This window comes from Triticum urartu, chromosome 7A, assembly GCF_056163025.1.
Source record: "Triticum urartu cultivar PI428250 chromosome 7A, HENAU_Tu73, whole genome shotgun sequence".
NCBI classification, from domain to species: Eukaryota; Viridiplantae; Streptophyta; class Magnoliopsida; order Poales; family Poaceae; genus Triticum; species Triticum urartu.
Window position 1 is genome coordinate 262,944,899 of NC_141879.1, and position 72,089 is coordinate 263,016,987.

The 72,089-nt window shown below is 44.6% G+C and overlaps 3 protein-coding genes and 1 pseudogene across 3 annotated transcripts; all 4 read left to right on the top strand.

Annotated features, from left to right (window-relative positions):
• The first annotated feature begins 12,717 nt into the window (after nucleotides 1-12,717).
• LOC125524745 (uncharacterized) lies at nucleotides 12,718-13,847 on the top strand. The gene is made up of 3 exons (XM_048689779.2): nucleotides 12,718-12,863; nucleotides 13,009-13,070; nucleotides 13,391-13,847. The coding sequence occupies exons 1-3, from the start codon at nucleotides 12,794-12,796 to the stop codon at nucleotides 13,613-13,615; spliced, it is 357 nt and encodes a 118-aa protein (XP_048545736.1). The 5' UTR covers nucleotides 12,718-12,793; the 3' UTR covers nucleotides 13,616-13,847.
• Nucleotides 13,848-29,753: 15,906 nt separating this feature from the next.
• On the top strand, nucleotides 29,754-32,506 carry LOC125521357 (ras-related protein RABA5c). Its single transcript, XM_048686419.2, has 2 exons — nucleotides 29,754-30,316; nucleotides 32,042-32,506. Exons 1-2 carry the CDS (start codon nucleotides 29,980-29,982, stop codon nucleotides 32,356-32,358), a joined length of 654 nt encoding a protein of 217 aa, XP_048542376.1. The 5' UTR covers nucleotides 29,754-29,979; the 3' UTR covers nucleotides 32,359-32,506.
• Nucleotides 32,507-42,031: 9,525 nt separating this feature from the next.
• Nucleotides 42,032-43,417, top strand: LOC125524232 (jacalin-related lectin 19). The gene is made up of 2 exons (XM_048689301.2): nucleotides 42,032-42,356; nucleotides 42,458-43,417. The coding sequence occupies exons 1-2, from the start codon at nucleotides 42,153-42,155 to the stop codon at nucleotides 42,719-42,721; spliced, it is 468 nt and encodes a 155-aa protein (XP_048545258.1). The 5' UTR covers nucleotides 42,032-42,152; the 3' UTR covers nucleotides 42,722-43,417.
• Nucleotides 43,418-46,034: 2,617 nt separating this feature from the next.
• On the top strand, nucleotides 46,035-46,173 carry LOC125526119 (small nucleolar RNA Z247; annotated as a pseudogene).
• Nucleotides 46,174-72,089: the final 25,916 nt, after the last annotated feature.

The following is a 72,089-nucleotide window of genomic DNA, read 5'->3' on the forward strand; positions in this document are numbered from 1 at the left end:
CCACGCGATCGTGATCGAACGCTCTAGATGATGGAGCAGAGTTAGGTGGGTTTTGGGCCAAATTGGAGGGGTGTTGGGCTGCAACACACACGAGGCCTTTTCGGTCCCTCGGTTAACCGTTGGAGTATCAAACGAAATCCAAATGATACGAAACTTGACAGGAGGTCTACCGGTAGTAAACCAAGGCCGCTTGGCAAGTCTCGGTCCAATCCAGAAATGTTTAATCCCCACACATGAAAGAAAGCTAGAAATGACCACCGGAGGAGAACGAAGCGCCGGAATGCAAAACGGACAACGGGGAAAATGCTCGAATGCATGAGATTAACACGTATGCAATGCACATGATGAAATGATATGAGATGCATGACAATGATAACAACACACGGCGACAAAGACCCGAACCCGAGAAAATAAAATAACTTAACGCCGGAAACGGCAAGAGTTGGAGTACAAATTGGGAAAGTTACATCCGGGGTGTTACAACACTCCACCACTACGAAAGGATCTCGTCCCGAGATCTAGGACTGAAAGAACGCCGGGTACTCAGAATGGAGGTGATCCTCGCGTTCCCAGGTAGCTTCAAGGTCGGAATGGTGTGACCACTTGACTTTGAGGAATTTGATTAACTTATTGCAAGTCTTGCATTCAGTCTCTTCAAGAATAGCAACTGGGTGCTCACGATAAGAGAGATCTTCTTGGAGCTCAATGTCCTCGAAGTTGACGGTGCGGTCAGGAGTCTTGAAGCACTTTCGAAGCTGAGAGACATGGAACACGTCATGAACATTTGCAAAGTTTGAAGGAAGCTCGAGTTGATAGGCGAGATCGCCTCTCTTGCTGACAATCTTGAAAGGTCCCACGTATCTGGGGGCAAGCTTCCCTTTGATACCAAAGCGATGAGTACCTTTCATAGGAGAGACGCGGAGGTAAACATGATCTCCGATCTCGAAAGCCAAATCACGATGCTTACTATCATAGTAGCTCTTCTGGCGGGATTGGGCTGCTTTGAGGTTATCACGAATGACTTTGCACATTTCTTCTGCCTCTGTGATTAAGTCATTACCCAAAAGCTGACGTTCACCGGTTTCAGACCAGTTGAGAGGTGTACGGCACTTCCTGCCATACAAAATTTCAAATGGGGCCTTGCCCGAACTTGCTTGAAAACTGTTGTTGTAGGAGAATTCAGCATAAGGAAGACAATCCTCCCACTTCATGCCGAAGGAGATCACACAAGCCCTGAGCATATCTTCAAGAATCTGGTTGACACGCTCGACTTGACCGCTAGTTCGAGGATGGAAAGCTGTGCTGAAGTGGATGTTGGTGCCCATGGCCTTCTGAAAAGAATCCCAAAACTTGGAGGTAAAGATGCTGCCACGGTCTGAAGAGATCACCTGAGGAATACCATGCAGAGAGACAATTCGGGAGGTATAGAGCTCCGCCAATTGAGCTGCAGTGATTGACTCTTTGATAGGCAGAAAGTGAGCCACTTTGGTGAGTTTGTCGATGACAACGAATATAGCATCATTGCCACGCTTGGACTTTGGAAACCCAGTCACGAAGTCCATCTCAATGTGGTCAAACTTCCATTCTGGAATGGCAAGAGGTTGGAGGAGACCAGCTGGCCTTTGGTGTTCTGCCTTCACTCTTCTGCAGACATCACATTCATTCACGAATTGAGCAATCTCGCGCTTCATTCGAGTCCACCAATAAGCCTGCTTAAGGTCCTGATACATCTTCGTGCTCCCAGGGTGAATGGAGAGGAGAGAATTGTGAGCCTCGTTCATGATCACTTTACGAAGTTCACCTTTGGGCACAACAATATGATCCTCAAAGAAGAGAGTGTCCTTGTCATCAAGGCGGTAGCACTTGTACTTGGGTTGACTCTTGGCAATCCCAATCTTCACCTTTTTCACCATAGCATCAAGAATCTAGGCTTGGCGAAACTGATCTTCCAAGGTAGGAGATACTTGAAGGTTGGCGAGGAAACCTTGAGGAACAACTTGCAGATTAAGTTTGCGGAAAGCTTCACAAAGCTCGGGTTGATAAGGCTTGAGAATCAGACTGTTACAATAAGCCTTTCTGCTTAATGCGTCAGCAATCACATTGGCCTTGCCTGGAGTATACTCGATACTCAGATTATACTCTTGAATCATTTCGACCCATTGAGTTTGCCTGAGGTTGAGATTAGGCTGAGTGAAGATGTACTTGAGACTCTCGTGATCAGTGAAAATGTCCACTTTTCTTCCCAATAGAAGATGTCTCCAAGTCAAAAGAGCATGCACAACTGCCGCCAACTCGAGATCATGAGTGGGGTAGTTCTTCTCATTGGGCTTCAACTGGCGAGATGTATAAGCAACAACTTTCTTCTCTTGCATCAAAACTGCGCTAAGACCTTGGAGAGAGGCATCACAAAAGACCTCGTACGGTTTGGATTCATCAGGCGGAGTCAGAACTGGAGCAGTGATCAATTTCTCTTTCAAAGTGTTGAAAGCAATGTCACACTCCGGAAACCAAACGTACTTGACGTGCTTCTGGAGAAGATTAGAGAGAGGCTTCGCGATCTTAGAAAAGTTTTCAATGAATCTTCGACAATAGCTTGCGAGACCGAGGAAGCTACGGAGTTGCTTCACGTTCTGAGGAGGTTCCCAATTCACAATTGCAGACACCTTCTCAGGATTCACGGCAATGCCCTTGGCAGAGATGATATGACCAAGATAAAGAACCTCATCGAGCCAAAATTCACACTTGGAGAACTTGGCGTAGAACTGATGCTCTGAGCTTATCGAGCACCAAACGCAAGTGCTTGGCATGATCTTCCTTGTTCTTCGAGAAAACCAGAATGTCGTCGAGATAGACCAAAACGAATTCATTGGTGTAGGCATTGAAGATGAAGTTCATCATGCGAGAGAACGTCGGAGGAGCGTTGACGAGGCCAAAAGACATGACAGTGTACTCATATGAACCATAGCTTGTCCTGAAAGCCGTCTTGGGAATATCTTGCTCACGGATTCGAATCTGGTGATAACCCATACGGAGATCAAGCTTGGTGAATACTTGGGCACCTTTGAGTTGTTCGAACAGCTCATTGATGTTGGGAAGTGGGTATTTGTTCTTGATGGTCTTCTTGTTCAATGGACGGTAATCAACACAAAGTCGGTCCGTTCCATCCTTCTTCTTCACAAAAAAAACACCACAACCCCACGGAGAAGAACTAGGCCAGATGAGACCCATTTTCTCTTGAATATCGAGTTTCTTCTTCAGCTCCTTCAACTCTTCAGGTCCGAGCTTGTAAGGACGCTTGCACACAGGTTCCGTACCGGGCTCAAGATCAATAACGAATTCAACTGGCCGGTGCGGAGGCATTCCTGGAAGCTCTTCTGGAAAGACGTCTTGATATTCACAAATGACTGGAATTTGCGAGATAGCATCCAGTTCACCCTTCTCATTGAGAGAAAACAGACGGATGGTATCCCGAGCGGCAAAGACAATTACATCCTGAGACGAATGAGTCAATTGAATCTGCCTGGCTGCACAATCAAGATGTGCCTTGTGCTTAGAAAGCCAATCAGTTTCGAGAATAAGATCAATATCCGAGTTACCAAGAACCATTGGGGAAGAAAGGAACTTGTAGTCGCCCAATGTGATAGTGACATCTGGCACCTCCAGACTTGCACTCAAACGTTTGCCAGGAGAAATGATATCCATTTGTTTACCCAAATGAGAAGAAACAAACTCATGCTTGGTAAAAAAATGGCTTTGACATGAAACAATGCGATGCACCAGTGTCAAAAAGAACTTTTGCGGGAATATCGTTAACAAGAAGGTTACCCATGATGACATCTGACGAGTCCTCTGCCTGAGCTGCATTCAGCAAGTTGACCTTGGCGTGCTTGGGGTTATGCTTGACCACAGCTGTACTTGCCGATCTGACAGGAGGAGGAGGAGGAAGACGCCTCTGGTTGAAACACTTGTTGGCATAGTGACCCTTCTGTTGACACTTGTTGCACGTGACCTCTGAAAGCGGACGGTGGTACGGAGCACTCGATCTTGGATATTGAGACGAAGTCTTGTTCTGAAAGCCAGGGTTGGGTGGGTGGGAAGAACCACTGCCACCTTTGCTCTTCTGTTGATACGGCTGACGGAATGGAGGAGGAGGAAGCCAATACTTCTGCTGCTTGGCCACTTGAGTAGAGGAAGAAGGAGTAACATCTCTGACTCGCTTCTTGGAAGCATCACACCTCAACTGAGTAGCCTCTTGCTTCAGTGCCATGTTGTAGAACTCATCGTACCTCAAGGGCTCAAAGAGAACAAGAGCTAGCTGGATTTCTTCTCTGAGACCACCCCTGAACTGGTATATCATGCTCTTCTCATCAGGGACGTCCTGCTTGGCAAAGCGGGCGAGCTTCTGGAACAACTTGTTGTAGTCATAGACAGACAAAGAGCCTTGCTTCAGGTTGCGGAATTCCTCACGCTTACTTTCAACCACACTCTGAGGGATATGGTGAGCTCGGAAATCTTGACGGAATTCATCCCAAGTGATAACACGTCCACCTCTAGAGTCCTTGTACTGCTGGAACCATTCTGCAGCTTGATCTTTGAGTTGGAAGGAAGCGAACTTGACGAAATCTTCAGGCCTGACGTTACTGCACTCGAAATGCTTGCACAGATCCACGAGCCAATCGTCAGCATCGGTTGCCTCAACACAATTGCTGGAAGTCTTTGGCCCATTAGCAAGGAACTGGTTGAGTGTAGCAAAGTGATTCTGATTGTTGCCTTCATTGCGCTCTTGGAGAATTTGCATGATCAACTGTGTGTTTGCATTGGTTGCGGCCATCACAGCTTGCCATGCCTCCGGAGGAGGTGGAGGTGGTGGCGGATCTTGATTCTGATCTAGCTGGTGCTCTTAGCGGGAGCCATCCTGAAGAGGTTGACCACCGTTAGCACATAGACAGATAAATGAAGCTGAATCCAACGGAATGAAAATTGCAACATATAGTCTTCACATCCGAACAAAATGAACGAATACATTCCTCTTGAAATGGTCACATATCCATAAATTGAGAAGCCACGTAGAATTAAGGTAGAGAAATAAATCAACAAGGTACGGATCAAGAACGAATAATCGGTAAGAAATCCCAATCTCAAACCAATATCCGTGGAAGAAGAACTAGAGCTACGAGAATTCCCACCTATGAAACTCCCGAACCTTTCCGGTTATGCAATCAGGTGTTGGGGATACAGGGGAAGCATAATATCTCACCCAAATCTAGCAAATCCTACATCCAGCTGTATCCATCCTTCAACACATAACCAAGAAAAACTTCGGAAACCATCTACCTCAACCTTCGAAAAGCATCCGTTATACAAGTTATGGCGATACTCCCGAACTCCCGCCCCAGTACTGGGTGGCGTCGAGGTTATCTCACCAATGAACTGCATAAAAGAGATTTTCGATGTCGGCGTACTAAACTCAGGTATTCCAGAACTGCAACGATAAAATTATGATGACAACACCTCAGAGCTCAACTCCCCGGGACACTTCCACAAAACCCCTGATAGGAGGCACCAAGACAATGTTCTCATAATAAAACCATCGGAACGATTCCAAGATACCCGCGTGATCCTAAAAAAAATTTAGTGAAATTTGAGAAGAGGAGAGTCAAAACTCTACGTCAGGATGCCTTACCAGAGCGATGAGGAGACTGGGAAGTAAAAAGAATTCCTAAACTCTCCGATAAATAATTCCTAGATGACTCAAAACATTTTTTTCTAGACACAACTCGGCTGCTAAAAATGATCAAGCAATGGGGCTCCTAAGGTTGGGGAAGGCTCTGATTACCAACTTGTAACACCCTCGATGCGAATATAGCTCCCACGTGTCGAGGCACGACTTAGAGGCATAATCGCATTGAAGGCATATGTCGCAAATCAGGCAATCATCACAAACATCCCATGTAATATAGATAATGAAAAGGGATAACATAGTTGGCTTACACTCGCCACGTCAATCAAGTACATAAATAACATACATCATCCAAACACTCATGGCCCGACTACGGCGCCAAAATAAAAGATAACCCAACATGCGACATGGTCCCGATCACCCCCAACAAGGCACCACTATTGATCATGAGGAAAAGAAACATAGTAACATTGAGAGTCCTCGTCGAACTCCCACTTGAGCTCGAGCGCGTCACCTGGAGCGGAATCATCTAGACCTGCATCTGGTGTAATAGTAATCTGTGAGCCACAGGGACTCAGCAATCTCGCACCCTCGCGATCAAGACTATTTAAGCTTATAGGTAGGGTAAGGTAAATATATGTGGAGCTGCAGCAAGCGACTAGCATATATGGTGGCTAACTTATTCGCAAAAGAGAGCGAGAAGAGGAGGCAAAGCACGAGCGAGAAACTAGAGAGCAACCTGCGCAAACATTACTCCAATACCGTGTCCACTTCCCGGACTCCGCCGAGAAGAGGCCATCACGGTAACACACTCGGTTGATTCATTTTAATTTAAGGTTCAAGTTATCTACAACCGGACATTAACAAATTCGCATCTGCCCATAACCGCGGGCATGGCTTTCGAAAGTTCAAATCCCTGCAGGGGAGTCCCAACTTAGCCCATGAAAAGCTCTCACGGTCAACGAAGGAATAAACCTCCTCCCGAGACGTTCCGATCAGACTCGGTACCTCGGTTCTTCAAGACACTTCGACAGGTTAAAACAAGACCAGCAACACCGCCCGAATGTGCCGACAAATCCCGATAGGACCTGCACATATCTCGTTCTCAAGGCACACTCAGATAGGTCAAGCTACGAGTAAAACCAACCCTCGAGTTTCCCCGAGGTGGCCCCGCAGGCTGCCTGGTTCGGACCAACACTCAGAGGAGCACTGGCCCGGGGGGGTTTAAAACAAGATGACCCTCGGGCTCCGGAAACCCAAGGGAAAAGAGGCTAGGTGGCAAATGGTAAAACCAAGGTTGGGCATTGCTGGAAAAGCTTTAATAAAGACGAACTATCAAGGGGTTCCCATTATAACCCAACCGCGTAAGGAACGCAAAATCCGGGAACATAACACCGATATGACGGAAACTAGGGCGACAAGAGTGGAACAAAACACTAGGCGAGAGGCCGAGCCTTCCACCCTTTACCAAGTATATATAGATGCATTAAGATAACATGGCAATATAATGATATCCCAACAAGTAAATAAATGTTCCAACAAGGAACGGTCTCCAATCTTCACCTGCAACTAGCAACGCTATAAGAGGGGCTGAGCAAAGCGGTAACATAGCCAATCAACGGTTTGCTAGGACATGGTGGGTTAGAGGTTTGACATGGCAATTTGGGAGGCTTGAAAGTAAATGTTAGGCATCGTAGCATTGGCATAGCAAAAGAGCGAGCAAGCTAGCATAGCAAAGATAGTAATGATTTCGAGGGTATGATCATCTTGCCTGCAAAGTTGTCAGAGTTGACTGGATCCTTGAAAGCAAACTCAAGGGGCTCCTCGTTACCTAACTCGTCTCCCGGCTCTACCCAAACAAGACAAACAAGCAACAAGGATACAATCAACCACGTGCAAGACTCAAACAATATGATGCAAAGATGATATGCTATGCGGGATGCGATGCGGGATGCATATGCAAGATGTGACAAGGAATGCATGAACCTGGCCTCAACTTGGGAATCCAAGTGTGCCACTGAAAAGATGAGATGAAATCGCTTGAAAACGATATAAAGATCACCGAAATCGGAGTTACGGTTTGGAAATGGCAAGCGAAACAAATATGACATCGGTCTGCGATTTACAGCAAGTAGCCATCTAAATGCAATGAGATGAACATGCTAAAGCACTCAAACATGGCAACAAAATAGATGGCAGGGATGCATTCAAGATGCTTAACAAAACTCTAGCACTGAGATAAGGCCAATTCATCCATTAACAGGTTCAAACAAGCATGGCAAAAATGCATATGGTAAACAGATCTCAGACTTAGTGAAATTAACACTTGTCTGGAATTTCAGATCAGGTAGCACTCTTCGGAGCAACAAAACTACATGCTACAGGACCTGAACATGACAAAGTAAAGCATGGCATGGAGCTACTCAAAGAGCTTAACAAAAGTCCCTTAGTGACCTTGAGCCAAAAGGGATCAGAAAATATAATTGCAAGCATGTGAACATAGCAAATGCATAATCAGTTTTCAGACTTAGTGAATACTGGAACATGCTGAAACATAACTCAAGTAGGCATGTTTACGAGCTCGATGCACTCACTACGGTGCAAGTCATGACAAGATAAGCATACATCTATCAATAACACACAAAATTCAATCTAGACATGGCAAGAACAATAGCATAGCATGCACGGGTCAACTACAACATCATCGGCAAAATTGCAAACAAGTTGACAATCTGCCCAGATTCACAAAGTAGCAAAAGTAGAGCTCGATTGACTCAAGCTAGGGTGCTCCATAATTGCAAACAAAGACATGGATGGATAGAGCACTACAAGATTAACAAAACATCCTTACTGATCATCCTCAAAAGAGGCACGGATCACTAGGAAAAAACATGAACATATGGCATCATGAGATAAACAGATCAAGGACTTGGTGGAAATGCTAAGTCCCTGAAAACAGAATTAGCAAGTGCACCACTTTGCAAGCTTTCACTAGGCACCACACACATCACAAAAATACATGGGTTACACCTCTGGATAGATGGCAAAACCCTTAACAAAACATATGTATAGTATCATGGCATATCATGCACACAATAATCATGGCAAAAATGACAAAAGCCTAAATGGAGCAGCAGATCTGACAATTAACTCAAGTAGCCCTCTTCTAACAGCATTTCGGGCATCAAGATGAACTCAAATGAAAATGATGCAATGGAACTAAATGATGTACTCTCTGAGATGAACATTTTGATATGCTATATGCATGAATCGGAACTACGGATGCAAAGTTACGAGGCCACGAACAGGAGCACTTGGATCTGGAATTTCGGGACTTAGAAGAAAAACAACCTCTAGGGTTTACTGTTCACGGATCTGGATCTGCACGCAAAACGAGGTCGGCCGGCCGGAGTTTTGTCGGAGGAGGGCGCGGGGCTCGCCGGAGTTAGCAGAGGTGGCCGGACCGGGCGGGATCCGCCGGATCCGGACCGGGGCGACACGGCGGTGAGGTCTTGGGCTCCGGGCGCGGCGGCGGAGCAGCGAATCGAGGCAGCGGCGACCCGAGCTTGGCGCGGCGTCCGGTGGTGGCGTGCGGCGGCGCCGGTGAAGTCGGCGACGGCGGCGAAGGCGACGCGGTGGATCGGGCAGCGGGGCACCCGGACGAGGCGGGCGGCGCGCGCGGGCCTAGGGGGCCTGCCCTGGGCTCCCGCGGGCCGCGGTGGGAGGCGGCGGCGATGCGGTCCCGCGGGGCGCGGACCAACGGCGGAGTGCCATGTGGCAGCGGGGAGGCGGACCGGACAATGTCCGTCAGTGGCAATATGTCCGGCGGGCGCGGTGAGGGTGGATCTAGCGTTTCGGGGAGGGGGATCCGAGATTTTTGAGGAGGACCTATTTATAGGCATAGAGGGAGTTAGGAGAGTCCAAATGAGGTGCGGTTTTTGGCCACGCGATCGTGATCGAACGCTCTAGATGATGGAGTAGAGTTAGGTGGGTTTTGGGCAAAATTGGAGGGGTGTTGGGCTGCAACACACACGAGTCCTTTTCGGTCCCTCGGTTAACCGCTGGAGTATCAAAGGAAGTCCAAATAATACGAAACTTGACAGGCGGTCTACCGGTAGTAAACCAAGGCCGCTTGGCAAGTCTCAGTCCAATCCGGAAATGTTTAATCCCCACACACGAAAGAAAGCTAGAAATGACCACCGGAGGAGAACGAAGCGCCGGAATGCAAAACGGACAACGGGGAAAATGCTCGAATGCATGAGATGAACACGTATGCAATGCACATGATGACATGATATGAGATGCATGACAACGATAACAACACACGGCAACAAAGACCCGAATCCAAGAAAATAAAATAACTTAACGCCGGAAACGGCAAGAGTTGGAGTACAAATTGGGAAAGTTACATCCGGGGTGTTACACCTGAGACAACGCCGTATACCCGAAGAAGCTCGCGGACCATGTCGAGGTCGTGCTCGTCCGGGTGGCAAAAGATGACGACATCGTCAGCATAAAGGGAGATGCTAGATGCCATGTGGCACGGGGTAAGGCGGCGAGGACGCCATTGGCGACGGCCCGCTGGAGCAGCCGATCTAGGACATCGATGACCAGCACAAACAACATGGGGAAAACAGGGTCGCCCTGACGGAGCCCCTTGTGGTGCGCGATAGGGGGCCCGGCGCAGCCGTTGAGGAGGACCCGTGTGCTTGCCGTGCCGAGGAGGATGGATATCCACTCCCTCCAACGTGGGCCAAAACCCAGATGTCGCAGGATGTCGAGGAGGAAGGGCCAAGAGACTGAATCAAACGCGCGGGCAATGTCCAGCTTGAGCATGACGCGGGACAGCTTGAGATTATGGAGGCGGCGCGCCATTTGTTGCACGAGGAGGAAGTTATCATGGATGCATCTTCCAGAGATGAAGGCGCTCTGGTTCGTCGAGATCATCTCTCCGAGGCGCGGGGCGAGGCGTAGGGAGAGAACCTTGGCTACAAGCTTGGCGATGATGTGGATAAGGCTGATGCGGCGGTAGTCCGCAATACAAGCCGCATTTGGGCGCTTGGGGAGCAGCGTGAAGAATACCTCATTGAGTTTCTGGAAGCCCCGGCCGTTGAGGGAGTAGAGCTTGGCGAACAGGGCACAAATGTCGGGCTTGATGATATCCCAGCAAGCGCAAAGAAACTCCGGAGAGAAGCCATCGGGACCGGGCGACTTGCCGGACGGCAGTGACTTGATCGTCGTCCAAATCTCGTCCTCCGAGAACGGGACATCCAGCCCAACCAGGTCGAAGGTGCGAGGATCCAATCCATCAAGGTCCAGGGTGAACGCGCGGGAGTCAGGAGTGCCCAGCGCAGCCGAGAAGTGGTCATAGATCGCCTCGGACATGCTTCCTTGTCCGAAATCTCCTGGCCGTTCACATGCAACGACAGAATCCTGGAGCGTTGCTTCCGGTGCACCGCTCGCACCCAGAGGAAGGCGGTGTTGGTCTCGCTGGCCTGAAGCCAAGAGCAGCGGATGAGCTGACACGCAATGGACCGATCAAGGGACGCCAACCCTAGGTAGGCCGACTTAAGACGTCGCCGGAACCAGACCTCGGCAGGGAGCAGCAGCCGGATGTCCTGCGCCATGTCAAGCCGCGCAATGAGCTCGCGGGCCACAGACAGCTGAAGCGCCATGTGACCAATGTGGAGCGCACTCCAGCTTTGCAGTGCCTTGGTGGTGGACTTGAGATGGGCAAAAACGCGCCGGAAAGGGTCCTCGTCAGCCGGGCCAGACTCCCAAGCGCTGGCCACAATCTGGTGGAAGCCTTCCATCTTCGGCCGAAACCTCTCAAAGTGAAACCTGCGAGGCCCCGGGGCGCGCGGGGTGCAGTCAAGCAAAAGCGGCGCATGATCAGAAGTGGCGGAAGAAAGGCAGCGTGGGAAGCAGGAAGGGTGCTCCACAGCCCAGCCAGAGGTGCACATAACCCTGTCAATGCGCTCAAGGGTCGACGAGTCGCGCTCGCTCGACCAAGTGTACCGCCGTCCATGTAAGTAGATGTCCCGAAGCTCCTCGTCAGCAATAAAACGACGGAATCTATTAATGGCCCCACGGTGCAACCGGTCGTTGCTTTTGTCCGAAGCCGTGGCAATGAGGTTGAAGTCGCCGCCAATGAGCCAAGGGCCAGCGCAATAAGGAAAATATCAACATTCACAATATCAAATCAATATCATTAGATTCATCATTGAATTTTTTTATATTGTATTTATTTGGTATTGTAGATGTAAATATTTTTAATGTAAATTTGATCAAAATTTATATTAAAGTGACTTAAGAAGAAACTAATATGCAAAGTAAAAGAAATGGACTGGGTATCATATTATGATATCATATCATAGCATGTCGAATGAGACAATCTAAGGAGAAATAGATCCTAGCCACAACTTTGTATTGGAGTTCTACAAACAAGTAATGATGATATGATACTACTCTGTGATACTATGCATTAGGGAAGTAATATGATAGACTAGTATCATATGTATGGAACTATTTTATGATACTATCCATTGTGAGAGGTATAAGAGTATTCTCTAGTTCCACCTATGAAAAACAATAGCGTGACATTATGGGTATACCAACAATGAGAGACATTTTTTCACTTTTTCTAGAGACCCCAAAACCATCTTTCCTACTAGGCGTGGAGCATTCACAGTGACCTGGCTTTACACGCTCAATCGACTAATTAACTTCGGTCACATGTTTATAAACGATCTGCATCAGCTTTCAATACCTTGAAACTAGCACATACGAATTACAACTATGCGAGAAGTATCACGAGTACACATTCATGGCGGGTAGTTTCGTAATTTTCCAGGAAGTCCCTAGAACTATAGAACGTACAAATCGTGCACTGTATGCTTTGTCTTTTTCTCTTTACGGTACCATGCATCCGAGCTTTTTACCTTCCTTCCTTTCGAGACCCCTTCCTTTCCCTTCCTTCATCTTTTTATCGTTCACTTCTATCTACAAATGAAGACGCACATGGACAATATTATATATACCAGCCTGCCTTCTGTTCGGAGTGATCACATGTAGCTAGCTAGCTAGCTAGGTCTCTCTGAAGGGAAAGAGAAAATGACTGGAGTGGGAAGAAATAGGCTGCTGTTGATCTGCTATCTCCTCCTCCTTGCTATGCTTATCACTGGTGCGTTCTACGTACTCGTAGCATGCATGCACACGTTCTACTGCTGCCTGCCTTCTCTTGTTAATTAACTCATTCAAAGGCTCGTAGTAGCTTACTGATTTGTATCTTGTTCTTCTATCATGTACTCTACATGGACGGAATGAAGGTGGTGGTGGTGTTCTAGCTGCTCGTCCGTTCTCGCCTTGGACTCTCGAGACAGAACATGAGGTAATGCATATGCATGGCCGGTGCATTTCGTGCATGCATGCCCACGTACACTCTTTGATTAAGTGATTATGTATTATCAAATCCAATGATGCCTAGCTCCATGCAAATCACACCCAGTACCACAGTATGCAAGCAAGTCAGCTGTTAGATCTATTTGTGCATATAGGATAGGAAATAGGAGTACATGTATATCTTCCTCTCATCCCGTCTCCGTGAGTATGTATAGTAGTACGACGAAATTAAGGATTCTCTGGGAAAGTTCAGACCAGCTATTAATTGATTTTCGACGCCATTCTTGTATGAACATATATATGATGCAGGGCTTAGCAAGACCAGAAGGAGGACCACCTGCCGCGGGGAGCTGGCCAACGGCGGTGATGGACCGGCGCGGGAGGAGGCGGCGGCTGGTGGGGTCGAGGGCTCCGACGTGCACCTACAACGAGTGCCGGGGTTGCCGGTACAGGTGCAGCGCTCGTGGAGTCCCCGTCGACGCCACCGATCCGATGAACAGCGCCTACCACTACAGATGTTTCTGCCATGTCTAGGTGACGGCTCGGCTATTGTGTTGTTTGCTCGTTTTGACGACGGAAATGGAGTGTTTCTGTGCTAGATTCGCATGGATATATGGTTGTCTAGTTGTCTTTGTCGAATAAATTGGGCAGAAGACCGGTTGCTAGTGTTAATTGACCGAGATGAACTAGCTAGGCCATCTCCAGCTTATCGATCTGTGATGTCGCGGGTCTAAGTATTGATTCTGATCCCTTATTCTGTATAACGTTGCATGAAGAGTGGATTTATCTGTGTACCTTAATTGCAGCTATGTGTCTCTTACGTTATATATTTTTTTCAAAACATTTTTTAAAATAAAGATCCAACAATATACTTTTTGTATCACATAATTTATATTTTCTTAGTTTTACAATGGTCAAAGTATGACCCAAAATACGCAGGGTCCAATAACGGAGAGTACCTATTTACTACCTTCGTTTGGGTTTATTAGTCTTGTCCTATTTCAAAGCAAATTTTGACTATATATTTGACTGCAAAAAGGCTAATGCATGTCATAATTTGTCGCATCACATCGTCTATGATAGTGTTACCACTGTAGACGATATTTATAATTTTATTGTTTGCGTTATTGCTGCATCACGCACGGTGCCTACAACAAACTGTATTGCATAGACTATCCATCACACACAATTTTTATGTGGAATGTTTGTGCAAAGTGGCCTAATGTAAACATTTGTTCAGAGGAAGTTGTGTGTGATTGTTCATTGATCCAATACGTTTGCTTTATAGAAAACTGTTTGGGTTGTCTGATGTCATCGTCCACAATGTTGTCTCAATAACTGTCTGCAATAGAAAAACCTAATAAGCAGGCTAATAGGCCTATTATTTTTATTGCATTTAGTAATCAAATTGACATTTCATATCAAACACACATTATATTTCATGTTTGTATTACGGCAACCAAGATTTCATAATTGAAATACATCAGAATACAACATTATATAGCTTCAGCACTCAGTTACACCATATAGACATATAGCTAGACATCCCATTACACAACAACACCAAATTTCACATGCAACGTCTAAAACATTTGTAAATTAGCATCATAAATGTAACATCCCAAAATTCTAAATTTTGGAATGTTATAATAAATAGATAGATTTGATTGATTGTTTGATTGATTGTCTGAAAGTGAGTGAATTCGAAACTTTTGAAAGTTAAATGAGAGGGAATAAAAGGACTTTCCCAAACTTTCATATTTGCTTTTTGATCTTCGTGTATTCAAATTCTTTTCAAATACAAAACCCTTGAGTGAAGATGATATGATTTCTTCCATTTAAAAAATGAAAAGGGTGTTTGAAAAACATTTGAATTCCATTGGGAAATATTTTCCAATTCAGAAACTTTATGCAACTCAATGATTTTTACGAGAGAAGATAAAATGACTTCTTCAAATTATGAAATCTGAGTTGGGAGTTTCAAAGAATCAATTTCAAGTCCTTTTGGAATTAATTTTCAATTTGGATTTATCTGAGTTTTATTCAAATTATTTTTCTCCAAAAATAAAATATATGGAAAATAGGGTAACATGATTCCCTACATTAGAAAATTAGAGGAAAATTAATTTGAAATCATTTTGGTATTTTTAAAAATGATTTTTACTGCATTTCATTGGACCAGTAGCACTCTTTGAATTGTCTAATTTTGTGTGTATTTTATTTAATGCTAGAAAAATGTCCATGTTGTTGGAAATCTTTTTCTGAAAATTTTGGTATATTATATGCCTATATAATATTTTAGTTGTTTTTGTTTTTATTCTCTAAAAAATGTTTAAAAAAAAACCTTCCCGCCAACTGGGCCGGCCCAGCCGAAGCCAGGCCAAGACGCAGCTCCGCGCCGCCTCGCCCGTCGTCCCCGACCGGGACTCCTCCCCGGAGTCCGTTGCGCCGCCGCCTCTCCATGGCCCCTCGCCCAAGCCGCCCTCTCCTCCCCTCCCCTATAAAGTCGCCGCCGCCGCCCCGGCTTCTCTCTCTCTGCCGCGCCGCGCCGCCCCTCCCGCATCTCGCCGCTGCCTGCGCCGCCTCTCGCCGCCGACGCCGCATGCGCCGCCGCCCGCTGCTGCTGCCCGCGCCGCACTCCGCCCCGCCGTTCGCAGCACCGACCCGCGCCGCATCGCCCCGCGCCTCGCCCTGCCTCGCCGGAGAGCCGCCGTCGCCGATCTGCCGCCGCCGACGACCCGCTGTCGAACCGGTAATAAAACTTCCCGGTTCGCCGGTTTTTTTTTGGGTTCGGTTTTCGTTTTTTAAAAAAAACGATTTGGTTTTTTTTTAGATCTATTTAGAGAACGTTCTCTGTTTAAGAACTAGTTAACGAACGTTCACCTTTTAGTCTTTTTCTTTTTCTGTTATTTTTGGCCAGGGACCTAGTTGTGAATACTTTAATTACAGATCAGCCCTTGGTTTTCAAACGACTATAACTTTTTACTCGTTTGCCCAAATCCAACGAAACCAACGCCCACTTCTTCGTTATGATGTCCTCTATCTAGTAATCCAACCCAAACATGTTTTTGAAAATTTTAAAATTTGAATTAGATCAGATTTGAATTCAAGCTTCGTTTGATCATAACTTGAGTTTCGTAGCTCCGTTTGAGTTGATTCTTTTTGCAAATCGAAGCTCTTGACCTAAACATTCTAATAAGGCCAAATTCACATAATTTTGGTACTGTCAGAAATTGTTTTATGTTGCAAGAGTTATTTGCTTGGTTTTGATGTTTTCTGAAACGTCTTCTTCATTCTTTCTGATCTTTTGAATGATTGCTTATGCGTGGTTACTATTGCTTGCTTACGATAGATTGACCGGAGTGTGACGAGTAGATCTATCAAGATTTTGAGTGCGAATCATCTTCATCAACATTGCAGGCAAGTTCACACTTTGATCATACTTTTTCTACAACCCAGTTTTATTGCATTAGATCAATCCTCACACATCGCATGATTAGGATCTAATTAAATTGTGGGATGGGAAGTAGATGAGGTGGTACCTATTACCTGTTTATTATCAAACCTTTGGGAGTTACTTCTACGTTTGCTTATTATGCCATGCTATGCTAGTAGACGTGGATTGGGTGAGTGATATCCATGACAGATGTGAGATTGATAATTAAGGGTTTATCTAAGGTGGCAACCTAACACACATCTGGGTGGATTGAGGCACCTGGGGTTACCAGGACTTGCCTGTTTTTCTTGGACCGCCACCCAGACCCAAAGGGATCATGAGATTTTTCATACTAGAAACTTCCGTGTGCAGCCACAAGCCATTATGGGCTCTGGCATAGTTGATTAAGTCGTGCGAACTCTTACGGGTAGACTAGCAGATGTAGGGGAAAGTAGGTGTACCGGTCTACCCACATGTAAGGTGCTAGCGCTTCTGAAAGACTGTGTCTCGGTCATCCGTCTTCTCAAACACCCTGCAGTGCGAGAAACCAAACGGAGGCGATCGAGTCTTGTGGGGAAAAGTGCGCAAACCTCTGCGGAGTGTATAAACTAATCATGATTAGCCGTGTCCCCGGTTATGGACATCTTGAGTATCTAGTTCTTGGATTATCCTGTTGATCTCATCACGTTACTTTAAATGAATATTGTTGGGTTTTAATGATGATGCTTAATTGGGATTGAGAATGCTGTCAACCATTCTCAATGTTCAACAACCACCATGATAGTTAATTAAAATGTATTCCTTTGCAGTAGGGAAAAATTGGTTTTTCGCAAAAACCTTATAACCATAGAGCTTTTCCACCAGCCAAATATGCATGTAGTGATAGCCTTTATTCATCATTCTCTATGGTGTGAATTTGCCAGTACATTCAATGTACTGACCCTCTGTGGCTGCAACGTCTCATGTTGCAGGATTATCTTACGACGAGTAAGTGATACGTTAGGGTTACGATTTCTACACTCAACTTTGCCGTTGGTGTTGATGGGAATCCACAACCTTGTTGCTTCCGCTATAAGGATTGAGGTAATAGTATTTACGTTACTTTATACATGTGATTTACCTCTGTTATAAATCCTTCGAGTACTGTGTGTGTGTCAGCATACCGATCTAGGGATGACACTTAAGCACAGAGACTTGATCCATTCGGGTCAGGTCGCTACAAGATGGTATCAGAGCACATGTTGACTGTAGGACGTGACCCTAGAAACTGGCAAGCCCATAGCAAAGATTTTTCTCTACAACTTTCCCCTTTCAAAAAGATCTTTTACCTCTCTTCTCTTCCGAGCTTATTCAAAAATTCCTTTTAGTGAGACTATACCCCTTTCCCCTTTTGACCACACGAAGATTCGACTGATGAGACCACCCCAAGAAGTACGAGATATCGGACGACTAAGAGTATTTTCCGTGCATCTGAATAATGGAAACTACAACGGTTGAAGGCCGAAGACAAGTAGAATTGGAAGGCTCTGAAGAATTCCCAGATTTGTATGACCTAGGAAGGCTACCCTTATGGAACTTAGCAGACTATGGAAGTTGTCAATACCCGAGATCAAGGTGTATTGAAGAAAGACCAAAACATGGAGAGTTGAGAACTCAAAGTTTTGTCGAGAAAACCCTAAGGCAGGAGATATCAACTGGCAAGATAGCTCATGGGAATGACAAGAGCAGAAACATGGTTATCCGTGATGTCATCGCCCGCTGATGCTATTGTCACCGTGCTGAGTTAAGGATGCATTTCATCAGAAAGGATTAAATGGTAGAAGGCTGATGGAGTACCTATCAGCAAGAGATGAAGTTTTAAATTTAGATGGTGTATCACCAGGATCTGAAGTGTTACATCAAGAAGTTAAGATGGACATGCAGGAAGTTGTATTTGACGAGAAAGCATTTCGTGAAGAACTTAGGACCCAGAAGTTGAAGTAGCCAAGCTGGAGGAGCAGAACCTCGAGATACCGGAGATTCGTCAGGAACTAAAGGACAGTAGGACATGGTTCATGCCAAGGATGTTGAAACCTAGAAGTTTGGAATGCAACTCCAGAAATATTGAAGGACGCCACGATAGACTTTGCGTCAATAGAGATGATCTGGCAAAAGAACTTGAGAAAGACAAGTATGGTCGGAAGAAGCCATTGGAGACATGAACAAGACTTGAAGAGTTTGGCAATGTTGACCATTAGAAGACCAAACCCCTGTTATATACCCACGTTAGATGCGATGATTGTGAGCTGTCATTTAATTGTTGTTTTCCGACAGCCACAATAAAAATCTGTCTTTTCAAAACCATTGTTTGTATTGTGTGCATCCCTCTCTATCTCTCTTATCTCACCCCAAACCCATGGATCCAATAGAGGATGAATGAAGATGAGCTTATATTTTCTGGACGGATGAGTCAATTGGAGACGGACCAATGGATTCAGAACATGGAGGATCACATGGAGAATAACCCTATAGTCGGAAAGGATATGGCCCAGCATGCTCTTCAATGCTTTGAAAGAGGTGCTGCTACTTGGTGGAGGATGTACCAAACCATCAATGGATGGCAAGGAGTAACCACTTGGAAAGAATTTAAGTTGACTTTGCTAAAGTCTCAGTTTGTGTCCCAGAAATTGAAGCCTTATGGAAAGGATATGAAGAAAACTTATGCATGCAAGCTTTGTGGAGAAATAGGACACAACCATAAAGAACACAAGGATGAATGCCCTAATTGTGAAGGAAGTCACCCAGCTGAAGAATGCCCAACTAGGCAGGTCACTTGTTTCTTGTGTGAAGGGACTACCCACTACCCTGCACAGTGTCACATTTGCACCATGGTACAAAGAACCACCCAGCAGAAAAAAGAAGCAATGAAAGGAGCTCTAATGGGAATTTTAGAAGAACCTGCGATGAAGGACGAGGTGGAGGACACACCCAAAGAAGAACTAAGTAAACCCTGCACCAAGTCTTGCTATTCATGTGGAGAAGAAGGACACATCTCCCAAAATTGTATGAATGGGAATCTAGTAGAATTCCCGACTGAGGAAGTAGAGTATGACTCACAGGAAATAGAAGCCCTGATTGGAATGGAAAAGTCCAGAAAGAGAAGTAGATTGGATTCCAGGAAGGATCTGAGTCATGTCACCTGTTATAAGTGCAAGGAGTCAGGGCACTACCACAACAATTGCCCAAAAAGGAAGCCAAGGACCCAAGTAGGCTATATAATCACAAGGAAACCTCGAATCTTCCCAGAAGTAATATGTTTCCGTTGTAATGAAGCAGGACACTTTGCCAGAGATTGTCCGAAGGAGAAGGAAACCTGTGCTAGATAGTTGAGTTTGCAACAGAAGTAATGGAGTGGTAGAAGTGAGGACATTTTCTTGAGGTGTTGAGTTGAGACATGTAATGGAAAAGCGAGAGATTGTAATTAATTGAGAGTGAATAAAGTTAGCATCGTTGGTACTGATATGGATCTTATGAGTTGTTACTCTATGAAGAAGAATTTTGACCCTTTTGAGGATAAGAGAAATATGGTCTATGGAAGATTTGTGCATTTTAAGGGTGGTAGTACCCTGTAATGGATTTCGGACAAAATGAATACGAGTTTTGTCTCGATATGTGTGATGCCCCAAGAGTATGTGGGATGAAGTTGGAGACCGACAGTTGTTTGGACCAAAGGTGATCAAAGGAGTCGGAAGAGAATGTTAAGTTGATTCGAGATAGACTGAAAGTAGCTCCGTCCAGGTAGAAGAGTTATGCAGACTTAAAAACTCAAGGAGGTAGTCTATGAAATTGGAGATAGAGCATGTCTTCATGTGTTCCCTCTGCGAGGAGTTAAACGAATTGGAGTTAAGGTAAAGTTAGCCCCGAGATTTGTAGGACCATACCGAGTTTTGGAGCGTATGGGAGAAGTGGCCAACAAGTTGGAGTCACCCGAAGGACTATCAGGAGTTCAGGAATGTGTTTCACGTTTCCCAGTTGAAGAAGTGCCATGCAGAGATGGCCAATATTCCCCTGTAAGGACGCTTGACCGCGGAAAGGATAATGATGTTCCACGAAGTGGAATATGGACTTCATAAGTATAAGTTTTTATCTCGGTATGAGGGATACCCCACGAGGATGAAGAGAGGAAGTACTATTGGATATAAAGGAGGTATGATGTTGGAAATATGGATCAATGGAAATTCCATGATGAGTTTGAGTAATCACGTTTTAGTTTGGTGCCAATAGACGGAAGGAAGACAATACAATTGGATGGATTTAAGAATACTAGGAAGTTGGATGTTGGAATAACGATCAGTTGCCCCGATGATGAGTTCAAGGTCTACAAGTGATGAGATGGGCCATAACTCACAGGCCCCAGGACCTGCCAAGAAGCAAGCACACTCTTGCTGAAGGAAAAAAAACCCTGGAAGTGGATATGCCCTTATCGATAGACGATCTTATAGGAGTTACGCAAAACCTGAGAGTTGTGAAGGAACGATAGATGGTTGTTTGGCTTGCAGAATCTATGGATTTATCCGAACTTGGTTCGTCGACAAGAGAAATTCTGCAATGCTTGTGAGGATGACCGAGTGTTAGAATGCGAGATTCGCTAAACCATATACAAGGTAATGATTTGGGTGCGGGATGGATTGATCACCATACCGACTTACTTTTATTATTCGCCTTGCTATATGGGATGGTAAATCTGAGTGACTTACCTATAGTGGAGAGACGACGATCAAAACCTTGTTTAAGCCTTAGAACGGTATAAGTATTTTTCCCTTGTACACGGCAGCTTTGCCAACCGTAGGTTATACGGTGAGGATCACCCAGACCCATTTCCTGCAGGAGAAACCACAAATTGTTGACCACCATGAGAGATCGATAGTTGTTTAGTTTTGGCGCCAGACCAGTCAGCTAAGAAGACCCAATCTCGGAATAACCTTACCAAGATGAAAGGACAAAAGAATTGAGGAAAAAGGTTATGCCGTTACCGGAAGAGCTTAGAGGAGAAATTTTCTCGAGGATCTGAGAAGACCGACACTGTCAAGAATAAGGATGGAGTATATGAGTTTTGATGGAACAGTAACCATGCTTCTAAGGGTGGTAGCACCCCAGACCCCTGTGAAGATCGATGGATTTTGAGAAGACCCCAAACCCTAACCTTTTTCTTTCTAGCCTCTCCGAATCTCGAGGACGAGATTCATTTTAAGGGTGGTAGGTTTGTAACATCCCAAAATTCTAAATTTTGGAATGTTATAATAAATAGATAGATTTGATCGATTGTTTGATTGATTGTCTGAAAGTGAGTGAATTCGAAACTTTTGAAAGTTAAATGAGAGGGAATAAAAGGACTTTCCCAAACTTTCATATTTGCTTTTTGATCTCCGTGTATTCAAATTCTTTTCAAATACAAAACCCTTGAGTGAAGATGATATGATTTCTTCCATTTAAAAAATGAAAAGGGTGCTTGAAAAATATTTGAATTCCATTGGGAAATATTTTCCAATTCAGAAACTTTATGCAACTCAATGATTTTCACGAGAGAAGATAAAATGACTTCTTCAAATTATGAAATATGAGTTGGGAGTTTCAAAGGATCAATTTCAAGTCCTTTTGGAATTAATTTTCAATTTGGATTTATTTGAGTTTTATTCAAATTATTTTTCTCCAAAAATAAAATATATGGAAAATATAGTAACATGATTCCCTACATTAGAAAATTGGAGGAAAATTAATTTGAAATCATTTTGGTATTTTTAAAAATGATTTTTACTGGATTTCATTAGACCAGTAGCACTCTTTGAATTGTCTGATTTTGTGTGTATTTTATTTAATGCTAGAAAAATGTCCATGTTGTTGGAAATCTTTTTCTGAAAATTTTGGTATATTATATGCCTATATAATATTTTAGTTGTTTTTGTTTTTATTCTCTAAAAAAAATGTTTAAAAAAAAACTTTCCCGCCAACTGGGCCGGCCCAGCCGAAGCCAGGCCAAGACCCAGCTCCGCGCCGCCTCGCCCGTCGTCCCCGACCGGGACTCCTCCCCGGAGTCCGTTGCGCCGCCGCCTCTCCATGGCCCCTCGCCCAAGCCGCCCTCTCCTCCCCTCCCCTATAAAGCCGCCGCCGCCCCGGCTTCTCTCTCTCTGCCACGCCGCGCCGCCCCTCCCGCATCTCGCCGCTGCCTGCGCCGCCTCTCGCCGCCGACGCCGCATGCGCCGCCGCCCGCTGCTGCTGCCCGCACCGCACTCCGCCCCGCCGTTCGCTGCGCCGCCCCGCGCCGCATCGCCCCGCGCCTCGCCCTGCCTCGCCGGAGAGCCGCCGTCGCCGATCTGCCGCCGCTGACGAACCGCTGTCGAACCGGTAATAAAACCGCCTGGTTCGCCGGTTTTTTTTTGGGTTCGGTTTTCGTTTTTAAAAAAACGGTTTAGTTTTTTTAGATCTATTTAGAGAACGTTCTCTGTTTAAGAACTAGTTAACGAACGTTCACCTTTTAGTCTTTTTCTTTTTCTGTTATTTTCGGCCAGGGACCTAGTTGTGAATACTTTAATTACAGATCAGCCCCTGGTTTTCAAACGACTATAACTTTTTACTCGTTTGCCCAAATCCAACGAAACCAACGCCCACTTCTTCGTTATGATGTCCTCTATCCAGTAATCCAACCCAAACATGTTTTTGAAAATTTTAAAATTTGAATTAGATCAGATTTGAATTCAAACTTCGTTTGATCATAACTTGAGTTTCGTAGCTCCGTTTGAGTTGATTCTTTTTGCAAATCGAAGCTCTTGACCTAAACATTCTAATAAGGCCAAATTCACATAATTTTGGTACTGTTAGAAATTGTTTTATGTTGCAAGAGTTATTTGCTTGGTTTTGATGTTTTCTGAAACGTCTTCTTCATTCTTTCTGATCTTTTGAATGATTGCTTATGCGTGGTTACTATTGCTTGCTTACGATAGATTGACCGGAGTGTGACGAGTAGATATATCAAGATTTTGAGTGCGAATCATCTTCATCAACATTGCAGGCAAGTTCACACTTTGATCATACTTTTTCTACAACCCAGTTTTATTGCATTAGATCAATCCTCACACATCGCATGATTAGGATCTAATTAAATTGTGGGATGGGAAGTAGATGAGGTGGTACCTATTACCTGTTTATTATCAAACCTTTGGGAGTTACTTCTACGTTTGCTTATTATGCCATGCTATGCTAGTAGACGTGGATTGGGTGAGTGATATCCATGACAGATGTGAGATTGATAATTAAGGGTTTATCTAAGGTGGCAACCTAACACACATCTGGGTGGATTGAGGCACCTGGGGTTACCAGGACTTGCCTGTTTTTCTTGGACCGCCACCCAGGCCCAAAGGGATCATGAGATTTTTCATACTAGAAACTTCCGTGTGCAGCCACAAACCATTATGGGCTCTGGCATAGTTGATTAAGTCGTGCGAACTCTTACGGGTAGACTAGCAGATGTAGGGGAAAGTAGGTGTACCGGTCTACCCACATGTAAGGTGCTAGCGCTTCTGAAAGACTGTGTCTCGGTCATCCGTCTTCTCAAACACCCTGCAGTGCGAGAAACCAAACGGAGGCGATCGAGTCTTGTGGGGAAAAGTGCGTAAACCTCTGCGGAGTGTATAAACTAATCATGATTAGCCGTGTCCCCGGTTATGGACATCTTGAGTATCTAGTTCTTGGATTATCCTGTTGATCTCATCACGTTACTTTAAATGAATATTGTTGGGTTTTAATGATGATGCTTAATTGGGATTGAGAATGCTGTCAGCCATTCTCAATGTTCAACAACCACCATGATAGTTAATTAAAATGTATTCCTTTGCAGTAGGGAAAAATTGGCTTTTCGCAAAAACCTTATAACCATAGAGCTTTTCCACCAGCCAAATATGCATGTAGTGATAGCCTTTATTCATCATTCTCTATGGTGTGAATTTGCCAGTACATTCAATGTACTGACCCTCTGTGGCTGCAACGTCTCATGTTGCAGGATTATCTTACGACGAGTAAGTGATACGTTAGGGTTACGATTTCTACACTCAACTTTGCCGTTGGTGTTGATGGGAATCCACAACCTTGTTGCTTCCGCTATAAGGATTGAGGTAACAGTATTTATGTTACTTTATACATGTGATTTACCTCTGTTATAAATCCTTCGAGTACTGTGTGTGTCAGCATACCGATCTAGGGATGACACTTAAGCACAGAGACTTGATCCATTTGGGTCAGGTCGCTACAATAAACAGTAGATAGACAGATGAATCTCATCTGAAAAACTGCTGAAGTAGAAGGCGAATGTTGAGTCTTCAATGATGTTAAAGATCTTTGCAACTTTAGACCAGTGCTTGTGGATGATTGATCGCCCATCCTTCGTCCTCTTGAGGAACACTTCAATATTGTGTCGTGTGTGTTGTATGAATATCTTTCTCGTCTCTTGACCATACATGTGGTTTGAGAGGTAATCATCGGTTAACTGCTTTGAAAAGACCTAAAAATAAATATATGCATAAATACCTGGTAGAGCATCTCAAACTACCCCATTCAAGGTACTTTGAGTCACCATGGCTTTGAAGGTACTTTAAGATCGGCCATTTTGGGTGTTGTCGTCCGGCAACGTATTAAAAGACTCTTGGCAGTGCTAGGGTTAGCTACAGCCCGAGGCATGCCACTATCATAGTCGAAATCGTTCAAATACATATATGCGCGCTGCCACATGTAGTCGTGCAAACCTGCTTCTTCCCCATGTCCCAGAATCTAGAGTAGCTCTACGGCATGCCTGCACACACTCCATTCTGAGAAGCATGCATGCCCTTGTCTCCATCCTAGGAGCTACCTTAACACGAGCATCATGTCCTCGCCGTCGAAAAGCACCCTATTGTCATCGTCGCTGGGGCAACGGATAACCTCTCTCGGCGATTCTTAGACCGATGTTAGATTCCCCCCTTCCCTCCACACGGTCACGCTCGATAGCTTGTTTTGCTTGGCATGGATGTCGATGAAAGCACGCTAGTTCGACGACGACGAGCGGGGCACCGGTTGGCATTGAGAGGGTGGAGACGAGCAGAGCCATGTGGCATTGGATAGTCAAGAGAGCCAAGTGGCATTGGACAGTCAAGAGAAGGGTACCGGGTAAGGTCGGGCAGACGATGGTGGCAAATGTCAAGTGCAGATTGACTACTGTTTTGGTTCTACGAGATGTCTGTCACGGACCTAGCGTGTCTAGCAGGCTCGGCATGGCGTGTTCATGAAATCAGTTTATTTTTCGCAACTTGTCCGTTAATCCATTTACGTGATTTAGACGGCGTGGGCGGAGCGGGCTCGCGCACATCCTGGTCAACCGGCATCTTGACATTGACAAGCTGCAGGACACAAACTCTAAAGACCATATTGTTGTGCTAAGATAATATCATATATTACCTTCGTCCCATCTCTTAGATTTTTTTAGATACGAGTGTATCTAACACTAAAACGTGTTTAGACACATCTTTATCTACACAAATCTAAAATAAGCAATTCATGACCAAGGAGGGAGTAATTATTCGGCATTTGATGTGGCCCCTACGGTGACTAGCGTGGCTTATATATTTAAATCTATACCTATACTCATAAAGTTATTATTGCTTTTGCCTGTCTGTCGTGAAATTGTCCCTAAATTTGTTACTCCCTCCTTTCCGGTTTATAGGGCTTATCTTAAAATTTTAGTTTTTCCATTTTATAAGGCTCAATTTGGTTGTTCCCCATCACATGTTCAGACTTCAAGGTGCATTAAATCATTGCATGCAAGTACTAAAAAAAAACTGACCAATGCATGCATTTTATGCATGCATGCATGCATTGCAATTAATGCATTCGTAAACATAATTTTTTAAGGAAAACAAAAGCATTAATTGGGTGCTTTTGCAAACTACAAAAAATATTTCACCACTCATCATCTACCTTGGTTAGTGAGATTTTTGAATTGAGCCTTATAAACCGGAAATGAGGGAGTATAAACTACATCTAATGCCACCGGTAAGTGAAAAAATGGTATGCATAAGTATATTTTTTTGCTTAAGTGATTGGCTGTCGCCTTAGATTCATATACAGCTATCACTCTTCCAATCACATGCACACGGGTGCACAATTGGCTATTTACTCATGATTCCAATTGAGGGACCTGAGTTTGAATCCTGCTTCTCCCTCTTTTCTGCCTTTTCTCTCTAAATTTTTTGTTGGCGTAGGATAGAGTTGCATCGCGCCCTTTTATCTAAAATTTTAGTTGGCGTACAATAGGTTGCACCGCCTGAGCGTCGCTAAGCAGATGGGCTGGACCATGTTGCAATTTTGGCCCAGCTATGGCCCCTTTTAACCTTTTTCGGAGATTTAAGTACTTCTTAAAATATTCATATCTTTCAAACCGTAACTTAAAATTAAACATGTTATATATGGAAATCGCACAGAAAAATATGTAATTTCAAATATGCTATTATCATGCATGTTAGTTATCTCTAAATTTTTGATCGGATGTACAGGTAGGGCATGTTTGGTTCGTGACTACGCATGCCACAGCTCGCCACAGCTCCCTACGCCTAAACTTAGCCGTTGTTTGCTTTATGCCGGTGTTATGGCTTGCCGCACCGCTCGTCACAGCTTGCTAGTTCATTTTTCACGCCACAACTCGCCAAAAGTGTGGCGCTCGTTTCGTTCGCCGCACCTATGGCGCGGCCGCATCTTTGGTGTGGCGTGTTCTGGTGATAAACCAAACACGCCCTTAATTAATACTTTTATTTAGATGATGTATTTTGAAAATGCTTATTATATATGTTCTCTGCCGATTTAAATTGGCCAGATAGGATAGTTTGATGCTCTCAAAAAGTCTATCATTGGCAGTTGGCACCATAGGGGATGTATATGCTAAAGGTTATACACATACATAATCATCCTCTCTATTTCGGCGAGCGCTCAATAACCAGCACATATAGATTATGTACATTAAACTATTCATATGAGCTTTATGTAAACCAATGGCTTAATGCAGATTTCCAAAAAGAATGGTGCCTATAAAGACTTCTTTAAGAATATCAATGTTGACATGCAACTCTAAACATTCGTTATGCATGTCCTTACGGATTAATTGTTTTCGATGGAGATGTCCAATATGTGCTATTATGCGCATCCTATAATTGAGTACCAAAATGTACTTTGCTACTTTTAGCCTAATGCACTATTTGTTGGGCATCGTTGAGGAGGAACACCAGCAAAGGCATGAATTGATACAAGAACCTATGTAGATATTTCTGTTGTCTAATAAATTGGACACACTTTTAGTACACTTAAAAATTGTCTCAACTTTATGTCTTTGCGTAACACCACATATCATGTTGTTTCTCGTATGACATCGTGAAATAATTTTAAGGAATTTGTTGATGGCGTCCAATGTGTATGACCGATGATTTTTTTACTCCCGTTGCAATGCACGGACCCCTTTGCTAGTCAATCATATCATTGGCCCATCGGCAAATATTAATAGCAAGGACCATAATAATTGGTTGTCGCTCCTCATAGGAGGAGGCATCAACGAACGATTGTTCCTTGGGGTTTCAATTGAGTGTACAACTTTTCCTTCGCCGAGAGAACCACCCAGGGCGAACTAGACCCAGTCAACCCATTCAGTACTCTTCCTAGCCCGGTCATAATTTTACAAAAAAATCCAAAATTTTGCCATCTTATGAAAACAACAATTAAAAATGAATTATCACTAGATCAAGGTTTTTGGATGCATAAAAAAGTTGTCATGATTTTACTTGCCATGAACCATAAACTAAAATTTCCATGATACATGCACTTAAAATTGCCATGGTTCATATAAAAAAATCATGGTCAAAGTACTGGAATTGTCATGGTCAAAATACTAAAATTGCCATGATCCATAAACTAAAATTGCCACATAGCAACTTTAGTGTAAACACTATGGCAACTACAGTGTAAACATCATGACAACTTTTGGCCAAAATTTTTTTTCTTCGAAACATATCAACATAGGATCTAGTTTTAAAGATCTCGCCGAGACAGATTTAATGGTGAAAACGGATTTTAATTGAACTTTTTAATTAGGAGATAAACCATTTTAAGCCAAAAACCAAAAAGATACCCGTTGATGTCAGATGTTCCGACGTGGCAAAATGAATGATAATGGAGGCGTTTGGGCCATGTTGATTCGTGCCACACGTGTGGCCGTTATCATTTGGGAATTTAAAAGTTGGCTATCTTCCTAATAATAAAAATGCCATGTACAAAAACAAACTTGATTTTTGAACATTAGGAAATAAAACTGCCATCCTCTTAATAATAAAAATGGCATCTTCTTAATAATAAAAATGACATGTACAAAAACAAACTTGAGTTGTGAGCATTACAAAATATATATTTAAATTTGCCATGTGACAAAGGTAAAAAAAATTATAAAAACTACCATGTTATTTTCTTTCAGAAAAATTGTCATGTACTACCTAAGAAAAAAAACATCTTCTGCCATCCTAGTTAAAAAAAGGAGGAACGGGAACCAATCCTATGTCTCCTAGGTGTAGGTTGATGTCAGTAGCTACTGCAGTGCGCAGCTGTGTTTTGAAAAGAACAACACACGTTGGGTTTTGTATCACAGCGGACGAGTTTTAAATCTAACGTGTCTTCTATCCCTATGCCAAGATTCGTGCAACGAAACCGAAGGAAGAGGGCGTGTTCGCCGGATTGACCCCATGACGAACGTTTGCCCGTTAACATTTGTTAACATTTCCGTAATCGGAAGTCAAAAGAATCCTTGAGTTCCTTCGTAGTATATGGCACTTTCCCTTTCCGACGTGCATGACCAATCGTTGAATGGAATCGTGCACCTGAATTGCATCCCAAAAAACAAGAGTGGCATGGGACATGGTCCGCACCACACCACACCACACCACATACTGCTCCTGTTGCGATAGCTGTGGCTCGGAACCGGAGCAGCCTCCAAGCTGTCTCGCCCAGCGAACAACGGGGCGCCAACTCACGTCAGGCGTGCCCGCACCGCAGTCCGCACGACGCATCCACCCGTCCCACCGACAGCGTGGACCCGCCGCCAGCACTCCCGGGTCCACCGCCGAGGCCGCGCTAGCCGTGCCGGTGCGTGCGTCCCACTCGCCACCCACTCGTCTCGTAACTCTCGGCTACTCCTGGTTTCGGCGCTTCCCTCACCACCCCACCCCAGCAAAAAGCAAGGCAGCCACACCTCGGCCTCGGCGTGCGCGTTCGGTCAAAACCCACCGCGCCGCTGCCCGCCTCCCCCAAAACGCCACTACAAATCTCGCGCATTCCCCCCAGCAGCCGCTCGCCAGAGCTCCCGAGCGTGCCGCGCCGACGAGACGACGGAAAGGCGGCGCCTCCGAGCTCGAGGGATCACGAGCGAAGGATGGGGGACGACTCGGACGGGGAGGCGGAGGAGTACCTGTTCAAGGTGGTGATCATCGGGGACAGCGCGGTGGGGAAGAGCAACCTGCTGTCCCGCTACGCGCGCAACGAGTTCAACCTCCACTCCAAGGCCACCATCGGGGTGGAGTTCCAGACGCAGAGCATGGACATCGACGGCAAGGAGGTCAAGGCCCAGATCTGGGACACCGCCGGCCAGGAGCGCTTCCGCGCCGTCACCTCCGCCTACTACCGCGGGGCCTTCGGCGCGCTCCTCGTCTACGACATCTCCCGCCGGGGCACCTTCGACAACGTCGGACGATGGCTCCAGGAGCTCAACAGTACGCACCCTCTCCGCCCGCCCGCGTGCTTCCTTCCTTCTTTCCTTGCTTAATTAATTAGCTCCCATGCTTGCTTACGGCTTGTACTGTCCGTGCGCTTGGATCAATTGATTCCTTATTTAAACTCCCATAAAAAAAGTAGATTCGGTAAGATCGTGTAGATCTAAGTTGGTCCTGGTCGGCGTCGAAAGGGACACCAGTGCTCGCGCCTAGCTTGTAGACGCCTAGATGGTGATTGATTGGGTTGAGTGTTCTCCGATACATAGCTGTAGAATTGTCCCACCGGATGGGTTGGGCGACCTGTCCTGAATCTGGATCTGAGTCCTCATGTAAAGGCTTGTTGCGGAATGTTTGAGGAGTGGATGCAAGGACCACGTCGGGTGACTGTAATTGCTGTGCTAGTTGCTTGTTTTGGATTCGGCATTTGTGGGAACAAGTATAGAAGTTATCCTCCGACATTTTTTTTTTTGATAAGTCAGGACTCAGGACTGCTAATTTGTGGTGAACTATTTGCAGTTTCAAATTTCTGACATTGGTGGCTGCTTAGCTTGAGTTCTTCAGTGTTAAAGATGTTCCTAGACATAGTTACCGTTGTCACGCTTTAAGTTTGTTATTAATGTTTGAGGACAAACCTTTTTTATGGATGCCGGCCACCATTTATTCTCCATTTCCCTTCTTAGGCAATTTTTTCACTTGTTGCTGTTGGAAACAGTCAACCATCATAGAAAGATGCATTGTCTTGGTTCATTCCTTTTTTATGTACATGGCGACTTTATCTAGGATGTGTCACTACCAGAAGGCAAAGCTTGGTGTAAGAGAAAGCTATGCTCATAACACAATTGTGTTAGGCTGAACAAATGTATCCTTGACTCTAGTTGCAATTTGTGTTTTACTGTCAATTGGCATGCCATGAAACTTAGGAGAAAGGACAATGCATCCGAATAATCCTAGCTACCTAGTACGGAGTATATTGTCATTTGGCATACAAAGTTTTGAAACGCACTAAACAAGCACCACGGTGTTATTGGAACTTGGAAGATACTAACATAACACGATGGTCGACAATTTTACATTTTGTCACTTGCACTGTTTGTGTTGTGCCATATTTTTGTTTTTGTTTTGTAGCAGTTTCTCAGAATGCTTTTACTGTATGTCTCAGCATACATTTTATAGACTGAATTGAAAATGATATGGGCTTTGCTTATGCTTGATCCCCAGAAGTGTGTAATGCTTTTGTGGCTTTTGGATGGTGAAAATAGTTAGATTGCATAGGTGTGGATATATCGGAAGGTACCCCTATATGATAGGCACTGTTGAATCGATAACATTGTGCTTATGATGGTTGGTAACACTATTGTTATGATTTTCTTGGTGCTAGTTTCTTGCACCATCCAACTACTAGTGATATACTTGATCATTTGGTTTCATTTTGCCACCTTAAAAGCAATAAATCGTATCCCTTGGGAATGATCTGTCATGTGTTACCTTTGCTTTTTGTCCCCTGGACGCATTTTCTACTTTCCATGGTTCTGTTTTCTTGCTTGATAGCTATCACTGCTTGAGCTGATACATGTCCCTTGTGCAGTCATGACAAGTCATTCCTTGCACTTCTAGTTCTTTACATCTGCGTTTTCCTTGATATTAGCTATTAGAACAATTCTCCATTTCACATATCGCATGCAGTTCCTCTGAAGTAACCCAAACGTATCCTCAAATCTAATGCAGCACATTCTGACACCACGGTGGCCAAGATGTTGGTAGGCAACAAATGCGATCTGGAAAACATCCGTGAAGTGCCAGTGGAGGAAGGCAAAGCACTTGCCGAATCCGAGGGACTCTTCTTCATGGAGACCTCGGCTCTGGACTCGACGAACGTCAACACGGCATTCGAGCTCGTCATCAAGGAGATCTACAGCAGCGTGAGCAGGAAGATCCTGAACTCCGACTCATACAAGGCCGAGCTATCCCTCAACAGGGTGAGCATCGACGACGGTGACTCGAAAGACGGCCAGAAGCAAACTAGCCGGTTTGGGTGCTGCTAGCCAATCTTGGTACATTGTCGACTATTGGGTATTACTGGGATGTGATGATTTTTTTTCTGGTCATCGGTATTGTTTGTAAACATGTAACCCAAAATTGGATTCTAGTTCTGTTACACATCTGAGTTACAGAGGAGGATAGTTGTGTTAATGCAAGAGTGGAGACGAACTGTTTGTCGCTGTTAACCGAAAAGCCATGCGGTTCAGAGTTGTCACATTTTGTCAAATTTTATGGGAGGTCAGGGCAACTCCAATCCGGTGCGCCAAATGGCTGCCTCTCTTTGGCCATCCAACCCAACGCGCCACTGAATGATTGCCCCTGTTTTTTTCCCTATACCCGCGGTGGCGGAGGTAGAAAATATGTATTAGGGGGGACAAGTGTTGCTAAAACAGGTTAGGGAGGGGCAAACTATTGAAAATTTGATTTTTAGCAGCAAATTATTAGTAATTATGGCACTCTTCATAGCAAATCAACACTAAATTCCTTATGTCTCTCTTCATAGCAAATCAACACTAAATTCCTTATGTCTCCGCCACTGTATACCCGGAGCACTCTAAATATGTAAAGATAAATATCACCATTCTTTCATAATCATGTTGTACAAATATCTCAATGCAATAATAATTGAAATATAAATATTACAATCCAAACATGAAGTTTTGCAATAAAATAGTTTAAACTTGAATTTAGCTTAACCGGACACATTTTTTAGTCTTCCATTGAAGGGTGCACAAATATTCATCTAAAGCTACTCATGAGTTTCTTGATGGCGAATCTGTTTATGTATTTGGATAAAATCCTCAAATGTCGTTGGATTCTGCTATGAAAGTTTGCCATGATCATTCATCTCCTCAAACTCTCGGCCATGGCGAACTCGGTCACCCTCATCCTACACAATCACGTTCATGATGTTGTCATCACGTCCCACAATGTCTCTGCATCCCATAGTCCTCAAACAACCGCAAAACGGAATTGGAGCACTATCATTGCTCTCTCGACATTCTTTCTAGCTCCTTCTTGTGTTTTGGCAAAGTAAGATATTTTCTTACCCCTAAGCTCAGAGATGATCATGTCGAAGGTCACCCACGGAGGATAGATACCTAAGATAATAACCCATTTTGTTGTCATGACCGTTGATGGTATAGTTGCATGGAGGAGCTTCTCCCACACACAATCTTCAAACAATGGAGACAGCTGCAGCACGTTGATGTCATTGTGAGACCCGGGCATCCCAAAGAAAGAATGTCAAATCTAGAGATCTTGTGATGCAATTACTTTAGGAATGATGGTGGGCTTCTTACAATGGCCTTATGTTGGCCTTGTTGAGCATATCGGCAATTCTTCCATTTCCAGTGCAATCCATGAATTCGAGCATACCTGGTCACCCTCTTGCTTCTGATAGCGTCATGAGCCTTGCGGTGTCTTCGACAGTTGGTTCTCTTAAGTACTCCGGTCTAAACACCTTCACTACAACAGTGGAAAATCTAAACATGGCTTCGAGACATGTGCTTTCAGACATTCGAAGATACTTGTCCGCACGGATCTGTGTCCATGCCATAAGTAAGCATCCTGAGTGCAATCGTGCACTTTTGGTAACCAGGAATCTAGTGGTTCCAAGGACATCATTCAACAAGATGAAGTAGTCATTATAGGCTCGGATACCATTGTAGAGGCGGTCAAACACAATTGTTGCATCCGGAATTGACGGCGGAAATATGACTCGAATAGTGCATCCGGGACACAGTAGTCGTCCATCAACATCATATGCTCCCGTCTCTATCGATTCACCAATCAGTGTTCCCTTGATTGATCCCTTGATTTCCTATTTGGTGCTTGAAGGAAATATGCCCTAGAGGCAATAATAAAGTTATTATTTATTTCCTTATATCATGATAAATGTTTATTATTCATGCTAGAATTGTATTAACCGGAAACATAATACATGTGTGAATACATAGACAAACAGAGTGTCACTAGTATGCCTCTACTTGACTAGCTCGTTAATCGAATATGGTTATATTTCCTAGCCATAGACATGAGTTGTCATTTGATTAACGGGATCACATCATTAGGAGAATGATGTGATTGACTTGACCCATTCCATTAGCTTAGCACTTGATCGTTTAGTTTGTTGCTATTGCTTTCTTCATAACTTATACATGTTCCTATGACTATGAGATTATGCAACTCCCGTTTACCGGAGGAACACTTTGTGTGCTACCAAACGCCACAACGTAACTGGGTGATTATAAAGGTGCTCTACAGGTGTCTCCGAAGGTACTTGTTGGGTTGGCGTATTTCGAGATTAGGATTTGTTACTCCGATTGTCGGAGAGGTATCTCTGGGCCCTCTCGGTAATGCACATCACTTAAGCCTTGCAAGCATTGCAACTAATAAGTTAGTTGCGGGATGATGTATTACGGAACGAGTAAAGAGACTTGCCGGTAACGAGATTGAACTAGGTATTGAGATACCGACGATCGAATCTCGGGCAAGTAACATACCGATGACAAAGGGAACAACGTATGTTGCTATGCGGTCTGACCGATAAAGATCTTCGTAGAATATGTGGAAGCCAATATGAGCATCCAGGTTCCGCTATTGGTTATTGACTGGAGACATGTCTCGGTCATGTCTACATAGTTCTCGAACCCGTAGGGTCCGCACGCTTAAAGTTTCGGTGACGATTGTATTATGAGTTTATGTGATTTGATGTACCGAAGGTAGTTCGAAGTCCCTGATGAGATCAAGGACATGACAAGGAGTCTCGAAATGGTCGAGACGTAAAGATCGATATATTGGACGACTATATTCGGACATAGGAAAGGTTCCGAGTGATTCGGGTATTTTCGGGGGTACCGGGGAGTTACGGGAATACGAGGAAGAAGTAATGGGCCTCATGGGCCAAGTGGTGGAAGAGAGGAGGCAGGGCGCGCGGCCCCCCTATCCCAAACTGAATTGGACTAGGGGGCCGGCCCCCCTTTCCTCCTTCTCCTCCTTCTCCTTCTCCTCCTTCCTTTCCTCCTCCTAGTAGGAGTAGGAAAGGGGAGTCCTACTCCTACTAGGAGGAGGACTCCTCCTCCTGGCGCGCCCATAGAGGGCCAGCCGGCCTCCCCCTTGCTCCTTTATATACAGGGGCAGGGGGGCACCTCTAGACACATAAGTTGATCAGTTGATCTCTCCCAGCCGTGTGCGGTGCCCCTGTCCACCATATTCCACCTTGGTCATATCGTAGCGGTGCTTAGGCGAAGCCCTGTGTCGATAGCAACATCATCACCGTCACCACGCCGTCGTGCTGACGGAACTCTCCCATGAAGCTTTGCTGGATCGGAGTTCGCGGGACGTCATCGAGCTGAACGTGTGCTGAACTCGGAGGTGCCGTGCGTTCGGTACTTGGATCGGTCGGATCGTGAAAACGTACGACTACATCAACCACGTTGTGCTAACGCTTCCGCTTTCGGTCTACGAGGGTACGTGGACTACACTCTCCCCTCTCGTTGCTATGCATCATCATAATCTTGCGTGTGCGTAGTAAAATTTTAAAATTACTACGTTCCCCAACAGTGCTCGTTATCGGTATTAGTACAAAGCACACACGGTAAGTGGGCCGACTTTCTTTCACTAGTTTTGGGAAGGTTTTCTGGAGAGTCTCATTTGCTTTTTCGGATGGTTTTTCCTTTTTTTTTTATTTCTGCTTTTTAACACGGTACAGATGCATATACATCCATCCCTATAAACATCACACACACATTCTACCTCTATAAGCATCTCCAAGAGACTGAGGCGGCACATCATTCTGAGATTGACGAAGGTGCCACTGATGCTTTCATAGTCGACGACAACATCTTCTCCCACTGAACGCACAACGCTAGAAGGTCTGAAATAAATCCAGAAAAATACTAGCACCAATGTCAAGTCTAAGACTTGAACTCTGGTAGGCTGGGATACTACTGCCCTCCTAACCATCCAAACACAGGTTGGTTCGTATTTTTTTCGCTGGTTTCATCACTCGCTTTTTATTTGCCTTTTTTTTGTTTACTTGATTTTGTTCTTTTCCATAAAATTATGTGAAGTTTTTTTAAAATTCTCTAGATATTATAAACCGGAGAACATTTTTCAAAATCATGATTTCGTTTCCAAATTTGTGACTTTTTTAATTCATGATATTTTTAAAATTGTGATTTTAAAAAAATCATGAACATTTTTAAACATGTTTTTTAAATCATGCTTATTGATATTTACAAACTTTATACAAAAGTAAGGATATGATTTTTTAAAAAAATCTATAAATAAGGGATTTGGTTTTTCCCCAAAGCCATTTTTATTCAGAACTGTTTCGAGCCCGCAATTGCTAGTGAGGCAACCGAAAGTTAACGGGCCACGTCTTGTTTGCACGCCCATGAGCGCCAAAGCACCATCTTACGTGCAAATGTGGTTCCGTGGAGGTGTCAGAGGAAAGATCACGTTTCTTCTCCCTTCGTCTCTCCTCTAAGGAAAGGCGACTAGGGTTTCTGCTTCTCGTTGGAGGCGCCACCGATCTACCACGTCTTCTATGGCTTTAGGATGATGGTTGCGCGGTGGATCTTGGCCCTTGCCGGCGGAAGGACTTCATTTTTTGATGCTTTTTTAAGTTTTGATAGGGTCTGTGTCCTGCTCAGAAAGATGAAACAACGGCGATTTCTTGAAGATGGAATAAGCTTCTTTCCGCCCAGGCCTCGTCCCGGTGGTGCGTCTTGCATCGTCGGTAGGCGTGTGGAGGTGTGTCTCCGGCAGATCTCGCGGGTTTCGTTCGGTGGTTGTCTTTGGTGGATCTGCTCGGATCCCGTCTTTGTTCGTCTTTGTTCATGTGCCTTCAGGTTGAATCCTTCCGATCTAAGCTTCTCTTCATCGGCGACGGTCGCTGTACTGGTGTTGGTTCTATGGGGTCTTAGCACGACGACTTTCCCACTGTCTACTACAATAAGTTGTGCCGGACTCCAGCGAGGGAGGAGCGATGACAGCGGTGCGCCTTCGGCTCGCTTCAGTGCTTGCAATCGTCGCTAGGTGGTCTACGAATCTGGATGTAACTTTTATATTTTCTGATGTTTGTTGTATTGCCATGATTGAAGATGAATAGATTGAAAGTTTCTCGTAAAAAAAAAAGTGCAAGAGGGAACTCCTATTCGTTGCCTTAAGCGCCCGAACATCTTCCTAGCGCTCATGTGATGCACGTTTGGGCCTGGGCCAACAAGGGCAGATGGCCCCGCACGTCGCTCGGGTCACTATTTCTTTGATCCCTCGGCTCGATGGTTGACCGGCTAGCTATTGACCAAAATCAACCGTTTTGACTTTTTTTTAAATATATGTAGTTTTTTTTTAAAAGATGAAAAGAACTGGGATTAAAAAACCCGTGAGTATGATTTTTTTAATATTTTGAAATTCCATAGAATTTGAAAAAAGTTCTTTGATTTTGGAAAAAAGTTCATCAAAATTGAGAAAAAGTTCATGAATTTGGAAAAAGTTCATCAATTTTGATGAAAATTTCATTGATATTTGGAGAAGTCCAGAAATTTAAAAAATTCATCGATTTTGAAAAAGTAAATCATCAAAATTTGGGAAAAGTTCAAGAATTTTAAAAGAAGTTCATCGATTTTTTCTTAAAAATTCATCAATTTTGGGAAAAATAAAGAATTTGAAAAAACTTCACGGACTTGAGAAAAAGTTCATCAATTTTGAAAAAAAATGGTCATTGGTTTGAAAAAAACTCATGAATTGAAGGAAAAGTTCAGGAATTTGAAACAAAGGAAAATAAAAATTAATATTAAAACAAAAAACAAAAAACCGAGAGTAAAAAAGGAAAATCAAACAAGAAACTACTGCATTTTTCTAACGTTGCATTTCAAGAAAAGAAAAAGCAATCTAGGCATAAGAGGTTGGGTGTCCCACTTGGTTATGCGTTTGCTAAAAAAAACATGGAGGTACGCAGTTCGAATCACATCGAGGACTTTCTTTGGAGTTTAAAACATAAATAAAGAGGTGAATGGCCCTTCATGCACTGGATATGGTGGCCAAAGCGCGCGGGTGATGTAAGGTGGCGGTTATTCATATCGGATCTGAAGGATAAGAGCAACTTCAATGGGGCGACCCATTTCATCTGTGGCCATCCGTTTAAGTCGGCGCGGACAAAAAAGCCAGTTGGCACGGACACAAAATGGACGCGCGTGCGCTCGCCTTCTTTCCTCATCGGGCCCGCTGGTCGGTGGCGCACGATTTTTGACTCCGACTCGATAATACCCTCCTCCGATGTCTGAATGTACATTTATGCCAAATGTTGTGGTCCATGAACAAGACTCTTTTCACTCGTAGTAATATAAACACTTGCAGGGAAGGGGTTCCGACGTAAGCCCAAACAAATTAGAGCTTACTATCTATGCCGGGGAGGAAGAATAATCGAAGCCACAGGAGGGGTAGGGCAGAAGTCATCAGGAGAGGCCACCTTGGTAGCATCCGATCCTCACCAGATCGGAGCAGCTTTTCCTTTCACCAGATGGTAGCAAAGGGCACATAGCCTGCGCTGTTGCTACAAGAAAAAGCATCATGTAATCAGGGAATGCAATGAGTAGTTAAGGTACTAGACTTCGGCGTCCTCGTCTTCAAAGTCCCAATCCATTATTTCTCGTAGCTTCAGTTTCAATTGAGCTGCCTGCTTCCGCGAACGTCTGTCCTCCCGATAGGCGGCTCGCTCCCTCATCCTCGCGTCCCTCTCCGATCTTAATTGCTTATAAAACTGGCGCTCGTCGACGATGTCTTGCGGGAAGCCTCCGCTCCACACCACCAAGGCTTCCACGTCCTTCTCTACGATAGCGAGGCGACGCTGCCGTCTCCGATGGACACAACGATCCTCGTCGGTAAAAAGCCGCGGGAGAGGCGCCAGATCCTGCGCCCGCTGGCTCGACACGTTGGGAAAATTCATATCCCGACGAGGTCTCAGGAGGCGCCACGCCGCCGCGTCGTGCGCCGGGCCGCCTTCTTTGCGGTGTCGAAGGTGCCGAGGACGAGAGGTTTCTCGCGAAACCAGATCTTGGCGGAGAAGGCGCCGGAGTGGCGCTCGCGGACTCCGCGAAAATCCAAAGCGTCCAGGCGGCGGATCGACATGGTGGCGCAGAGGCGGCGAGAGTGAGCGACGACAAAGTGTGGAGGGAGCGTCTTCTTTATAGCGAGCACCAGTCGCGGCGCGTGCGCGAACCTTTCCCGCGCCCTGGAGTGCCAAAGCCAGCGCGCGCTAGGTCGCTTTCCCCTGCGCGCCCGAACCTTTCCCGCGCGCTGGAGCGCCAAAACCAGGGCGACGACATAATGTTAAACGCGCGCGGTCATGAAATGGGTCGGCCCGTTGGGCGCACTGCCGACCCAAAACTAAAAGAGGGCAGACGGCTGGCTGGCGGTCGACCCAAACGAACAAAAAGCAGACAAATCCGTTTGGGTTGGCCCGTTGGAGTTGCTCTAACTGGCTACTAATTGATTGATTAACAAGTTGTCTTCCTATGTCATATGAAGTTGTTAATATTTGGCAAGTCTTAGTAGTACCACCATTTACCAATGAGTTAAATACATTATATGTGCCCTAACTTGTTCGATGCGGTCAGTTTGGTATCTAAACTTAAAAAATATATAAAAATGATGCCGTAACTTGTCTAGCGTTCAAATACGACATTTATGAGCGTATGCCGTTGTATAAGTGCCCAGGTGGCATATACAATGTTTTTCTTACGGGACGCGCCTGTACTTTAATTAATTCTCACAAAAATATAAACACAAGTTGGCATGAGGGGAATTCGAACCACAGACCTGCTGATTGCCTATCAAACAGGCGCACCAAGAGGCCACACTTTGGTTTACATTTAAATGTTAGCTAGCAACTTATATGCACGATTCCATGTATCGCTTTGCCCATGTTTTCTACAGTTTTTTTGAAGTACTGTTTCGGGTTTTTTCTGAGCAAAGTTTCTGTTAATTTTCATGATACATAAATTTTCCCATATGAAAAAATAAAATAATTATCAATATGCAATTATTGTTTATTTTACATATTTATTCTATTTTCATTATTGTGTACCTTGATGAGATAAACATGATTTTTTTTCTAAAATTAATGTGGACAAAAAAGAACGTATATTAAAAGATATTGTGTAAATTTATGCATCCTCATGAGGACCATAAGCACGAACAATTATTGTGTATCTTCATTCTATTTTTAAATAAACAATTATTTAAAATTGACAATATTGTATTTTAAAAACTGTTCAACATGTATTAAATATTATTGTGTGACAATAATAATTTCTAGAACTGTACTAACATGTTAAGCGGGTTTGTAGAAATTTAAGAATAATATTACACAATATTATTTTAATATGCACATTTTTATCTCTTCAAAGTACACAGTGATGGAAATAGAATAGAGATATAAAATAAACAAAATTTCATATTAATAATTGTTTTATTTTTTTCATATGGAAAAATTTATGTATCATGAAAACTAAACATAAACTTCACTCGAAGAAAAATAAGATAGTAACTTGGAAATAAATAGAAATAAAATTACTCCAGTAGAAGCATGTGCAGAGCGATACATGCAATCATCTATATAAACTGTTGGCTGATAATTAAGAGTAAACCAGACCGTGGCCGCCTGGTCCCCTCGATTGTCAGGCGACGAGGATGTCGCATGTTCGAATTCCCTGCACGCTCACTTTCTGATATTTTTTGTGAGTATTAATTAAAATCAAGGGGTATTTTTTGCGAGAATTAATTAAAATCTGGGGGCATTCGTGTAAAAAACAGCACGCGCCGCGCCTGCAACCACTGACATGTGGCCCGGCAAAATGCTGGCATGCCACGCGGTCACTCGATACGACGGCATACGTCCAGAGGCACCGTATTTGAACGCCCAGACAAGTTATGACACCATTTTTTTATGTATTTTTTAAATTTAGGCATCAAACTGACCGAGCCGGACAAGTTAGGGCACCTATAGTGTATTTAACTCTTTACCAATGCGAAATATTGGCTGCAAACCAAACATGCTTCTGACACGGGGTCTTGGGTGTTGGCCTGATCTTGTGGGGAGGTCGTGATAGGCACGACCCTCCTCTCCTGCACCCAACTGGCATTTTCATGGCCATTTGGTGGCGATGGCTGCTAGGTGTGGTCATGACGCGTACGGTAGCACGGCAATGATCAGAAGCGATGTGATGATATCACCCCTCCCGGTGTCTTCTCATTACTTTTTTGTGGCATCTTATCATTTGCCTGGCTAGATTTGTGTGAACTGATCAATAGAAGGTGGATTTTTTTTTTGAGGTTTAATAGAGGATGATGGCTTTGTGGATGTACTCTCTCCGAATGGAAACCCATGATCTAGCCTGGTGTGCAATCCCGTTCGGCTGGCTATGGCCCAGATCTCACTCAATTCTGCTGAACATTGCAGGCCTTTTTTTTTTGTGAAAACCAAACCAGGCTAGCGAATGACGGACGTACGCCAACTGCCAAACAAGCCCGAACTGAACTCAAGTGGAAATCCAAGACAAATCTTATGCACAGCCTGTTCACAAGAAGGCATTACCTGTTGCCAGAACACACTATGAGTACATTATGTAACCCAATGTAGTGCCAAGCACGTACGAACTGCAATTAGTTGACTTTGTGTTGTGCCACACACCCATAGTTGCTCGTCCTCATTCCCATACGTGCCAGAGCCAAAGCTAGACCACCGTCGGCAAAGACGCTCCCCGCGTTGTTTCCAGAGACGAAAAACCAAATGCAGGGGTCCGTTCTGAGGATGGGGCCATGCGGCGGCGGCGGCGGCCACGACAGGGACATGGACATGCGCGGCGTCAACCGTGTGGTCAAGCTGGTCATCCGCCACGGCGACACCGTCGACGCCATCTCCGTCCTGTACGAGCGGAACGGCCGGGAGGAGTGGACCGACCTGTGGGGAGGACAAGGGGGAACGCTCTCTGAGGTACACACACATGCATTGCTTCCTGATGAAGACAGACTCCGTTTTTCATATCGATCATCGGTGATGCAGCTCCTTACTCCATTTCGTTGTGGATGGCTCAGATCTGCCTGCGGCCAGACGAGCACTTCACCGGCGTCGTGGGCCACTACGGCGAGTTCGACGGCAGCTTCGTCGTGAGGTCGCTCACTTTCGTCAGCAACGCCCGCAGCTTCGGGCCGTACGGGCAGGAGGACGGCGTGCCGTTCGCGCTTCCCGCGGCCGGCGGCAAGATCCTCGGCTTCCACGCGCGCTCCGGCCGCCGCCTGGACGCGCTCGGCACCTACGTCAAGATGGCAGATCAGTCGCGAAAGACCCCACGGAACTGATCATCACCTTGCCCATAGAAGTTCAAGTTCCTTATTGTACGTGCGTAGTGCATCTTATCTCAATAGTTACGGCTACTCCAGAAGTGCGGCGAATCTGCACCCGGGCTCAGCTGCACCCGCGCTCACGGAAATAATCAAAGAAAATACTAGAAAAATTCAAAAATTTCCAAAAAAATTTTGTGTGGTAGATAATTTGATGCATAAGGTTCGCTCCAAATTTCAACTCATTTGAACATTTGAGTAGCTTTGGGCAATCAAAATCGAGGTCTGTAAAACAGTTTACTGTTTAGGAACTGTTTTGACCCGATTTGTCTTTTTTGCCCAGAATTGCTCAGATGTCCAAATGAGATGAAATTTAGAGCGGACCTCACGCATCAAATGATCTACCACACAATTTTTTTTGGAACTTTTTGAATTTTTCTAGTATTTTTTTTGAATTTTTTTCTGAGCGGGTGCAGCTGAGCCCGTGCTCAGATGCAGATTTTCGCTACTCCATGAGATTTATTATTTCAAAATAATAAGTACTCCCTCTGTTTCTAAATATAAGTCTTTGTAGAGATTTCGCTATGAAGCATATACGGATGTATGCTGATCCATTCTAGAATGCAGATTCATTCATTTTGCTTTGTACGTAGTCCACAGTGGAATCTCTACAAAGACTTATATTTAGAAACGGAGAAAGTACTTGTTTGTGTTCTTCTCACCATCCTAGAATTTTCTTGCTGTACGTGCGTAGTACGTCTTTTACGGAAAAAGGGTTTCCACCGCTTTATATATAAGCACCAACACTTAGATCCAAGTAACCGATACAAAGGCACGTCACACAACCCAAGGCAAGATACAAGAATGCCATACACCAACACACAACCTCAACAACTACCAAGTATCAAGAAATTGAGCAAAAAAACCGCTTGTATCCGACGAAGACCACCATCAAGATGAGAGATCGTTCGGGAAAAAGTGCAACGGACAACGCCGGACCGAGGGCTCCAAGATGATGCCTCCAAGAAGGGCACGACCACGGACCATCGCCATCGTCCGATCCAAAGATCAGGTTTTCACCCGGAACAAGACGAGAGGAGTGAGAGCACCACGACGGAGCCTGCAAGGAGGAACATGACGTCCGCGGACATCGCCACCGTCGACCCGTGTACGGACAGGTAAGTGATGAACCCCGGTGCTCCACCCTTCTGCTGCATCCCCGCTCCGCCAACCACCTGCAACCATGCCACCCAAGCGGCCATGGTTGCTCGCCCGCATCCGAGTCGCGCAATCTGGCTACGACCAACGCGACTCCCACCACCAGGGCCGCCGCCTCGCCGCCGGACCACCCCGGAAGCCCCAAAGGTCATGTCTTGGACAAGATCCATGAGCCCAACCACCTCAGAACCGCCGGCGACCACTGCCTCAAGAGGAACTGTGCCCAGTCGGCCGGGGGAAGGGGGAGGAGGAGGAACGGCCTATGGCCACGACCGGCACCTCTGCGCCGGCGATGGGGTACGCAACGGCGCACCCGTCCCCCCTACCAGCTCCCCCCCGAGACCCCCTGTCTCGCCCCCGAAGCCGAACACCCAGATCCGCAAGAGATCGCCGACCATCGCCTGCTGCCGAGGAGGAGGGAGCACAGAACCGCCGAGCCGCAGCCATGAGAGGTCACCAGGGAGGCCCTCCTGCGTCGAGCGCCGCCGTCCAACTGCAGGGGTGCCGGCTGGACGGGGCCGCCCACCTCCACCGCTGCTGCGTAGCCCCTCCACTAGAGATCCACGGCGAGAGGGGCCACCCGCGACCCGCAGCGCCAGACGTGGCGCCGAGGCACTCCTGCGAGGCAGCCGCCACCGACCGACCTGCACCACCACCATGCCGCCCGTCGCCCGACGCCACGCCGCCGTCGCTGGCCCACTCCGGAGCGCTGCCGCACCGCTACGCCCGGCATCGAGCGCAACATCCCCACCGCCGAGATCCGGCCCGCGCCGCACCTCCCGCACAAGGAGACGAAATGGCCCCGCCGCTGCCGGCGACGATCGGGCTTCGCCAGCTCGTGCCCCTTGGCGGCGGCGAGGGAGGAGAGAGAGAAGCAGGGGGGTGGTGGTGGCGCCAGGGTTGCCTCTCGGACGCCCGCGGGAGGGGAGGGGGAAAATAATGTAGTACATCTTCTCACTAGTTACGGCTTGCTCCTCCATGCCATTTATCATGCCCGACCTGGTTGTGTTCTTGCTAAAATGGGTGTACTATATAATTAAGGGTTTCGATCAGTTTTTCATTAGTTATGTGACATTCCTCCATTTGTCATTAGAATTTTCAACTACCCAAAAATGTTATCCCTTTGTTAAGTGTGTGCTAAAAAATGGCACTAGACATCATTATTGCCCGGTCAAAAGTCATTGACCGGGGTGAAGTAACCAAAGTATCCCTAGACCCCACTTGTCAGTGTCCCCTCAACAACTCACCCCAACTTGTGCCCTGATGTGATGGCTATAAGTCCAAAGCTAAAGCAAACTGTGGATAGGCTTCTCAGTATGCAACTTAGGTTGGCCTCTCTGTGTTAGGAATAGTCTAGAGAGTTCTAGATATTCTGGTTGTACTCGGTTTGGTTGAGATAAAACCAAAACCGAATCCTGCCTAGAGTTGTTTAGATTCGTTGTTATCTCTTTATATTCTTGTAACCCAAGTCTCTAACGATATCTTGTATACGCCTCGATTAGGGCTTGCTGATCCTATATAACACGAAACCAGCGGCCTACTACGGTAGGTAAAAACACGCTTCCTTATTTTCACATGGTAATCAGAGCTTCCCTTCCAAAACACATCTAGCCTTTCCTTCCTAGCCGCCATGTCTTCCTCCTCATCCCACACCATGGCCAATCCCCTCAACAACCAAATCACTGAGAAGCTTACCCGTGAAAACTTCCTTCTGTGCAAGACCCAACTCCTTCCCCAGATACGTGGAGCTTCCCTTTTCGGGTACCTAGATGGATCCATTGTCGAGCCTAAGAAAACCATCACCAGCACCGACAAAGATGGCAAGCCTACAAGCATGCCAAACCCGGCGCACGCGACCTGGGTCACCCAATACCATCAAGTGCTCGCCTACCTCCTGACTTCGATCACGAGGGAGGTGCTGACGCAGATGGTCGCCGTGGAGACGGCGCATGCGGCATGGACCGCGCTGACAAACATGTTTTCGTCGCACTCCCACGCCTACATCAACAACCTCCGGATCTCCCTCTCCAACGCCGAGAAGGGAACCCAGTCAGTCACGGTCTACTTCGCCAAGATGTGGTCATTCGCTGATGAGCTGGCGGCTGCTGGCAAACCACTTGGCGAAGATGAACTGATCTCATACATCCTGGCCGGCCTCGACTTGGAATACAACCCCCTAGTATCTTCTCTTGATGCTCGTACTGAACCACTTACACTAGATGCACTGTACTCCCAGATGGCGAACTTTGATCAGCGCGTCGAGCTTCTTCAAGCCTCTGGTGAAGGCGGCTTCAGATCTTCAGCCAACGCCGCTACTCGTGGGCGCAGTCAGCAGCGTGGTCGTGGCATGTCCCGTGACCATGGTGGCGGGCGCGGTGAACATGGCCGCGGCTTTGGTGGTGCCTCTCCTGGCTACAACAACAACAGGGGGCGCCCAAGACCAGGAGGACCGGCTGGTGGGGGTTTCCGCAACGACAATCGCCCCCACAGCCAAATATGCAGCAAGCCAGGCCACGTTGCCATGGAGTGCTGGTACCGGTTCACGGATGACTATCTTCCAGAAGAGAAGGTGGCCGGATCTGCAGCAACCTCATCCTATGGGGTGGACACAAATTGGTACGCCGACAGTGGCGCTACTAATCACATCACGGGTGAACTCAAGAAGTTAACCACCGGTGACAAGTACCACGGAGGCGATCAGGTCCACACTGCTGATGGTACATGTATGAATATTAGTCATGTTGGAAATTCCATTATCAGAACCCAAAATCAAGATCTCCATCTAAACAAAATTCTACATATTCCTACTGCCTCACAAAATCTCCTTTCCATTCATCGTCTTACCCTTGACAATCATGTTTACATTGAGTTTTGGCCTTATTTCCTTTTATCAAGGATCAGGTCATGGGGAGGGTGCTGCATCAAGGCAGATGTAGAGGAGGTCTCTATCCATTGATTCCATCTAGGACATCAAATAAACAAGCTTATGGTGTCATCAAGATATCTTCATCGCGTTGGCACGCTTGGCTTGGTCATCCTTCGTTTTCAATAGTTCAACGTGTGCTTAGGAATAATAAACTTCCTTGTCATGGGGAGTTAGATGTTGAGTCAGTATGTGACTCATGTCAACGAGCAAAAAGTCACCAATTACCCTATCCAATGTCTACTAGTGTATCTACCAAACCACTTGAGTTGATCTTTTCTGATGTATGGGGAGATGCCTGATAACCCACAAGTATAGGGGATCGCAACAATTTTTGAGGGTAGAGTATTCAGCCCAAATTTATTGATTCGACACAAGGGGAGCCAAAGAATATTCTCAAGTATTAGCAGCTGAGTTGTCAATTCAACCACACCTGGAAACTTAATATCTGCAGCAAGGTATTTAGTAGCAAAGTAATATGATAGTAGTGGTAACGGTGGCAAAAGGTAACGGTAGCAAAAGTAATATTTTTGGGTTTTGAAGTGATTGTAATAGTAGCAACGGAAAAGTAAATAAGCGAAGAACAATATATGGAAAGCTCGTAGGCAATGGATCAGTGATAGAGAATTATGCCAGATGCGGTTCATCATGTAACAGTCATAACGTAGGGTGACACAGAACTAGCTCCAATTCATCTGAAGGAAATATGCCCTAGAGGCAATAATAAAGTCATTATTTATTTCCTTATATCATGACAAATGTTTATTATTCATTCTAGAATTGTATTAGCCGGAAACATAATACTTGTGTGAATACATAAACAAACAGAGTGTCACTAGTATGCCTCTACTTGACTAGCTCGTTGATCAAAGATGGTTATGTTTCCTAGCCATTGACATGAGTTGTCATTTGATTAACGGGATCACATCATTGGGAGAATGATGTGATTGACTTGACCCATTCCATTAGCTTAGCACACAATAGTTTAGTATTCTGCTATTGCTTTCTTCATGACTTATACATGTTCCTATGACTATGAGATTATGCAACTCCCGTTTACCGGAGGAACACTTTGTGTGCTACCAAACGTCACAACGTAACTGGGTGATTATAAAGGTGCTCTACAGGTGTTTCCGAAGGTACTTGTTGGGTTGGCGTATTTCGAGATTAGGATTTGTCACTCCGATTGTCGGAGAGGTATGTGACACCCAGATAATCAAGTGACAGTAACCTCTGGTAATGATGCCATGTCATCATGATTACTATTGCTAATCTCGCGTTAGTTCAAAACCCAGTTCAATTAAAACAAATAAAGTCAAACGATAAAAATTTCCAAACATTAAAACTAAAATGCTCTAGACGTGCCAAATAATGCATAGGTAATTATGGTTAAGAAACTCCATTTTTATAAAATGTTTAAATACCCTTAGGTGAATAAAACAGTAGCAAAAACCAATATAAAAATGCTTTTTATAATTAACAAAATACTAAACTAAATTGCTTTGGGGTAAAACCTTTTGTTGTAGTGGGTTTTAATGTATTACTAAATTAGGGATCATTTTAATATTAGATAAAAAAACTAGATGAAAAAGAAACTGGAAAAAAACAGAAAAAGAAAAAAAATTGAAAACTAACAAAAGGAAATGAGAAAACCCTCCCCTCCCCGATGGGCCTTGGCCCAGCTGGCCGCTCCCCGTCATGCCAGTCACCTGGCCCAGGCTGCCCTCCCTTATCCCCCAACCCGATCGAACCCCAGGGCAACCACCGCCCCCACTTCCCCCCACCGATCCAGATCGGAACCATCCCCGTCGCCCCGCATGACCCCCCCACTCCTCTCACGACCCCCACTCCTCCTGACCGAGACCCCCACCCTCTCGTTCTCCAGCGATGACAAGAGCCCCGCGCTGGACCCCCTTGACGCGCTGAAGCCCACCTCGCCGGCATGCCCGCGCGCGAGGAACCGCCGCAACCAACACCACCGAATCAGCAACCCCTCGCATCTGTGAGGTCTGCCTCGTCGTCTTCGTCGTCTACACTGGCGCACGCGAGCTAGGACGCCCCAACGACGGCCCCCTCAATGATCTTCTTCGACGACGGCCGCCACATGCCTCGCCTCGATCCACGCCGGCCGCCCCGAACTTCGCCGACCGAACCCCTGCACCGGGGGTATGACCCCATCTCCCCTACCCCTTTCCCTAGGTCGTCCGCGCCGGTGCCGCCCCGTACTTCTGCCGTCGTGCTCCCGGCCTCGCCGCGCCTACGCGCCACGCGCGCGCGCGAGCCCGCGCCCGCTCGCGCCTCGCCCCACGGCCATCTCCGCCTTCACCCTACCGCTTCTAGCGCCCGCCTCCGCTCGCCGTGGCTGCCGGCCGCGTCCTCGCCCCAGCTACCACCCCCTACCGCCGCATCCACCGCGGCCCTCTCCCTTCCATGGCCGGCGTCGTGCCCCGCCATGGCTGCAGGCAAGGCAGCGCCCGGGTCCAGGCGACCCGGCGCCCGCAACTGCGCCCATTCGGGCGACAACCGTTGCCCGGCGCCCAAAACCCGTTAAGGCCCCCTGTGCCTATGACAGGGGGGCCCCACGACCAGAACGTTTTTAACAAAAAAAAGAAAAAGAAATAATAAATATAATAATAAAAATGTTAATTAATTAATTAGAGAATTAATTAAATCGGATTAGATTAACCTAATTACTAGTTAACTTAATTAACCCCTGATTAGCCTAATCAATCAATGACATGCGGGACCCACACATAGTTGACCCAGTCAACTGCACAGTTGACTGCTGACATCACTCTGATGTCATGCCTACGTCATCACACACTGTTTTGGATAATGTTGGAATTAAATATATAATTAAAATCAGAAAATGATTTAAATCTTTAGAAAATCATATCTTTTAATCCGTAACTCGGATGAAAATACTTTGTACATGAAAGTTGCTCAGAACGACGAGACGAATTCGAATACGCAGCCCGTTCATCCGCGACGCATCCCTAGCATAGCGAACACGCAACTTTCCCCCTCCGGTTCGTCTGTCCGAAAACGCGAAACACCGGGGATAATTTCCCGGATGTTTCCCCCCTTCACCGGTACCACCTCGTACCGCGTTAGGGCACACCTAGCATCACGCTTTGTCATGTCATGCATCGTCATGCATTTGTTTGCATTATATTTATTGTTTCTTCCCCCTCTTCTCTCGCTAGACACCGAGACCGACGCCGCTGCTACCCAGTACGACTACGGTGTTGACGACCACTCTCTCTTGCCAGAGCAACCAGGCAAGCCCCCCCTTTGATCACCAGATATCGCCTACTCTTCTCTATACTGCTTGCATTAGAGTAGTGTATCATGTTACTGCTTTCCGTTAATCCTATTCTGATGCATAGCCTGTCCTTGCTACTACTGTTGTTACCATTACCTGCTATCCTACTGCTTAGTATAGGATGCTAGTGTTCCATCAGTGGCCCTACACTCTTGTCCGTCTGCCATGCTATACTACTGGGCCGTGATCACTTCGGGAGGTGATCACGGGCATTTACAATATACTTTACACAGTTACATTACCTGTGATACTGTTCGGAGATGGGGTCTGAAGGGGCAGGTGGCTCCATCCCGGTAGAGGTGGGCCTGGGTTCCCGACGGCCCCCGACTGTTACTTTGTGGCGGAGCGACAGGGTAGGTTGAGACCACCTAGGAGAGAGGTGGGCCTGGCCCTGGTCGGCGTCCGTGGTTATTTCAGAATAACACGTTAACGAGATCTTGGTATTTGATCTGAGTCTGGCTACTGGCCTATACGCACTAACCATCTACGCGGGGACAGTTATGGGCACTCGACGTCGTGGTATCAGCCGAAGCCTTCGTGACGTCAGCGAATGAGTGGCGCGCGCCGGATTGGACCGTAAGCCTGCTCTTGTATTAAGGGGGCTAGTTCTGCTTTCGGCCGCGTGCGCAACGTGCAGGTGTGCAATGGGCGATGGGCCCAGACCCCTGCGCCATAGGATTTAGACCGGCATGCTGACCTCTCTGTTGTGCCTAGGTAGGGCTGCGACGTGTTGATCTTCCGAGGCCGGGCATGACCCAGGAAAGTGTGTCCGGCCAAATGGGATTGAGCGTGTTGGGTTATGTGGTGCACCCCGCCAGGGAAGTTAATCTATTCGAATAGCCGTGATCTTCGGTAACAGGACGACTTGGAGTTGTACCTTGACCTTATGACAACTAGAACCGGATACTTAATAAAACACACCATTCCAAGTGCCAGATACCACCGGTGATCGCTCTCTCACAGGGCGACGAGGGGAGGATCATCGGTTAGGATTATGCTATATGATGCTACTTGGAGGTCTTCAGTCTACTCTCTTCTACATGCTGCAAGATGGAGGTGGCCAGAAGCGTAGTCTTCGACAGGATTAGCCATCCCCCTCTTATTCTGGCATTCTGCAGTTCAGTCCACATATGATACCCTTATTCCATTTGATACCCATGCATATGTAGTGTAGCTCCTTGCTTGCGAGTACTTTGGATGAGTACTCACGGTTGCTTTCTCCCCCTTTTTCCCCCTTTCCTTTCTTTCTGGTTGTCGCAACTAGATGCTGGAGTCCAGGAGCCAGACGCCACCGTTGATGACGACTACTACTATTCGGGAGGTGCCTACTACTACGTGCAGCCCGCTGACGGCGACCAGGAGTAGTTTAGGAGGATCCCAGGCAGGAGGCCTGTGCCTCTTTCGATCCGTATCCCAGTTTGTGTTAGCCTTCTTAAGGCAAACTTGTTTAACTTATGTCTATACTCAGATATTGTTGCTTCCGCTGACTCGTCTATGATTGAGCTCTTGTATTCGAGCCTTCGAGGCCCTGGCTTGTAATATGATTCTTGTATGACTTATTTTATTTGTAGAGTTGTGTTGTGATAGCTTCCCGTGAGTCCCTGATCTTGATCGTACACGTTTGCGTGTATGATTAGTGTACGATTAAATCGGGGGCGTCACAAGGTATCTCTGGGCCCTCTCGGTAATGCACATCACTATAAGCCTTGCAAGCATTGCAACTAATGAGTTAGTTGCGGGATGATGTATTACAGAACGAGTAAAGAGACTTGTCGGTAATGAGATTGAATTAGGTATTAAGATACCGACGATCGAATCTCAGGCAAGTAACATACAGATGACAAAGGGAACAACGTATGTTGTTATGCGGTTTGACCGATAAAGATCTTCGTAGAATATGTAGGAGCCAATATGAGCATCCAGGTTCCGCTATTGGTTATTGACCGGAGACGTGTCTCGGTCATGTCTACATAGTTCTCGAACCCGTAGGGTCCGCACGCTTAAAGTTCGATGATGGTTATATTATGAGTCTATGTGTTTTGATGTACCAAAGGTAGTTTGGAGTCCCGGATGTGATCACAGACATGACGAGGAGTCTTGAAATGGTCGATACATAAAAATTGATATATTGGAAGCCTATATTTGGATATCGGAAGTGTTTCCGGGTGAAATCGGGATTTTACCGGAGTACCGGGGGTTACCGGACCCCCCCGGGGGGGTTTAATGGGCCAAGATGGGCCTTAGTGGAGAAGAGGAGGGGCGGCCAGGGCAGGCCGCACACCCCCTCTCCCTCTAGTCCGAATTGGACAAGGAGGGGGAGGGCGGCGCCCCCCTTTCCTTCCTCTCTCCCTCCTCCTTCCCCCTTCTCCTACTCCAACTAGGAAAGGAGGGAGTCCTACTCCCGGTAGGAGTAGTACTCCTCCCTGGCGCGCCTCCTCCTGGCCGGCCGCCTCTCCCCCCTTGCTCCTTTATATACGGGGGTAGGGGGAACCTCTAGACACAACAATTGATCTCTTGGATCTCATAGCGGTGTGCGGTGCCCCCCTCCACCATAGTCCACCTCGATAATATCATAGAGGTGCTTAGGAGAAGCCATGTGTCGGTAGAACATCATCATCGTCACCACGCCGTCGTGCTGACGAAACTCCCTCAAAGCTCAGCTGGATAGGAGTTCGAGGGACGTCATCGAGCTAAACGTGTGCTGAACTCGGAGGTACCGTACATTTGGTACTTGATCGGTCGGATCGTGAAGACGTACGACTACATCAACCGCGTTGTGCTAACGCTTCCGCTTTCGGTCTACGAGGGTACATGGACAACACTCTCCCCTCTCATTGCTATGCATCACCATGATCCTGTGTGTGCGTAGGATTTTTTTTGAAATTACTACGTTCCCCAACATCATCAATGTAATGTAGGCATGTATTCCGAATATAGTCATACATGCTTATGGAAAGAACTTGCATGACATCTTTTGTCCTACCCTCCCGTGGCAGCGTGGTCCTATTGGAAACTAAGGGATATTAAGTCCTCCTTTTAATAGAGTACCGGACCAAAGCATTAACACATAGTGAATACATGAACTCCTCAAACTACAGTCATCACCGGGAGTGGTCCCGATTATTGTCACTTCGGGGTTGCCGGATCATAACACATAGTAGGTGACTATAGACTTGCAAGATAGGATCAAGAACTCTCATATATTGATAAAAACATAATAGGTTTAGATCTGAAATCATGGCACTCGGGCCCTAGTGACAAGCAAGCAAAGTCATAGCAACATCAATCTCAGAACATAGTGGATAATAGGGATCAAACCCTAACAAAACTAACTCGATTAAATGATAAATCTCATCCAACCCATCACCGTCCAGCTAGCCTACGATGGAATTACTCATGCACGGCGGTGAGCATCATGAAATTGGAGATGGAGGATGGTTGATGATGACGATGGCGACGGATTCCCCTCTCCGGAGCCCCGAACGGACTCCAGATCAGCCCTCCCGAGAGAGTTTAGGGCTTGGCAGCGGCTCCGTATCGTAAAACGCGATGAATCCTTCTACCCCGTTTTTTTCTCGCTGAAAGTGAATATATGGAGTCAGGGTTGAGGTCGGTGGAGCATCAGGGGGCCCACGAGGTAGGGGGGCGCGCCCAGGGGGTAGGGCGCGCCCCACCCTCGTGGACAGGTGGAGGCCCCCCTGACGTGGATCTTCCTTCCAGTATTTTTTATATATTCCAAAATAATTCTCCGTTGATTTTCAGGTCATTCCGAGAACTTTTATTTCTGCACAAAAATAACACCATGGCAATTCTGCTGAAAACAACGTCAGTCCGGGTTAGTTCCATTCAAATCATGCAAGTTAGAGTCCAAAACAAGGGTAAAAGTGTTTGGAAAAGTAGATACGACGGAGATGTATCAACTCCCCCAAGCTTAAACCTTTGCTTGGCCTCAAACAATTCAGTTGATAAACTAAAAGTGATAAAGAAAAACTTCTACAAACTCTGTTTGCTCTTGTTGTTGTAAATATGTAAAGCCAGCATTCAAGTTTTCAGCAAAGATTATGAACTAACCATATTCACAATAACATTTAGGTCTCATGTTTACTCATATCAATGGCATAATCAAATAGCGAGCAATAATAGTAAATCTCGGATGACAACACTTTCTCAAAACAATCATGATATGATATAACAAGATGGTATCTCGCTAGCCCTTTCTGAGACCGCAAAACATAAATGCAGAGCACCTTTAAAGATCAAGGACTGACTAGACATTGTAATTCATGGTAAAAGAGATCCAGTCAAGTCATACTCAATGTAAACTAACAGTAATGGATGCAAATGACATCGGTGCTCTCCAACTGGTGCTTTTTAATAAGCGGATGATGACTCAGCATAAAAGTAAATAGACAGGCCCTTCGCAGAGGGAAGCAGGGATTTGTAGAGGTGCCAGAGCTCGGTTTTGAAATAGATGTGAATAATATTTTGAGCGGTATACTTTCATTGTCAACATAACAACCAAGAGATGGCGATATCTTCCATGCTACACACATTATAGGCGGTTCCCAAACAGAATGGTAAAGTTTATACTCCCCCTCCACCAACAAGCATCAATCCATGGCTTGCTCGAAACAACGAGTGCCTCCAACTAACAACAGTCCCGTGGGAGTTTTGTTTGCAGTTATTTTGATTTGATTTGCATAAAGCAAGGGACTGGGCATCTCGGTGACCAGCCATTTTCTCGTGAGTGAGGAGCGGAGTCCACTCCTCTTAAGAATAACCCGCCTAACATGGAAGATACGGACAACCCTAGTTGATACATGAGCTATTCGAGCATACAAAATAGAATGCTTATTTGAAGGTTTATAGTTTGGCACATACAAATTTACTTGGAACAGCAGGTAGATACCGTATATAGGTAGCTATGGTGGACTCATATGGAATAACTTTGGGGTTTATGGAATTGGATGCACAAGCAGTATTCCCGCTTAGTACAAGTGAAGGCTAGCAAAAGACTGGGAAGCGACCAGCTAGAGAGCGACAACAGTCATGAACATGCATTAAAATTATTCAACACCGAATGCAAGCATGAGTAGGATATAATGCACCATGAACATAAATATCGTAGAGGCTATGTTGATTTTGTTTCAACTACACGCGTGAACATGTGCCAAGTCAAGCCACTCGAATCGTTCAACAAAGGATACCACCCTATCATACCACATCACAACCATTTCAATAGCATGTTGGCACGCAAGGCAAACCATTATAAGCTCCTAGCTAATTAAGCATGGCATAAGCAATTATAATCTCTAATTGTCATTGCAAACATGTTTATTCATAATAGGCTGAATCAGGAACGATGAACTAATCATATTTACAAAAACAAGAGAGGTCGAGTTCATACAAGATTTTCTCATCTCAATAAGCTCATCATATAATCATCATTATTGCCTTTCACTTGCACGACCGAATAGTGTGGATAATAATAATAGTGCATGTGCATTGGACTAAGCTGGAATCTGTAAGCATTCAATTCAAGAGAGAAGACACGGTAATATGGGCTCTTTGTCAGATCAACAATAATGCATATAAGAGCCACTTTAACATTTTAATTATGGTCTTCTCCTCTCGACCCCAAAGAAAAAGAAAAGAAATAAAACTATTTACATAGGAAAGCTCCCAACAAGCAAAAGAAGAACAAGAAATCTTTTTGGGTTTTCTTTTTAATTACTACTACAAGCATGGAAAGTAAACTAACTAAAAGCTACAACTAATTTTTTGTTTTTCTTAAGGTTTATTAAACACACAAGAAGAAAGCATAAAAAGGAAATAAACTAGCATGGATGATACAGTGAAAAAGTATGAGCACCGACAACTAGCAATGAGTGTGTGAACATGAATGTAATGTCGGTGAGAAATACGTACTCCCCCAAGCTTAGGCTTTTGGCCTAAGTTAGTCTATGGTCACGGCTGGCCTGGCGGATATCCAAAGTAATAGTTGGGGTCATACTGTGAAGGAGCCTCGGATTGCCACTAGTTGGCAATCAACTACGGATCCCACTGGTAATCAGACTGTCGTGGAGGATCAAATTGTGGTTCCGGCTCTGGCTCTGTAGCTGATGTAGGGTTCGGTAGGCGTGAATGGCCTCCAACGGAACAAGGTACTTGCCTGCAGATAAATCAAACAAGGAAGGAGCAGGCAGGGTAATAGTCTCAGGATAATTTTTACCAAATATTAATTTGTACTTAAGCGCCTTTTCCCTATTCTTAAAAATAAAATCATGTGCTACCATACTCTTATAATCTAGATAAACAGGAGGCAGCAACTTCTCTTCCTTCTCGTAATGCCTAATAGGTATGTTAAAGTGTGCAGCGAGGGGCGAGGCGAAGATGCCTCCAAGGATGGGGCCCTTACTACGGTTAAGATTTAAACGCTTTGCAATAATAGCGCCCATACTGAATGTGTCATCACGAAATAAGGCATGGCACAAAATAACAATATTAGGGCACTCAGGTTTCCACGGTTTCCGCGCCCAATTAAGCATCTACTAGCAAATATAGCAAAGTAACGTAGAACAGGAAAGTGTATGCTAGTAATTCGTGCGTCGGAAACCTTCCTCGTTTCCCCTACAGTAATGGTATCAATAAACCCATCCACATCGTCACGATGTGGTTCCTCTACGCTGCCCTTGAAAGGGATCAAACAAACCCGGCAAAAATCTTGAAGTGACATCTCCTTATGCTCATCATATAAATGAAATTCCACCGTAGGTGGTGAGCTCCTAGCATGGAAATGAAAGTTTTGCACAAAGATATTGGTGAGTAAGAGACATTGTTTGCGTTAGTCGTGGAGTAAGGCGGTGAGGCCTGCATTCTCAGCCAATTCATAGAAATCATCATAAATCCCGGCTACTCTCAAGAAATCATCACAAGGCCATTCACATGGCCGAACCTCCGTGGTGCGAGGAAGATTATATTTGGGCCTCTTATCCTCCTCACTTTGCTTATCCTTCGAGCTTCGGCTCGATGAGCCCGTCAAAAATCTCTTCATCTTTTTCTGAAATTTTTAGTAACTTCAAAATAAAAGTGAACCAAACTCAACAAAATTGATAGCAACTACTCCTACAAGTGCCTAGAGGCAATATCATGCATTAAAACTACTTTTGACCATATAAATTTGACATGCAAGCTCAAGAACAGGGTCACCTAAGCAGAAAAAATATGCAATGAATAAAGCACTAGAACAAAAACTAATTGGACCATTGGAGGAGTCACATACCAAGGAACAATCCCCCAAAGCAGTTTTTTGAATGGAGCTTTGAGCAAGAAGATCGAAAATGGCAGCAAAATGAGCTTGGACTCGGGTTTGAGCTGGTTAGTGATGTTTGTGGGAGGAAGGAGTGTGTGGTAGCTGGAATAAGTGGAGGGGAGCCACCGTGGGCCCACGAGGCAGGGGCGCGCCCTCCACCCTCGTGGCCAGGTGCTTGCTCCCCTTGTTGTGTTCTCAGTGCCAGATATTCTCAAATATTCCAGAAAAAATCATATTTAAATTTCAGGGCATTTGGAGAACTTTTATTTTTGGGGTATTTTTTATTGCATTGATAATTCAAAAAACAGACAGGAATTACTATTTTTGCTTTATTTAATATAAATAACATAAAGTAAAAAGAGGGTACAAAGAGTTGTGTTTCTAAATTCATCCATCTCATGCTCATCAATAGGAATCCACTAACAAGGTTGATCAGGTCTTGTTAACAAACTCATTCCGAGTAACATGGAACCGGAGAATTTTCGAATAACACTAGGTTACCTCAACGGGGATATGCACATCCCCAACAATAAGAATATCATATTTCTTCTTGACAGTATGAAGAGGAAATTCAAAGCCTCCAAAAATAATCGATGGAATTTTTCCAATAGAGTTTACACTATGAACTTAAGGTTGTTTCCTCGGAAAGTGTACCATATGCTCATTGCCATTAACATGAAAAGTGACATTGCCTTTGGTGCAATCAATAACAGCCCCTGCAGTATTCAAAAAGGGTCTTCCAAGAATAATAGACATACTATCGTCCTCGGGAATATCAAGAATAACAAAGTCTGTTAAAATGGTAACGTTTGCAACCACAATAGGCACATCCTCACAAATACCGACAGGTATAGCAGTTGATTTGTCAGCCATTTGCAAAGATATTTCAGTAGGTGTCAACTTATTCAAATCAAGTCTACGATATAAAGATAGAGGCATAACACTAACACCGGCTCCAAGATCACATAAAGCAGTTTTAACATAGTTTATTTTAATGGAGCATGGTATAGTTGGTACTCCTGGATCTCCAAGTTTCTTTGGTATTCCACCCTTAAAAGTATAATTAGTAAGCATGGTGGATATTTCAGCTTCCGGTATCTTTCTTTTATTTGTAACAATTTCCTTCATGTACTTAGCATAAGGATTCACTTTAAGCATATCAGTCAAACGCATACACAAAAAGATAGGTCTAATCATTTCAGCAAAGCGCTCAAAATCCCCATCATCCTTTTTCTTGGATGGTTTAGGAGGAAAAGGCACGGGTTTCTGAACCCATGGTTCTCTTTCTTTACCGTGCTTCCTAGCAACAAAGTCTCCTTTATCATAACGTTGATTCTTTGATTGTGGGTTATCAAGATCAACAACAGGTTCAATCTCTACATCATTATTATTGCTAGGTTGAGCATCAACATGAACATCATTATTAACATTATCACTAGGTTCATGTTCATTACCAGATTGTGTCTCAGCATCAGAAATAGAAATATCATTAGGATTCTCAGGTGTGTCAACAACAGGTTCACTAGAAGCATGCAAAGTCCTGTCATTTTTCTTTTTCTTCCTCTTAGAAGGACTAGGTGCATCAATATTAGTTCTCTGAGAATCTTGCTCAATTCTCTTAGGATGACCCTCTAGTCATAACTCTAACAACATTATCATTTTTCTTACTATTTAATTCATTGAGCAAATCATTCTGAGCTTTAAGTACTTGTTCTACTTGAGTGGTAACCATAGAAGCATATTTACTAATAAGTTTAAGTTCACCTTTAACATTAGCCATATAATTACCCAAGTGTTCAAGCATATCATCATTGTGTTCTAATTCTCTATCAAAATAAGCATTGAAGTTTTCTTGTTTAACCATAAAGTCATCAAACTCATCCAAGCATGGGCTAGCAAACTTAGTAAATGGGATTTCAGCTTTATCATATCTACAGAGAGAATTTACCTTTACTACCTGTGTTGGGTTATCAAGACCATGTATTTCTTCAACAGGCGGCAAAATAAGACCATGTATTTCTTCAATAGGAGGTAAATTCTTAACATCTTCAGCTTTAATACCTTTTTCTTTCATAGATTTCTTTGCCTCTTGCGTATCTTCAGGACTGAGAAATAGAATACCCCTTTCCTTCGGAGTTGACTTAGGAGTTGGTTCAGGAGTTGGATCAGGAAGTGTCCAATTATTTTCATTAGTCAACATATTATTCAATAGAATTTCAGCTTCATCTCGTGTTCTTTCCCTGAAAACACAACCAACACAACTATCCAGGTGGTCTCTGGAAGCATCGGTTAGTCCATTATAAAAGATATCAAGTATTTCAATTTTCTTAAGAGGATGATCAGGCAAAGCATTAAGTAATTGGAGAAGCCTCCCCCAAGCTTGTGGGAGGCGCTCTTCTTCAATTTGCACAAAGTTATATATTTCCCTTAGAGCGACTTGTTTCTTATGAGCAGGGAAATATTTAGCAGAGAAGTAATAAATCATATCCTGAGGACTACGCACACAACCAGAATCAAGAGAATTAAACCATATCTTATTATCACCCTTTAATGAGAACGGAAATATCTTAAGGATATAATAGTAGTGAGTCTTATCATCATTAGTGAACAGGGTAGCTATATCATTTAATTTAGTAAGATGTGCCACAACAGTTTCAGATTCATAGCCATAGAAAGGATCAGATTAAACTAAAGTAATTATCTCAGGATCAACATAGAAATCATAATCCTTATCGGTAACAAAGATAGGTGAAGTAGCATAAGCAGGATCATATTTCATTCTAGCATTCAGAGTTTTTTGTTTCAGCTTAGCTAATAATTTCTTAAGATCACTCCTATCATTGCAAGCAAGAAAATCTCTAGCAGTTTCTTCATCCATAACATAGCCCTCAGGCACAACAGGTAATTCATATCTAGGGGAGAATCTTAATCATCACTTTCATCAATATTATCAGTTTCAATAATTTCATTCTCCCTAGCCCTAGCAAGTTGTTCATCAAGAAATTCACCAAGTGGTACAGTAGTATCAAGTATAGAAGTAGTTTCATCATAAGTATCATGCATAGCAGAAGTGGCATCATCAATAACACGCGACATATCAGAATTAATAGCAGAAGCAGGTTTAGGTGTCGCAAGCTTACTCAAAACAGAAGGTGAATCAAGTGCAGAGCTAGATGGCAGTTCCTTACCACCCCTCGTAGTTGAGGGATAAATCTTGGTTCTTGGATCTTTCAAGTTCTTCATAATGATAAGCAGATATAAATTGCAAGTGACTCAAAGAATAGAGCTATGCTCCCCGGCAACGGCGCCAGAAAATAGTCTTGATAACCCACAAGTATAGGGGATCGCAACAGTTTTCGAGGGTAGAGTATTCAACCCAAATTTATTGATTCGACACAAGGGGAGTTAAAGAATATTCTCAAGTATTAGCAGCTGAGTTGTTAATTCAACCACACCTGGAAACTTAATATCTGCAGCAAGGTATTTAGTAGCAAAGTAATATGATAGTAGTGGTAACGGTAGCAAAAGGTAACGGTAGCAAAAGTAATATTTTTGGGTTTTGAAGTGATTGTAACAGTAGCAATAGAAAAGTAAATAAGAGAAGAACAATATATGGAAAGCTCATTGGCAATGGATCGGTGATAGAGAATTATGCCGGATGCGGTTCATCATGTAACAGTCATAACCTAGGGTGACACAGAACTAGCTCCAATTCATCAATGTAATGTAGGCATGTATGCCGAATATAGTCATACGTGCTTATGGAAAGAACTTGCATGACATCTTTTGTCCTACCCTCCCGTGGCAGCGGGGTCCTATTGGAAACTAAGGGATATTAAGGCCTCCTTTTAATAGAGTACCAGACCAAAGCATTAACACATAGTGAATACATGAACTCCTCAAACTACAGTCATCACCGGGAGTGGTTCCAATTATTGTCACTTCGGGGTTGTCGGATCATAACACATAGTAGGTGACTATAGACTTGCAAGATAGGATCAAGAACTCTCATATATTGATGAAAACATAATAGGTTCAGATCTGAAATCATGGCACTCGGGCCCTAGTGACAAGCATTAAGCATAGCAAAGTCATAGCAACATCAATCTCATAACATAGTGGATACTAGGTATCAAACCCTAACAAAACTAACTCGATTACATGATAAATCTCATCCAACCCATCACCGTCCAACAAGCGACGATGGAATTACTCACGCACGGCGGTGAACATCATGAAATTGGTGATGAAGGATGGTTGATGATGACGATGGCAATGGATTCCCCTCTTCGGAGCCCCGAATGGACTCCAGATCAGCCCTCCCGAGAAAGTTTAGGGCTTGGCGGTGGCTCCGTATCGTAAAAGTATCCACTCAAGAGCATAATTATTTACGGTGGGTGAACAAATTACTGTTGAGCAATTGACAGAATTGAGCATAGTTATGAGAATATCTAGGTATGATCATGTATATAGGCATCACGTCCGAGACAAGTAGACCGACTCCTGCCTGCATCTACTACTATTACTCCACACATCGACCTCTATCCAACATGCATCTAGAGTATTAAGTTCAAGAGAACAGAGTAACGCTTTAAGCAAGATGACATGATGTAGAGGGATAAACTCATGCAATATGATATAAACCCCATCTTGTTATCCTCGATGGCAATAATACAATACGTGCCTTTCTGCCCCTACTGTCACTGGGAAAGGACACCGCAAGATTGAACCCAAAGCTAAGCACTTCTCCCATTGCAGGAAAGATCAATCTAGTAGGCCAAACCAAACTGATAATTCGAAGAGACTTGCAAAGACAACCAATCATACATAAAATAATTCAGAGAAGATTCAAATATTGTTCATAGATAAACTTGATCATAAACCCACAATTCATCGGTCTCAACAAACACACCGCAAAATAAGATTACATCGAATAGATCTCCACAAGAGAGGAGGAGAACTTTGTATTGAGATCCAAAAAGAGAGAAGAAGCCATCTAGCTAATAACTATGGACCCGTAGGTCTGAAGTAAACTACTCACACTTCATCGGAGGGGCTATGGTGTTGATGTAGAAGCCCTCCGTGATCGATGCCCCCTCCGGCGGAGCTTCGGAAAAGGCCCCAAGATGGGATCTCGTGGCTACAGAAAGTTACGGCGGTGGAATTAGGGTTTTGGCTCCGTATCTGGTAGTTTGGAGGTACGTAGGTATATATAGGAGGAAGGAGTACGTCAGTGGAGCAACAGGAGGCCCACGAGGGTGGAGGGCGCGCCTTGGGGGGGGGGGTAGGTGCGCCTGGGGGGGGGGTAGGGGCTCCCCCCTACCTCGTGCCTTCCTCGTTGATTGCTTGACGTAGGGTCCAAGTCCTCTGGATCATGTTCGTTTCGAAAATCACGTTCCCGAAGGTTTCATTCCGTTTGGACTCCGTTTGATATTCTTTTTCTGTGAAACCCTAAAATAGGCAAAAAAACAGCAATTCTGGGTTGGGCCTCCGGTTAATAGGTTAGTCCCAAAAATAATATAAAAGTGTATAATAAAGCCCAATAATGTCCAAACAGAATATAATATAGCATGGAACAATCAAAAATTATAGATACGTTGGAGACGTATCACATCCCTCAGCCCCGAGGGAGAACTACTCCCTCCTCGCCATGGAGAGCACTGGGATGATGAAGATGGCCACCGAAGAGGGATTCCCCCCTCCGGCAGGGTGCCGGAACGGGTCTAGATTGGTTTTCGGTGGCTACGGAGGCTTCTGGCGGCGGAACTCCCAGTCTATTGTGCTCCCCGAAGGTTTTAGGGTATATGGATATATATAGGCGAAAGAAGTCGGTCAGGGGAGCCACAAGGGGCCCACTGATGACCCACAAGTATAGGGGATCTATCGTAGTCCTTTTGATAAGTAAGAGTGTCGAACCCAACGAGGAGCAGAAGGAAATGATAAGCGGTTTCCAGCAAGGTATTCTCTGCAAGTACTGAAATAAGTGGTAACAGATAGTTTTGTGATAGGATAATTTGTAATGAGCAACAAGTAACAAAAGTAAATAAAGTGCAGCAAGGTGGCCCAATCCTTTTTGTAGCAAAGGACAAGCCTTGACAATCTCTTATATAGATAAAAAGTGCTCCCGAGGACACATGGGAATATCGTCAAGCTAGTTTTCATCACGCTCATATGATTCGTGTTCGGTACTTCGATAATCTGGTATGTGGGTGGACCAGTGCTTGGGTACTGCCCTTACTTGGACAAGCATCCCACTTATGATTAACCTCTATTGCAAGCATCCGCAACTACAACAAAAGTATTAAGGTAAACCTAACCATAGCATGAAACATATGGATCCAAATCAACCCCTTACGAAGCAATGCATAAACTAGGGTTTAAGCTTCTATCACTCTAGCAACCCATCATCTACTTATTACTCCCCAATGACTTCCTCTAGGCCCAAACAATGGTGAAGTGTCATGTAGTCGACGTTCACATAACACCACTAGAGGAGAGACAACATACATCTCATCAAAATATTGAACGAATACCAAATTCACATGACTACTAATAGCAAGACTTCTACCATGTCCTCAGGAACAAAAGTAACTACTCACAAAGCATAAACATGTTCATAATCAGAGGGGTATTAATATGCATATAGGATCTAAACATATGATCTTCCACCAATTAAATCAACTAGCATCAACTACAAGGAGTAATTAACACTACTAGCAACCTACTAGCACCAATCCCGGACTTGGAGACAGGAATTGGATACAAGAGATGAACTAGGGTTTTGAGAGGAGATGGTGCTGATGAAGATGTTGATGGAGATTGCCCTCTCCCGATGAGAGGAGCATTGGTGATGACGATGGCGATGATTTCCCCCTCCGGGAGGGAAGTTTCCCCGGCAGAACAGCTCCACCAGAGCCCTAGATTGGTTCCGCCAAGGTTCCACCTCGTGGCGGCGGAGTTTCGTCCGAGAAGATGGCTTCTTATTTTTTTCCCATCGAAAGACTTCATATAGCAGAAGATGGTCACCGGAGGGCCACCAGGGGGCCCATGAGGTAGGGGCGCGCCCAGGGGGTAAGGCGCGCCCCCCACCCTTGTGGGCAGGGTGTGGCCCCCCTGGTGAAGTTCTTGCTCTCAATATTTTTTATATATTTGGAAAACGTCTTCCGTGGAGTTTCAGGACTTTTGGAGTTGTGCAGAATAGGTCTATAATATTTGCTCCTTTTCCAGCCTAGAATCCCAGCTACCGGCATTCTCCCTCTTTATGTAAACCTTGTAAAATAAGAGAGAATAGGCATAAGTATTGTGACATAATGTGTAATAACAGCCCATAATGCAAAAATATCGATATAAAAGCATGATGCAAAATGGACGTATCAACTCCCCCAAGCTTAGACCTCCCTTGTCCTCAAGCGAAAAGCCGAAATCGAAAAATATGTCCACATGTTTAGAGATAGAGGTGTCGATAAAAATAAAATACGGACATGAGGGCATCATGATCATTCTTAGAATAGTAACTTATATAATTCTTGTCATATGATTTCTTATGCTAGAGTAATAATTCAATCACAATTTCAAGTATGAATCGTAAACTTCATTGAAAACTAACAAACTATAATCTCAGTCATTGGAGCAATTGCAATTTATCATAACATAGGAAAGAGTCAACATACAAGAGCTTTTCAGCAAGTCCACATACTCAACTGTCATATAGTCTTTCACAATTGCTGACACTCACACAATACTTATGGGTATGGAGTTTTAATCGGACACAGAGAAAGATAGGGGTTTATAGTTTTGCCTCCCAACGTTTTACCTCAAGGGTAATGTCAACAATAATAGTTCATGAAAACTCACATCCAATTAGCTATATATACCAGGATCTTTCCAACATACTGTGCTTGCCAAAGGATAAAATATAAGAAGGGAAGGGTGAAGATCACCATGACTCTTATGCAAGGTAGGAGATAAAAGTAAAAGATAGGACCTTCGCAGAGGGAAGCAGAGGTTGTCATGTGCTTTTATGGTTGGATGTACAAAATCTTAATGCGAAAGAACGTCACTTTATATTGCCACTTGTGATATGGACCTTTATTATGCAGTCTGTCGCTTTTATTTCTTCCATATCACACGATCGTATAAAGCTTATTTTCTCCCACACTAATAAGTCATACATATTTAGAGAGCAATTTTTATTGCTTGCACCGATGACAACTTACTTGGAGGATCTTACTCAATCCATAGGTAGGTGTGGTGGACTCTCATGGCAAGACTGGTTTAAGGGTATTTTGGAAGCACAAGTAGTATCTCTACTTGGTGCGATGAATTTGGCTAGCATGAGGGGGAAAGGCAAGCTCAACATGTTGGAGGATCCAAGACAATATAATTTATCTCAGATGTAAGAAAACATAACCCATTACGTTGTCTTCCTTGTCCAACGTCAACTCTTTAGCATGTCATATTTTAATGAGTGCTCACAATCATAAAAGATGTCCAAGATAGTATATCTATATGTGAAGACCTCTCTTTCTTTATTACTTCCTATTAATTGCAACGATGACCAAAACTATGTTTGTCAACTCTCAACAACTTTTATCCATCATACTTATTCTATTTGAGCCCATTACTCTCCATAAGGCTCACATGATCTCTTTGTTTCTTTTTATTTCTTTCTCTTTCTTTTATTCGCTTAGGATCATGGCAAAATAATCAAGCCCTTGACTCAACACTAATATTTATTATATATAGCTCACGAACTCGATTACATAGAAGGATAATAAAGAAAAACTCACAACAAGATCATACTAAGAACTTTTATTCTACTAGATCAAGATATTACCAAAGGGATCGAACTAAGAAAAACGGTAAAGATAAAAGTGATGGTGATACGATACCGGGGCACTCCCCCAAGCTTGGCAGTTGCCAAGTGGAGTGCCCATACGAGATACTCAATTCTTCTTTGTTGATGGAGAAGTTGATGGTTTTGTTGATGGCGTAAGCTTTTTTCTTAATTTTCGCTTGAGGACAGAATTTTGGTCCCTTAGGTCCTCGATCTCCTGCTCCAGGCTCAATATCTTTTTGCATAGTTCCTGCTTGTTTTCCTGCAAGAGGTGAAAAGGGATAAACTCGATCTTAGGTTTCTTTACCCTATCCGGGAGGATTGACTTTTTGAACTCCACATGCATGTCCCCAGGTCGAGGTAGTGGGACTTCATCTTCATCTGAGCTTGTCGCCTCCTTTCCCTTGGGTTCATAGTCCTCTTCTTCTTCCGTAGTCCAACCGCAATGCTCCACATCCCCATAGACCTTAGGATTTGCAAGGTAATCAGCCACATAGCTTTCTCCTTCCGAATCCTGGGACGACATGTTGCTCTGTCTGCAGCAAGACAGCTCAAAACAAAGACAAGAGATATTTGCGTGATACGGGAGGCAAAACCCCCGGGAGATTATATAATGAATTTTTACCGACCAAAATATGTGTCATGTACGAAAACGGAGTCCGGAAAGCGCACGAGGTGCCCACGAGGTTGGGGGCGCGCCCAGTAGGGTAGGGTGCGCCCTCCACCCTCGTGGAGACCTCGTGTCCTTCCCAGACTGCTTCTTATTTTTTCTATTTTTCTAAATATTCCAAAACGGAGAAATATTGCCTTAAAAACTGTTTTGGAGTCGGTTTACTTACCGTACCACATACCTATTCCTTTTCGGAGTCTGAAACGTTCCGGAAAATGTCCCTTGTGTATTCCTCCGGGGTTACAGTTTCAATAACATTGGTTTCAACATTTATGGGATTACCTGAGATATAATGTTTGATTCTTTGACCGTTCACCACCTTTGGATTTGTGCCTTCGAAGTTATTGATTTTTATGGCACCGCAACGATAGACCTCCTCGATAACGTAAGGACCTTCCCATTTAGAAAGAAGTTTTCCTGCAAAAAATCTTAAACGAGAGTTGTATAGCAATACATAATCACCTACATTAAACTCACGCTTTTGTATTCTTTTGTCATGCCATCTTTTAACTTTTTCTTTAAATAACTTGGCATTTTCATAGGCTTGGGTTCTCCATTCATCAAGTGAGCTAATATCAAATAGCCTCTTCTTACCGACAAGTTTGAAATCATAATTGAGCTCTTTAATAGCCCAATATGCCTTGTGTTCTAGTTCGAGAGGTAAGTGACATGCTTTTCCATAAACCATTTTATACAGAGACATACCCATAGGATTTTTATATGCAGTTCTATAGGCCCATAATGCATCATCAAGTTTCTTGGACCAATTCTTTCTAGATCTATTAACAGTCTTTTGCAAAATTAATTTGAGCTCTCTATTACTCAATTCTACCTGACCACTAGACTGTGGGTGATAAGGAGATGCAATTCTATGATTAACATCATATTTAGCAAGCATTTTACGGAAACCACCATGAATAAAATGTGAACCACCATCAGTCATTAAATATCTAGGGACTCCAAATCTTGGAAAAATAACTTCTTTAAGCATTTTAATAGAATTGTTATTGTCGTAGAATGTCACGGCTGATGTCCTAGTGTGAGGACTTAGTCATGAGGCCAACACATCTTTGTAGTAGCTTGAGAGGGGTTGATCGGGATGAGAGACGCGACACACAAGACAAGGGTTTAGACAGCTTCGGGCCCCGGGAAACATCATCTGGGAATAGCCCTACTTGTTGTTTGTGGCTAGATCTCATTATGCTCATGAGGGAGTTGCCGATAAGCCGGCTCTTTGTGTCTAGCCCTAGAGATTATTGCTTCTTGCTTGTCCCTCTTTGGGGAGCCCTACCCCTCCTTATATATGTCGAAGGGGCGGTTTACATGACTAGTCCTAGTTGGATTAGGATTACTCTATTACAAGTGGAGTCCTAGTCTTGCTTCCTTTGTAGGAGAATATTCCTTGTGCTTTCCTCATAAATCGTCCACCATAACATGAGCCGGCCTTCTGGGCCTTGGGCCTTGTCATCCATCTGACCCGCCCGCCGGGTTACTATGAGCCGCCAAGATCGGGCGGGTTACGCGTGAATCGCCAAGCTCCGGGCGGGTCATACATCTAGCGGTTTACACCGCGGGGTATATCCCCGACATTAGCCCCCAGTTTAATTTGGATTTTATCCATGTTAAACTGATCTGCAACATAAAAACAAGAACAAATTTGATAGGTTGTACTCTGGGTTAAATATTCTTGTAAGTCGGCATCTGATCATCCTTAAGTCCTTGACATTTCCTCCTTGATATGTATCCATGATCTCATAGCAAATCTCCTTAGTAGATATGTCCCAATTTTACCAATGCAAAAAATCCAGATACTTCCTTTGAGAAATCCGGGTCAACAGGCCAGCTTTAGAGTCAATTTGCTGACATTGGTCTCTTGTTGAGAAATATTATAAGAAATAATCCATTTGAGTCGGTTTCCAAAGCTCCGGTTTAATAAACATATTGGACTCAAGATTCATCTGGTGATCCACCAGTTTAAAGATGTAGAGGTTGGCTAGTTATAACTGCCAAAATTGCCGGCTTGTAAATATTGATAGCACCGGGTCATAACTGTTGCCGACGCCGGGTCATAATTATTGGTGACACCGGATCATGATTGTTGCAAACACCGGGTCAATCTGACCTGCTCAAACTGAGAATTTGAAGATTTTCCCCCTTATATGTATATCACCTGTAGCTCCCAAGTGCCGGGTTGTCATGCTTGCAGCAACTTGGGACTTGTAATTGCCTTATGCTCATAAAACTTCAACTAGTGTAGCCCCCAAGGGCCGGGTCATTATGCAATAATGAGCAGGGACTTTGTAAATATGATCATGTAAACTGGAATAGCAACGTGTAGCCCCCAAGGGCCGGCTCAGTAAGATAATATTGAGCTGGGACTTTATATATACTTCTTTTGAAAAGAACATCATATGATGTAACCCCCATCATGGGGCTTGAACCCACGTCCACAAGGTTAAGAGCTTTGTGCTTTACCAACTGAGCAGTGGACCCTTCAATATAATGGAATAAAACTTGTGTACCTTGAATTGTTGACAGGAGCAAATGGTAGCCCCCAAGGGCCGGCTCATTATGATGTGATGAGTCGGGTCTTCAATAAGGCCAGTAAAATTGTCTTTGCATTAGCCCCCAAGTGCCATGGTGCATGCTGGCAGTGACATGGGACTTGCATATTTGATGTGATCTCAAACTGAATAATGTAGCCCCCAAGTGCCGGGTCGTAAGCCTGCAGCGACTTGGGACTATTCCTTTCATTGTAGAATAAATCATATCCATTGGTAAAATAATAGCCTTTTCGCCAAAGCGACTTTGAATACCTTATCTGTTGACAAGTAAATCCGGAGTTGAAATACCTGCGGCTCTTGACCGATGGCGATTTAATATGCCTCCATTGTAAGCCGGAATTTTTATAACCCGGTGGCTTATAGCCTTTGAGAAAATCAAGGATTGATAACCCCTTTGACACACCAATTTCAATCTTTGATGATGGGCTGGAACTTAATCCTTTATGTAAATCATAGCTCTGTAAATCCTGCACAGAGTTTAAACAACATATGCCCTGGTGACTTAACATCAAAAGCCAGGGCAGGTAACTACTCAAATGTAGTCTTATCCTGCACATAAGTAAATCACAAGATCCCCTGGCGGTTTACCACAGGGCGGATTATAATATCCCACATATAACTATTGTGATATTTAATTTGTACTGCCGGTTTACATGACCTGTGCAGTAAGGATGATAACCCAATCCTTAGAAGCCAATACTTCCAAATATATGATGATTGTCACATGTTGGCGACTTATCGTCCAAAGCCAAGATGGGTTTAAACGAAACCACACTTATATGCTTCAGATATGAGCAAAAAATATCAAAACCCAAAAGATTGTTTGCAAAAACTTAAACCAAATAAAAATCGAGGTTTCTAATTCGAATACGATCAATAAACCATTCCAAAGGGGTTAAGCTAGGATTCGAATACGATCATGTAGCCCCCAGTGGCTTTGGCGTTGCGCCGATCAAGAGGGTACCGACAGCTATGTTCTCTTTGGTTAGAATACGACCTATGTTTGAACAGGAAGCCCCCAAATGACCTTGAGAGGTTTTTAACGACCCTGATTCGAATATGATCCAAGTCGGACCCAAAAGGGTTAAGCTATGATTCGGATACGATCAAGAAGCCCCCTAGTGAGTTTGGCTTTGTGCCGATCAAAAGGGTTACGGCAGCTATGTTCTCTTTGGTTCGAATACGACCCATGTTTGAACAGGAAGCCCCCAAGTGACCATATAAGCTTTGGCATTGCGCCGATCAAGAGGGTATTGACAGCTATGCTCGATGAGCAGGAAGCCCCCAAGTGACCATAATAAGATAAGCCGTAAGGCGGGATACCCATATTTGAACCGTGCATCGTGGCAGCAAGCTCTTTTTGGCACCCTTTAATCTTTCTGAGAACTTGAACTTGCGAGAGATTAATTCTTTTTAAACCGGAACTTTAAACTGAATTTAAAAGCTTCAAAACTTTGTGAGAGATAAATTTACCTTGAGCTGGATTTTGAACTGGATTTGAGAGCTTCAAAGCTTTGTAAGAGACAAATTTACCTTGAGCCAGATGTTTGAACCGGATTTGAGAGCTTCAAAGCCTTGCAGGAGAGAGATGTCTCTTGAACCGGATTTTAAACCGGAATCTTTATTTTGAATCGATAATTTTCTAACGGTCTTTAAATTTTCATCAATATGGTGGTGTCTTCCGGAACCGGGTTATCATTCCCTCCAATGACCCGAAGTTCCCGATTCATGTCATTGTAGCCTCCGAGTCTTAAGACTACTCGAGGAGTTGGCTTGAGACTCTCCATATTTGACCGTGATATAAACCGGTATGAGTCATTCAACATCTCAGTGATATAACCTATCCTGCACTGGAGAACTTACAAGCCAGAGCAATTGCTCTTTTTAAAGAAAGCAATATATAATATAAAATATACTGGATGGATTTCACCTGATGCGTCAGGTGAGTAATTATCACCGCGGAGTTGACGATCACCATGGTGAAGCTGAAATCAATCACGGCTGAGTCGGCCGCGGGAGCAGACAGATGAGTCGGCCGCGGTGTTGTAAGCCGGTGCGGACGAGCAAGTAGCCCTCCTTGTTGTAAGCCGGCGCGGACGCGTGAACCGGCCGCAAGAGCGGACGGGCGAGTCGTTCGTGGCGTTGTAAACGGCAGGGACGCAGGCAAGCCGGCCATGGGCACGGATAATGAGTCAGCCATGTGTGTTGATGTAGCGGGGGTGGCAATTTGCGTAGGACAAACACTAGTGCAAAAATAATATTTGCCCCTTTTGCGACACCTTTTTGTAAGGAATAATGGTCCTGCGAAAAATTATCATAGACCAAGTAATTGTTCTTTGATGAAAACAATATGTGTTAATAAAATAAACTTGGATGGATATCACCTGGTTTGCTTGGATGACGGAAGATCTGCTCAATGCGACAGAAACGGCTCAGGCAGACCGGTGACTCAAATAGCCCCGTCGGCTCATGGCGGCTCAGAAGCGAGGGGAGACCGCGGAGGTGGGCGGCTCAGGCTCCACGCAACGCATTTTTTAA

Bases quoted from the DNA above. Each gene is read 5' to 3' on its own strand.
- LOC125524745 (XM_048689779.2), top strand. From the start codon at position 12,794: ATGACTGGAGTGGGAAGAAATAGGCTGCTGTTGATCTGCTATCTCCTC. The intron at 12,864-13,008 runs GTGCGTTCTACG...GACGGAATGAAG, and splicing joins CCTTGCTATGCTTATCACTG to GTGGTGGTGGTGTTCTAGCT. The intron at 13,071-13,390 runs GTAATGCATATG...TATATGATGCAG, and splicing joins CTCTCGAGACAGAACATGAG to GGCTTAGCAAGACCAGAAGG.
- LOC125521357 (XM_048686419.2), top strand. From the start codon at position 29,980: ATGGGGGACGACTCGGACGGGGAGGCGGAGGAGTACCTGTTCAAGGTG. The intron at 30,317-32,041 runs GTACGCACCCTC...AATCTAATGCAG, and splicing joins ATGGCTCCAGGAGCTCAACA to CACATTCTGACACCACGGTG.
- LOC125524232 (XM_048689301.2), top strand. From the start codon at position 42,153: ATGCAGGGGTCCGTTCTGAGGATGGGGCCATGCGGCGGCGGCGGCGGC. The intron at 42,357-42,457 runs GTACACACACAT...TGGATGGCTCAG, and splicing joins AAGGGGGAACGCTCTCTGAG to ATCTGCCTGCGGCCAGACGA.